The 72,089-nt window shown below is 38.6% G+C and overlaps 1 protein-coding gene and 2 non-coding genes across 3 annotated transcripts; 2 read left to right on the plus strand and 1 right to left on the minus strand.

The window, feature by feature from the left end:
* Nucleotides 1-5,203: 5,203 nt before the first annotated feature.
* On the plus strand, nt 5,204-22,169 carry hdlbpa (high density lipoprotein binding protein a). The gene is made up of 28 exons (XM_059571190.1): nt 5,204-5,324; nt 6,532-6,603; nt 8,111-8,225; nt 8,318-8,481; nt 9,302-9,517; nt 9,674-9,880; nt 10,038-10,253; nt 10,382-10,588; nt 10,771-10,878; nt 11,617-11,721; nt 11,831-11,909; nt 12,001-12,140; nt 12,452-12,556; nt 12,647-12,760; nt 14,459-14,545; nt 14,629-14,760; nt 15,798-16,016; nt 16,219-16,440; nt 16,584-16,802; nt 16,912-17,050; nt 19,264-19,412; nt 19,499-19,603; nt 19,767-19,901; nt 20,009-20,152; nt 20,247-20,426; nt 20,523-20,639; nt 20,725-20,865; nt 20,992-22,169. The coding sequence occupies exons 3-28, from the start codon at nt 8,150-8,152 to the stop codon at nt 21,082-21,084; spliced, it is 3,819 nt and encodes a 1,272-aa protein (XP_059427173.1). The 5' UTR covers nt 5,204-5,324; nt 6,532-6,603; nt 8,111-8,149; the 3' UTR covers nt 21,085-22,169.
* Nucleotides 22,170-22,517: 348 nt separating this feature from the next.
* trnai-aau (transfer RNA isoleucine (anticodon AAU)) lies at nt 22,518-22,591 on the minus strand. The gene has a single exon. It is a non-coding gene; the product is annotated as a tRNA-Ile (tRNA).
* Nucleotides 22,592-22,795: 204 nt separating this feature from the next.
* trnap-ugg (transfer RNA proline (anticodon UGG)) lies at nt 22,796-22,867 on the plus strand. The gene has a single exon. It is a non-coding gene; the product is annotated as a tRNA-Pro (tRNA).
* The last annotated feature ends 49,222 nt before the right edge of the window (nt 22,868-72,089 follow it).

The following is a 72,089-nucleotide window of genomic DNA, read 5'->3' on the forward strand; positions in this document are numbered from 1 at the left end:
CTACCGCGCTCGGGAACGCGCACCTGGTATATCCCACCGGGCGCTGCGCTGAAGAAGACCTGGAACTTTGCTTTATGGGGGGCTTGAGACCATTTCAGCAGTAGATGAGGCATCATCTTAGACTGCTTGACGGTCTCTGCGTATTTCTCTGACAGAGATTCCACCGCGACACCGAAAAGTCCGGTGGGGCTCACCGGGGCATCCAGGAACTCCCTCTTTTTGGCATCGCGCATGCCGGACAGCGTCAGCCACAGATGGCGATGCAGGACCACAAGACTGCTCATATTGCGGCCGATTCCCTGCGCGACCTTCTTCGACGGCGCGAGAGCGAGATCCGCCGCCGTGCGTAGCTTCCTGAGCGACTCTGGGTCCGGGCTTCCCTCATCCAGGGACCCCAGGAGCCGAGTTTGGAAGACCTGTAGGATTGCCATCGTGTGGAGGGCAGATGCTGCATGTCCAGCCAATATGTACGCCATCTCGGCGATGTGAGCAGTAGCTCGACATGGCCTAGAAGGCAAAGAGGCGGTTTTCCAGCCGGGAGAAGACGCCAGGTGGGCCGCGATAGCATCCTCGACGGGAGGCGGTCGCACGTATCCTAATTTCTCCGCCCCTTCCACCGTCTTCAGCAGCTGGGTCCCCTGTGCATGGGCTAAGGCTGAGTAAGGGGAGCGCCATGACCGGGTGAGTTCCTCGTGGACCTCAGAGAAAAAGGCCGCGGGTCTCTGCGGGGCTTCAGCCTGGCGGCCCGCGCCGAGGAAGGAACTCTCCATCCATCTCTTAGACGGCAGCTCCTTGGGGGCTGTCCACTCCAATTCCATATCTGCCACCGCCTCCGTGAGGATCGCCATAAGCTCCGCATCCAGCGAGGCGGGGGTGGCTTCAGACGGGGCCTCGGACCACGCTCCAGGGTCTGAGGCATTAGTAGACATGGCGTCGTCCTCGTCATATCCAAACAAGACCATTTCCCGCGCTTCTAGTGGAGGGCGGTAACTGGCCTCAGAGTATGAGAGGGGATCTTCCACGTGAGGGTGGCGTGGGCGTTGGGCCAACGCCAGTACCTCGACAGAATCCGTCGACGGAGCTCTCTGCAGTCTCCTGCAGTCTTCCCCATACGTAATGTCGAGGGACCGACTCGATAAGGGAACTAACGTTACTGTCACAAAGAATGGAGAAGCGAAATAAGCGACGATATAACAACTCATACAAACCTGGTCAGTTTTAAATATTCTAAGAAAAAACATCTCTTTAATCTCCCTAACCAAGCGCTGGTTAATAACAGCAGCTCACGAACGTTAAGTTAGCTAACGTTAAAGTTAGCAATAACCAACGGAAATTCAAAATTGTATACACACGATGAACCCAGACGATATAACATTTAAAACTACTGCAAATAAAAGAGCCACTTGGATAAAGTACACCAACACCCCCCCCCCCCCCCGTTGCAAATTCTTTTTTTGACGTTCTGCTTAGATCCGTCTCTGTCCAAGGCAGTTGGCAGTTGCAGGAGAGATCAAAGTCCCATAATGCAATTTGAAACGTAAATTAACAGAAATACACCCGTAAACGACCTTATATGGACAATTTCTGTAAAAATAACCGGTAATACAACTGTTAATGAACAGATATTTCTTAGAGTGTAGATTCAAGTTTTTTCTAAAGAACTATACAACAAGCAGCAAATACGTGCCACACTGATTTATAACAATTTTTTATTTTTATTTTATCACTGTGAGATTTCATGATTGCATTAAGCTTAGATAACAATATTTTAAATACGAAGTAATGTAATTAGCAAAAAGACAGTCTGTTGTCTTTTAAACCGATGGATGTAATGTAATGGCCATGAGACAAATATTTTATCATTTATGACCATATTACAGTCATGGACAAAATTTTGAAAATTACATAAATATTAGTTTTCAAAAAGTTTGCTGCTAAACTGCTTTTAGATCTTTGTTTCAAATATAATTACAATCTACATTTCATATGTTTCAAAGGCTTTTATCGACAATTACATGACATTTATGCAAAGAGTCAGTATTTGCAGTGTTGATCCTTCTTTTTCAGGACCTCTGCAATTCGACTGGGCATGCTCTCAATCAACTTCTGGGCCAAATCCTGACTGATAGCAACCCATTCTTTCATAATCACTTCTTGGAGTTTGTCAGAATTAGTGGGTTTTTGTTTGTCCGCCCGCCTCTTGAGGATTGACCACAAGTTCTCAATGGGATTAAGATCTGGGGAGTTTCCAGGCCATGGACCCAAAATTTCAACATTCTGGTCCCCGAGCCACTTAGTTATCACTTTTGCCTTATGGCACGGTGTTCCATCGTGCTGGAAAATGCATTGTTCTTCACCAAACTGTTGTTGGATTGTTGGAAGAAGTTGCTGTTGGAGGGTGTTTTGGTACCATTCTTTATTCATGGCTGTGTTTTTGGGCAGAATTGTGAGTGAGCCCACTCCCTTGGATGAGAAGCAACCCCACACATGAATGGTGTCAGGATGCTTTACTGTTGGCATGACACAGGACTGATGGTAGCGCTCACCTTTTCTTCTCCGGACAAGCCTTTTTCCAGATGCCCCAAACAATCGGAAAGGGGCTTCATCAGAGAATATGACTTTGCCTCAGTCCTCAGCAGTCCATTCACTATGCTTTCTGCAGAAGATCAATCTGTCCCTGATGTTTTTTTTGGAGAGAAGTGGCTTCTTTGCTGCCCTTCTTGACACCAGGCCATCTTCCAGAAGTCTTGGCCTCACTGTGCGTGCAGATGCGCTCACACCTGCCTGCTGCCATTCATGAGCAAGCTCTGCACTGGTGGCACTCTGATCCCCCAGCTGAATCCTCTTTAGTAGACGATCCTGGCGCTTGCTGGACTTTCTTGGACGCCCTGAAGCCTTCTTTACAAGAATTGAACCTCTTTCCTTGAAGTTCTTGATGATCCTATAAATTGTTGATTTAGGTGCAATCTTAGTAGCCACAATATCCTTGCCTGTGAAGCCATTTTTATGCAACACAATGATGGCTGCACGCGTTTCTTTGCAGGTCACCATGGTTAACAATGGAAGAACAATGATTTCAAGCATCACCCTCCTTTTAACATGTCAAGTCTGCCATTCTAACCCAATCAGCCTGACATAATGATCTCCAGCCTTGTGCTCGTCAACATTCTCACCTGAGCAAACAAGACGATTACTGAAATGATCTCAGCAGGACCTTTAATGACAGCAATGAAATGCAGTGGAAAGGTTTTTTTGGGATTAAGTTAATTTTCATGGCAAAGAAGGACTATGCAATTTATCTGATCACTCTTCATAACATTCTGGAGTATATGCAAATTGCAAATTTAAGCAGCAACTTTTCCAATTTCCAATATTTATGTAATTCTCAAAAATTTTGGCCACGACTGTACATAGCTTTGTGAGGGAAGTCGTGGCCTAATGGTTCGAGATTTGGACTCATAATCCAAAGGCTGTGAGTCTGAATGTGACTTTTTTTGTCACATCCACTTTCTTTAGGGTAATCAGACATTACTGATGATTACCTCTGCACTACCTGTGTTTTACATAAGTGTGTGTGTTTGTGTGTGCATATACAGCAGGGCCAGAGTGAACTTTACCTAGAAGGACAAGGACTCTACTCATGGGGGCCCAAAGCAATGAAAACTACAAAGAAACCATAGCGATGCCCCTCCATTACATTATTTTTAGAGCTGTACTACATTTTTGTTTAATCATGCTATGAGAATCACTATATGAATGAATCTTATGATGAGCAGTTTGAGTTCGAAAAATGTAAGTTACTAAAATGACTCAAAAATATTTTATTTTTAACAAAAAACAAAACAAAATAAAAAGTAAATTAATAATGAGGACCAGCAACCATTTGGCTACCAACATTCTTCAGAATATCTTTTATGTTCAGCAGAAGAAACAAACTCAGATACAGATTTGTAACTTGAGTAAGTCAGTAACTTGAGAGTGAGTAAAGGATGACAGAATTGTTATTTTTTTGTGAATAACTAATAATAAGGGTACGTCATCCACCTGGAGCTGATTCATTGGCTTACAGGAGGCCTTTGTTCACCCCTCTGAGCTAACTGACACACTTTTTTAATGGATGGGTGCTTTTTATTTCACTTCTTTTGGACTGAAGCACTGCAACGCCCGCTAAGTGCCAGTAAACATCTTGGAAGACCAAAGACAATTGTAAATATTACTCCGACTGGATTCGTCTGAAAGAAGAAAATCATATACACCTAGGGTGCCTTGAGGGTGAGTAATTTATGGCCTAATTTTCATTTTTGGACGAACCAACCCTTTAAGATATTAATATATTTGATCATCTAAATATAGTAGTCAACATATGAAGTGAATCAAAAAAGTTAATCAAGTTGTCCTAAGACATGCATTTTGGTTTTAGGGTTTAAGACAACTTTGATAAAAGGTTTTGATCCACTTCAAATGTTGACTAATGTAAATTACAGTATGAGTTGTTTTCACCTTGGTTGGTTACTGTTTAAACAATAAATAACCGATGGTGTTTATAAATGAATAATTTAACTCATTCAAAGTACACAAAATACACTAACTTATTGCCACCGACTGCTGGTGTCACCACCAGAAGAATGAACGAATCAGTGAATATAAAGGGATCATATGGATCAACAATAATGTACAGTACATTATGTTGATAATAATGTGTTTTTTTTTTTTTTAACTTTAAAACGCATAAACACATTGCATTACAGCAAATACAAAATATAATTCTTTTAAGCAACGTCAAGTGATCCCTTTAAAAGATTCGATTTACAAAAATGAATCCAAAAACCAATCCATTTTAGTTACATTAGTATATAAACGCTTTTGGTATAGTTGCACGTTTTAATAAAATACTTTTGATCAAGGTTTTAATACAGTATGAGTTATTTTGACTCCCCTCGTTGTTTATTGATGAATAATTCATTGACTGATTCATTATAAACAATGCACTATAAATCATTATAAATCTTATCGCCACCTACTGCTGCTGCTGATGCAACCTGCGGAAAGAACGAACGCGGAAACTGGTGGAAATATACAAAAAAATTCTGGTGAAAAGATTAAAAATACTCTCACTGAGATGAATCCAAATCCCCTCCACCACATGTTACAGCCTTTCCTATTTAGAAATACATGTATGATCTGTAAGGGCGATGTGACGTAAGGGAATGTGATTGGAGGAGGCTTGAGCTATATAACTCACAGACCGCTGCTCCTCCCTTTCGCCAGTGGAGTTTCACTACAAGCTTCTGCACCACACAGGGCAGACGGGAACACAAACACAAGTAAGTAACAATTCATTCTGTAAATCAATCTATATACATTATACATCCGATAGTCTGCATAGTTCTTCTTGACTTCTGATACGCAAACAATCGCACATCGTTCTGAATGTTTTTGCCATGAAAATGTTCTCTGGCTCGACTCCATGTCAATTCCTCTCCACTGTTTCACCCTTCGCTCTAATGCCTACGTGGACTTTGTGTGGACAGCCGCTTAATGCTGATCTTGACTAAACATTCACATTGGCCCATCAGCAGAGGCCTTGTTTTCAGTGTGCACTTGTGAGATGTTGTCATTCTCGGGACATTAGGTTTATAAAGGATCAATGCGAGTAAAGTTTTCTAATCAAGTGTGTTAGCGCTCGCGCTAGCTGGTGTACGTGTCACTATGGCGCACGCGCAGCTCAAAGTTTACTGGAGTTGGTGTCTAGCCAGGACAAGTTTTTCATCGCCGCAAAGAAAAAACACAAAACACTGTCGTGTTTTCCAACAACACAAGTTATTAGTTCGATTAAGTATGTACCAATCCACCCCTCTCGTAATATATATATATATATATTAGATGTAAATAATTGTGAAATTATGAAGTGTTAAACGAGAAATTCGTCTTTCCTACTCTGTTAGCCGTTAGCATGGTGTGTCATGAGTTGACGTAGCGCGCATGTATACAACAGGGTGAATATTTTACACACGAAACTCGTTTTTACACCCACAAAACAATTATTTTATTGTTTATATTAAACTGTTTCGCCAGCTGTTTTTTGTCATTCTAAGAGCGAATGTAACGTAAATCCGCCATATTAAAATCTGGCATACGCAGAAATGGCCACGTTAGCAATTCGGAGAGCCGCTGGGCCATTTCAACACTTAAAGAAACTTAGTTTGTTGTTGTTGTTGTTGTTTAGTTTTGAATGTTTCACAGTCTTTATATACATTCATTCGCGAATGTTTCTTTTCAAGAGTGTTGATTTTAATATTTTGAAACTGGTAAAGGAAAACTAACAAGTAACGTTAGGTGACCGCACCAGTTCTTTAGTTCCTAATTCCAGTTTTATTTAATGAATCACATTTGCATGTATTCAAATAAGAATTATGTCGTGTCTTAAGAAATGCAAATACAAACCATGCCACGTGTAACTAAGTTCTGGCAACCTAAAGTGGTTTTGCATCATTGACTACATTTCCTTTTCCATTTTCTATTTGTTTTCAGGCAAAAGCTGGCAGGCTGACACGCACGGGCAGCTTTACAGGACGGATTATCTGGTAACTGACCATTTAGCTGGTAAGATTGACCACCGTCTTTGTTTCTACTAGATTTGCTGACATGCCTAATGTTTGCTTCGAACCAGATCCTTGTTTGTCTTGTTTATACCAATGGGTCACAAGTTGTTCAGCCTGATCTTTAAGATCAAATCACATCTTATGAGTGATCATATGATTTAAGCGTTACATAAAACTAGTCATTTGAGCATTTGAAGGACCTTTAGTGTTTGGCTTGTGGATCAATTCCACTGGAGTGCTTGTGCCTTGAGCCGTATGTATGTGTCTGAAGTTTTAGCCTCTGGGTCCAAGTCTTTAGGAGGCCCGTAGAGGAAGAGGCCCTGACAGGGGCATGCAGAGAAGCACAGTAAAACAGCCTTGTACTGTGAGGTTTGGAGTTTGCATTTGTGGGGGTTGAGGGGCCAGATTGTCAGCGTGAACTGGAAGGAATGTTGTATGACTTAATACACGAGTGATAGTTAGGTACCCCAAGAGTTACCTCTTCTATAGATAGTCTTCCATTTTACTGTATACTTTTGCACACCACTTTTGCTACCTATTATGTATTCTTCTTGAAGAGCTGTGTTAGGTCTCTGACATGGAAATTTCTAAAGAGAATGAGTGGTCTTTCAGGGCTCAAGGCCTCATGGTTGTAACTGTAGTCTCAGCGTTTATAATCTTTTCTCTTCCTCAGAGTCTTGTACTGGGTGTAGGGGAGCAGTCTGCCAAGTAGATATTTCGCTGAGGTGTGCCATGGCGTGCATGTTTTCAATTAAATGTGGAACTCTTATTTACAAAGGAGAAACATTCTTTTCGCTGCTCTTCGTACTAGGGGTACAGCAAATAAGGGTTAGTGGGGAAATCCTCTTAGCTTAAGAGCTCGTTCAACTAGCTCTGTGGCTTAGAATTAGCCCTTGGACAAGGTAACAGATGGGCAACTTTGACCTTCCACAAAATGGATCAGTTGTACTTAAATTTACTGATTGTGTTCTCTTATATTGATTAGAACAAATTACACTGTTTTGTGAAATTATATTCCAAAATATTTTAGTTTTCTTCCCTTTAACAAAGAGTAACAGAGTAAAGTTCTCTCTTTTGACATGCATCGATCCAAATTAAATGGGTTATTGTAAAATAAACTAAATAAAAATAGGGGTGGGGGGGGACTTCGGTCAATTGGTTCTTGACTGGATGGTGGACTAAATGTTTGGAGAAGTCCGGCAAACGTCAGCAGAGAGAAGTCTAATTCACCACAAAATTGAGTTGTCACATTTGGATAAAAAATAACTTTAAACCTACATGTATTTGTTTCCAGTAAGATCAGGGTCACGGAAAATAGATGTAGTAAATAGCTTTTGTCTTTTTTTTTTTTTTTTTTTTTTTTGTGAAAAGATTTCAGCTCCACCCAAGTTAATAATGGTTCCGTTTTAACTGCCAGTGTGCATTTTGTTTTATCTCTGTCATAATTTCATAGATATGCTAAACACTGTTCCTTTATGCAGTAATTACATGTTATCTTTTTCTCTTAGTGGCACACTCGGACTCCGTGTAAACGTGGGATTTCGACCATGAGCTCAGTCGCTGTACTTACGCAAGAAAGCTTTAATGAGCATCGCAGTGGCCTTCAGCCGGAGAAGGCCAAAGGTGTGTGGCCATTTTAGCCATTTCTGACTTTTACCAGTAACCATTCTCTGGCAAAGTTAATGCTATATTTTGGACCTTTCTCTTCCTGTTAGCTGCTGTGGCAGGCCCTAGTGGTGCCGAAGATGAGGATAGCCTTCCCACCTACAAGGATGCCTTTCCCCCTCTGCCTGAAAAGTCTTTGCCAGAGGGGGTCCAGGAGACTGGAAATGCCTGGACGACTAAGATCAGACCTCTCAAGTCCTCAGTAATCACCCAGGTACAATCATTGAGCTTGTTACGGTCACTATCATTCCTTGGGCTATATGCTCAATTGTCATATCATCCTATCTTCAGAATGTGAGATTGCGATACACAATATTCAGCTAATTTATTTATTTACTTGGTTACATTGCTTAAAAGTGAACCAACTCCAGCGTGAGGCTAAAAGCAGCCTTGTGTTTTTAATATGACAGAATTTTTATTTAACGTAACAATTTAATAGGAACATGGTAAGTTCTAATTATAATGCTTACATTTCCTCAGTTATTAAAAAAGCAGCTACAGAAACCGAGAACATTTACATGACAAAAGAACATAATTCACTGACTTAGTCTTTATGCGCATAAAAACATTCCCAGTGAAGCCATCTACACAGCATGATGAATAAATTTCTTATACTTCCATCGCATGTACATCAGCCCTTTGTTGTATATGATGAGGGAATACGCAAGTCAGAAATCAGTCAGCGAGAGCACACTGGACAACAAATCTCAGCTGTTTCAGCGGTGACTCATCTGAGTGCCTCTGATTGGCAATTGCGTTCAGAAGCTCAACAGAATCGCATGTGGTTTGCAGTTCTATAATGCAACACCGTAAAAATGTGGATAAAGAAATATGATGGAACATAAGCCCTAATTTTAATTGGATGGCATTACTAGCCATATAATAATAATAATAATAGTAACTGTCTTGCTATTGTCAAAGGCATCAGCCACAGGCAATAACTCATCAATACACTATACTATTGTCTATCCCCACAACCATATCGGGGAATATTGATTCAAGAGTTTGATTGGTTTCCACTTTGATAAATACAGGTTTTCCATGTGCCCCTGGAAGAGCGCAAGTACAAGGACATCAACCAGTTTGGAGAAGGAGACCAGGCTAAAGTCTGTCTTGACATTATGCACAAGACTGGAGCCCACCTGGAACTCTCCATGGCTAAAGACCAAGGCCTCTCCATAATGGTCTCTGGGAAACATGACGCAGTCATGAAAGCCCGCAAAGAGATTGTGTCCCGACTGCAGACTCAGGTATGAAATGAATATATTCTGTAATAAAATGGTATAGGGTTTAAATATCAGTGTTTTATCGCTTTTGGTCATGAAGATAACCTGATAATGATTATCAGCTGGGCTTGGTTAGCGAAAATGATAATATTTGTAACTTCTGTATTTACTTGATTACAGGCTTCAGCTACTGTGGCCATCCCCAAAGAACATCATCGCTTTGTCATTGGCAAGAGTGGGGAGAAGCTGCAGGAGCTTGAACTGAAGACTGCCACAAAGATCCAGATCCCTAGACCCGAAGACCCCAGTAATCTCATCAAGATCTCTGGAACCAAGGAAGGCTTGGAGAAGGCCAAGCACGAGATCCTGCTCATCTCTGCTGAGCAGGTCTGAAATGTCATTTCAGTTTAAAACTTTTTTTTTTTTTTTTTTTTTTTTTGCTTATCACACAGTTACAAATCCGATGATGTGGGATAGTGCTAATTATTTATTTAGTCATTAATTAATAAACAACATTGTAAATGGTTACATTAAATCATTGCAGGATAAGCGTGCTGTGGAGAGAATGAACATTGAAAAGGTGTATCATCCCTTCATCACTGGAGCTTATAACAAGCTGGTGGGGGAATTGATGCAGGAGACAGGAGCCCGCATTAATGTCCCCCCACCAAGTGTGAACAAAACGGAGATCGTCATCACTGGGGAGAAAGAGCAGGTGGCCCTGGCCATAGTGAAGATCAAAAAGATTTATGAGGAGAAGGTGGGCAATGACAGAATAATGAATGGACTTTTATTGGGCCAAAATCCACATTATGCTTCTGAAACACAAAGCTGAATTTCTATGTGAAAGAAGTAATGATTTGAAATGTGGCCTTTTGCTCATTTCAGAAGAAGAATGCTACCACTATTGCAGTGGAGGTGAAGAAATCTCAGCACAAGTATGTGATTGGGCCTAAGGGTAACACCCTGCAAGAGATCCTGGATAGGACTGGCGTCTCGGTCGAGATCCCACCCCTCGACAGCAGCTCAGAGACTGTAATCCTGCGTGGGGAGCCAGACCGGCTGGGCCAGGCACTCACTGAAGTGTATGCCAAGGTAAACAAGCTCGTTTTCCTTCCCCCCTCTGCGTGTATCAGTACAAAAATTCCTTCCCTCAAGCTCTCTTTTGAACTTTTCACTTTTAGCTTTAATTTAGGAAATGTTTTAAAAATATTACTGAAGAAATGCTATCAATTTGACTGTGTAACCTTTGACCCTTTTTCTTTTTTCTCTTAAAGGCCAACAGCTACACTGTGTCCTCAGTCACTGCTCCCTCTTGGCTTCATCGTTTCATTATTGGCAAGAAAGGACAAAATCTGGCAAAGGTCACACAGCAAATGCCCAAGGCGAGTCAACTTTCCACTCATCAAGTCAGGAGTGCCAAGCCAGATTTCTCCATTGTCTTGCTCAATAAGGGGAAATGTGTAGGTGTAGCTAATGATTAGAGGTTTTTGACCAGAGTAAAATGTCAGAGTGACAGTACAAAGGTCACAGTAGTTGTCAACCTGCACAGGTAGTTTAGAATGACACTGGAATCTAGCCAAGAGGAAACACCCATGAGTCGCAAACACATTAGTTCTTGTTGTATTAAAATAATACCTAGCCAAATGCTATTGTATTTTATTGTATACACCCTCATGCTGTTTCAAACCTGACAAAACAAAGTCTTGTTTACGAAACCATTTTTTTTTTAATGAAGCCAGAGATATTTCTGTTCCTAATTTAAAAGACGCTCACTCCAATCTTGGCGCTTCCTTAAAAAAAGATGTTAAAATCAATTCATATGGATCGTTTAATTGACACTTTCTGAACCGATATGACGAACTGAATAAATTTAGCTTGTTATTTGCATATGAACATTCATTAATGCAGATACATTGAACTTCTTGAAGCATCAACGTTTTGGTGGAATGGTCTGTGAATGGATGGACTGAAATTCCTCAAGTTTGATTAAAATTGCTTCATTCGTGTTCGAAAGATGAATGGTAGTTTTATAGGTTTGGAACCAAACGAGGTTAAGTAAATTACTGAATTTTGAACCATTTGAAATATCAGGTCAGTAAGACTACGGTGTTTATCTACAGGTGCACATTGAGTTCACTGAGGGCGAGGAAAAGATCACGCTGGAGGGTCCCACCAAAGATGTACAGATAGTACAGGGTCAGATTGAGGCCATCGTTACGGATCTGGTAAGACTTTAACTTTTCTATATTGTGGCAAGCACTTTCACTTGCATTTAGGCATATATTGGCCTCAGTGTAAACAATTTGGTTGATTTTCATGTATTATTTATAAAAGATTAGCCGAATGGACTACACAGAGATCAGTGTGGACCCCAAGTTCCACCGACACTTAATTGGGAAAGGGGGTGCAAACAGTGAGTATAGCTGTTTTGATGTTTATAGCAGATATTATGTGAACACATTCATGTATCCTTCATAAACCCATTTTTCCCCCTCCGCATCTAGTTAACCGCATAAAGGAGCAGCACAAAGTGTCAGTCCGCATTCCACCTGACAACGAGAAGAGCAACCTGATCCGTATTGAGGGTGACCCCCAGGGCGTGCAGGAGGCCAAGAAGGAGCTGCTAGAGCTCGCGTCACGCATGGCAAGTTAGATTTGTAATTGAATAAAGCAGGCTCCGTTTACCATATTCTCGCCACAGTGGTTTTTAAGGTTAGTGTATACCAGTTATATGCTTGTATCGTTTGCGTTTGTCTTAGAAGATTTACTTTGGGTTACTGTCTACTGTGAATTTATTTGCGTAATACTGAAACTGGATTCAGGTGTGTGTGTAGTTGGTGGAAAAAAACATCCGTAGGCTCTACAGCCTCAGAGTATAAAGTCCTCTGGGTTATTTGCTGGAGTTGCCTGGCAACACTTGACTGAAAGTCTCTAAGACTGTAATGATTTCAACAGGAGAATGAGCGTACAAAGGACATGATCATTGAACAGCGTTTTCATCGAGCCATCATCGGACAGAAAGGGGAGAAAGTTAAGGAAATTCGGGATAAGTTCCCTGAGGTAAATGTTTTAATATGGCATGGCATTTTTTTCAAGGTCACATTTTTGTGTCTTATGAAGAAAACATTTTTTTTTTCTCCTTGCTTTCAGGTCATGATCAACTTCCCTGACCCAACGCAGAAAAGTGACATTGTACAACTGCGTGGGCCTCGCACTGAGGTGGAAAAGTGCACAAAGTTTATGCAGAAAATGGTGGCTGAAATGGTACACACGTTTTTTTTTTTTTTTTTTTTCTAATTTCCTGAGTTTTCTATCGCAGAGTTTCATTCAACTCCGTAATTGCTGAGGTTGGGAATCAGTATATCAGGAACACAAATTTTGGCAATGGGATTTTTCATTCTTTTTTCCCACAATGCAAATACCTTATCGAGCGGCAACCTCCTGCTCTTTCTCGTGAAGCCCACACGGAAGTGACTTAAACTGTAATTCATCGACTGGCCGCTGGAGGCTGGCTGCAATAGGGAGTCAGTCCCATAGACTCCCCATGTTAAAATGCCCAACTTTACAGCAGAAAAAAAACCTGTTTACAGCCTGGTGCAAAAAATGATTTTGGTCTATATAGCTAATTTTACCCTTCATGAGAACTGTGAGGGGGTTGAATTTTTTATTTTATTTTTTTATATAACTCTGTTTAAATTACCGTATTTTCCGGACTATAAGTCACACTTTTTTTCATAGTTTGGCTGGTCCTGCGACTTATAGTCAGGTGCGACTTATTTATCAAAATTTGACATGAACCAAGAGAAATGTACTAAGAGACATGAGCCAAGAGAAAACATTACCGTCTACAGCCACGAGAGGGCGCTCTATGCTGCTCAGTGCTCCTGTAGTCTACTACTGAAAACAGAGCGCCCTCTCGCGGCTGTAGACGGTAATGTTTTCTCTTGGTTCTAAATAAATGCTACTTATAGTCCAGTGCGACTTATAGTCCGAAAAATACGGTATATTAAGCTTTAAAATTCTGCATAATTAAGGGCGTGGCCACTTGAGTGACGGGTGGATTGCCGCTGCTGTCACCGCCGTCGCGCTAGGTAGGCATGGCTTCAGCAACCAGCTCCCGCCTTTTTCCCTATTTTTGATTACCCCAGAGTGATGCGTGGTGACGTGCTGCCAAGATGTTTTCAAAAACTCTTTTTGGAAACCTATGGGACGTCACGGACACCATGTCCATGTTTTTATACAGTCCATGTACCTTATCGATTATAATTCTATCTATTATGTTTAATATACCATAGGCTTAGGGGTGGACAAAAATTCATTATCAATATGTATCATATACAGGCTTAGTGAGCAGAAGAGAATTCTTTAAAAAATCTTACTGTTCAAAAACTTTTGACTGGTAGTGTATGTCAGCCTATAGTTTGATAAGATAAACATTTAATTTATTTGTGCTGCCTGGTGTATTCAGAATTTTTAATCTGCTGGAAAAAGATATTCTGAAAGTTACTCCATTTAGTTTCTCTCTGTGTTTATTGTTGTGACGTGCTTCCCTATTCTCATAGAATTAGATTAAAACTATTGTTAGGTGCAAACCGGCCTTACAACTCTTAGTATCTTTTTTTTTTTTTTTTAATATAAATAAACTCATTCAATAGGCAGTGCACATGATATGAATTTCAACATCAGCGCACATGGTAAACGGTACTCTGTGCATCCCATTAATTTTTTTTTTAAGCACACATACTTTTATAGTATATACACACAACTTCTGGAGATTTACTGGACAAGGGTGAAACTTTATTGTGCATAAGCCAACAGCTGGTGTACATGCATGCTTTTAATTAGAATATACTGTGGTGTGACAGGCTGTGTGTAGAAGTATTTTTTGGTTTTAACAGTCTGTAATACGACCGTGTCAATCTTAGCGTTTCCTAAACAATCTTATTTTATGTTCTTTTCCAGGTTGAAAACAGCTTTTCTGTCTCAGTCCCCATTTTCAAGCAATTCCACAAAAATATAATTGGCAAAGGAGGAGCAAATATAAAGAAGGTAAGAAGTTACTTTTTAGACGACTTGCACATTCATCCATTTTCAGTCTGTTTATTTACTGGCACTATTTTTCTTTTTTTCAGATCCGTGAAGAGACTAACACTAAGATTGATCTGCCTGCAGAAAACAGCAACTCTGAAATGATTGTCATCACAGGAAAGAAGGCAAACTGCGAGGCCGCAAAGAACAGGGTCCTTGCCATTCAGAAAGAACTGGTGAGGTTTTTTGAAATGTTATATTTTTGAAACCGTTAAGAAGTACACTACCATACAAAACTTTGATTTCTGAAGGATCATGTGACCCTGAAGACTGGAGAAATCACAGGGATTTTTTAAAATAAATATTACAATGGAAAACAAATGCAATAAGCATTGGAGGCTTACTTCAAAAACCTTGTAGTGGTAGGTAGGGATGTGACGAGATCTCGTGGCGTGAGATCTGATGTCTCATGAGATCCGACTGGTCTCGTGAGAACATGACTATATTCTTGCAAAACAATTTGCAGTGTTTATATTAGAGCTGCAAGATTAATAGTTTAAAGACGTGGATCTCAATTCAAAAACCCACGCAATCTTATTCCTCAATGACAATGATTCCGATATGTCTATTATGACCGTTTCACATTGCGAGTGTCAGTGGAGCGTGAGAAGCATGTTTTGTCGCTGCCCATGTTAATTAAATGTTCATGCTGCAGCTGATCCAGAAAGAGCAACACAAATGGTCTTTTCACCCACACATAATTTCTGTTACAGACATTTAGACAACAGAAGTACTGGGATAAAACTGTATAGTATGGGTATAAACATTTATTCTCACTACAATAGCAATCAAAACAAAGTATCTTAACACGTGTATGTATTGTAACGCAGTATCGTTAAATTATGATTTATTTTTCTTATAATCATGAGAGAATCATTATCTCCAATTTTTAATTATATATATCTCAATTTATCCAGAATCTTGCAGCTCTAGTTTACATGTTGGTTATTGCTGCTTGTAATTCATTAAAATAGAAATTTAATTTCATAAAGTTGATTTCAAAATGCACATGCATTTTGTGTGTTTCAGTTGAATAAGACAATTGTTCCATATATATAAAAATAAATAATATAGTGGATTTCTTCAAAAAAAAACAATCTAAAAGTCTCGTTCTTGTGAACCCTGTCTCGTGGGATAAGTGTCTCGTCACACCCCTAGTTGTAGTGCATGTGGATGGAAGGGAATGTATTTATTTATTCCTCTCTTTTTGCAGGCAAATATTACAGAGGTTGAGGTGTCCATCCCCTCAAAACTGCACAACTCCCTAATTGGCTCCAAGGGGCGTTTTGTGCGTTCCATCATGGAGGAGTGTGGTGGCGTGCACATCCATTTCCCAACAGAGGGCTCTGGGATCGATGCAGTGACAATCAGAGGCACAGCGGATGAGGTAGAGAAAGCCAAGAAACAGCTGCTGTCCCTGGCAGAAGAAAAGGTACGTCTGAAGGGATGGGTTTCCTTCAAGAACTGATGTTGTGCTTGGAATGTCATCTGGGCTCAGGATTTGTTCGTACAAGTTTCCAAACTGCTTTAAACACAAGGCCAGTCAATATTGCGCATAAAAAAGTCTACTTTAAGAGCTGCGAATTTGTGTGACAAGTTGTTTTTGGTGTTTTTTATTTTTATTTTTTTATTAGCAAATTAAAAGCCACACAGTTGAGCTTCGTGCCAAACCTGAATATCACAAGTTCCTTATTGGAAAAGGAGGTGGAAATATCCGCAAGGTGCGGGACAGCACAGGCGCCAGGATCATCTTCCCTACTGCTGACGATAAGGATCAGGAACTGATCACAGTCATCGGTACAGAGGAAGCTGTAGCAGAAGCACAGAAGGAGTTGGAGGCACTTATTAAGAGCTTGGTTAGTCCCCATGGTCAACTCTTGTTTAGTTTTTTTAACCTCAACACTGATTCTCAGAAAAATTAGAATCTTCTAAATGGATTTGCCCTACTTTTTGGATACTATTTGCCCCAATGATTCTTAATTAATTTTTCTGATATCAGGATAACATTGTAGAAGATTTCATGATTGTCGATCCCAAGCACCATCGGTTCTTCGTGGCACGTCGTGGCCAAGTCCTGAGGGACATTGCTGACGAGTATGGTGGTGTTATAGTCAGTTTCCCCCGAACTGCCACACAGAGCGATAAGGTCACCCTAAAGGGAGCCAAAGATTGTGTGGAGGCAGCGAAGAAACGCATGCTGGAGATGATTGAGGATTTGGTAGGTAGATGTAACCATCTGCAATGCATCAATGCGATCCCAATCTCAGACTGCTGCATTTATTCTATTTTAAAGATGTAACAGACCACACGTTCCTCTAAATTTGCAGGATGCTCAAGTGACCATGGAGTGTGTGATCCCTCAGAGGTTCCACCGCTCCATAATGGGGCCTAAAGGCTCTCGCATTCAGCAGATCACTAAAGACCACAATGTGCAGATCAAGTTTCCAGACCGAGATGACCAGCAAGGTAAATACCACAGTGAATATCAATAATTAGAAGGTCATATCATAGAAATCAAATGTCTCTTGATCTATCTTTGAAATAGAAACCACAACTTTCCCTTGACATAAAGGGAAACACCGCGGATAAGCTACAACTACTAAATATTGTTGAAACCTAGTTTTCTGTAAAGTAGCTTTGCAATGATCTGTATCGTAAAAAGCGAAATACAAATAAAATGTAATTGAAATATACCTTATTTTCCGGTCTGCAACTCAAGTTTTTAATCTTCTAAAACGTGCTATGATTTATATTCCAAAGTGACTTAAATAATGCATTAATGTCAAATAAGCAAAGTGTAAACTGAAAAGCAGGCACTTCAAGGTTTATATAGTTTAATATATTTCTCATGTCTGTTTGACAAGTAGATGGTATCACAGTTTTTCTTTTTAGGAAGCGGTTCACATAGACCAAGACTGCAAGCACATTTTGTTTGCTTTATTTTACAAAAGAACAATGTTTCACTGTCATTTTGAAGATACACAAATAAAAATGGACCGTTTTGAATTCTTGCTCTTATCCAAAGGATATCACATTTTTCCGTTGATATAAGGAATCCAAAGGATTCACGCTGGTGCCTCCCGCACGCACACAACATATGAGTTTAGCATTGCAACTTGACAGCACAGCCTCATCATCAGCAAACTAAATGAGACAACTAAACCTACAAAAGGTATTTGGGGACTCAATTTAACATGTCTGTTGTACAATATTTAGGTTTTGCCGGTCAGCGTGAGCATACCGTGGTGTTTTTCCCAAAACTTTTTTGCATATGTGAAAGATTCTGTTAGTATATATTCGGACATGAGAAGTACAAAGCCGATTTCACTACACACACTTTATCTTGCGACGTACAATTCATGCAATTACCAACCAAACCATTCTTTCTATTAGGGTTGCACTTCTCTAAATAAAATTTAAATACCAGTTTACAAAAAGCACTTATTCGCACATACACAGGATAGAGTTTGAGTTGCTTTGAGTATATATATATATATATATATATATATGAGTTTGTCAATTTTATTTGGGTAACACACATTCTGAATGCATCTAGATTAGAAAAATTAATCTATGCCCACCACTAAAATATATATATAAATAAAATTGAGACCAAGCCCGCTGTAAGCAGAGAGATTTTGTGCTGCAGTCCTCTTGTATTACAATAATGTACTCTCCACATTTGCCATTACAATAATGCCAAAAAACTGCCTCAAATGAACTATAAATAAAAGAATAAAGTTGTAAAAGCTGCAATCCATTTCTTGTTAGTTAAAATTAATGAAGACTATCTTGTGTTTTTCACAAGCACCCACGGGATCGGTTGTAATGATTGGTAAATTAATGATTTTTCCTCCCCTTCCTTCCTCTCTAATATCGTGTACTTAGACTGACAGAAAATAGGCCCACATGGCTAGGAACCATACTCATTTCGATGTAGTAATCAAGGAACTTTGCTGCTGTACCATGTGTGTAGCAGGCACAGTTATATTACGCAGCATCTGAAAATGGTTATCAGCCTAAAAAAAAATTGCAACTTTTAATTTTCTGTTGCTCTTTGTGCACAATGTAAACTACAGAAAAGTCACATTTTAAATGGGAAAAATATAGAAACTCTTTTGCTATTTTTTAGCAAGATGCTGCTAACGGTCTAATCCGATTCAATGATCTAAGCTAAAAGTGCTACCACCAGACACGGAGACCAGCTGAATGGATTCAAAAACTGTAAAACTCAACTGTTTAATTCAAGGGGAGTTTGAAAAATAAGCCTATTATAAAGTGGAGTGTTCCTTTTAAAATTATTTCTGAAAGCAATAGTAAAATGTGACTTGCACTCCAATGCAACGTGTTTTTTTTTTTTTTTTTTGACCTGGTGCAACTTTCCGGAAAATATGGTTAATTATGCTGTAGTATTAAAAAGTACATGTACAATGGGTACCATTTGCACCAATAAAACATTCATATGTTCATTCCTCCTACCCACATTAAACTTTAGCCTTAAACACTGTTATTATGAGGGGCTCCTTGGAAAATCCTCTCCCCTGTAAGGGGTCCTGCAGTGCCCTTTGAACATTTACATTTAATGTGTTTTGCAGAGGCCTTAATCTAAAATTTGAGGCCCCTTTCTATCTCTCTATATCTCTATTACATAAATAATCTGCAAACTTTGTTTTACTCAGCTCCATCAGCTGATGCACCAGTTCAGGAGAATGGAGAGGCCAATGGAGATGTGAAGGAGCCTGCTGATCCTTTAGTCCCAAAGAAGTGTGATGTCATTGTGCTCTCTGGCCGCAAAGAGAGATGTGAAGCTGCTGTTGAAGCACTAAAGGTGCGACTCTCTAGTGAAATGTCCTTCTATGCAGTAGTTCTTGTTTGTATGTTCTAAGTCAAATGCTATAACATTTTTCCTTTTAGGCTTTGGTTCCTGTAACCATTGCGGTGGAAGTGCCTTTTGAGCTTCATCGCTACATCATTGGACAGAAAGGAAGTGGAATCCGCAAGATGATGGATGAGTTTGAGGTTAGTCTCTTCACAGCTGATATCAGTGGAATTCTAAATCAGTTTCTGCATCAGGAGTCAATTCACAAATATGGCTAGAGATATGCATTGTATTTATAACTAGAACTACAAATTTGAACCGTATTTTCTTGCTACTTTCCTGACAAATATATTTTCCTCCCAGGTTAATATTCAAGTGCCTGCTCATGAGTTACAGTCTGACATTATCTCCATTACTGGCCTGGCCTCCCACCTTGACCGCGCTAAAGAGGGTCTTCTTGAGCGCGTCAAAGAGCTACAGGCTGAACAGGAGGATCGGGTGAGTTTGACGCCCAAATAGCAAATGAAACACTGTGCACATTTCCACTTGCTAATCACACATTATGTGAATTAATATATATTATAAATGTATAATTTTGTCCACAGGCTCTCAGGAGCTTCAAGCTGACCATCACTGTGGATCCCAAGTATCACCCCAAGATCATTGGACGCAAGGGTGCCATTATCACCCAAATCCGCAATGAGCATGAGGTCAACATTCAGTTTCCAGAGAAAAATGATGAGAACCAGGTAACAGGCTGGAGCCTAAAAACAACTTTTTTTTTTTCCCTTAAATATAAAAAATTTAAATAAGGTATTTATTTTTATTGACTTGGTCTTCTAGGATCAGATTACCATTACTGGCTATGAGCAGAATGCTGTGGCGGCACGTGATGCTATTCAGTCTATAGTGGATGAGCTGGAGGAAATGATTTTTGAGGACATCACCCTGGACAGCAAAGTCCATGCTCGCATCATAGGGGCACGTGGCAAGGGAATTCGCAAAATCATGGATGAGTTTAAGGTGAGATTGTAAAGGTGTCACCTCTTCAATCCCTCATTTCATACAAAATATAACATTTGAATAACTTTCTGTATAATTTCCTTTACGTTTTTTCAGGTTGATGTTCGATTCCCTCAGAGTGGAGCTGCAGATCCCAATTTGGTGACTGTGACTGGCCGTCCAGAACATGTTGATGAAGCCATTGATCATCTTCTAAACCTTGAGGAGGAATATGTAAAAACATGCATTACTTTGGTGGAAGAAATATATATATTTTTATTAAACTGACGAAAAGGTCACTTTTCATCTTTCCCCTCAGCTGGCTGATGTGGTTGAAAATGAAGCCAAAATGGCCTATATGAAACCTTCTGGTTCCACTGCCTCCAGCATGGAAGAACCACGAGGCCCATCCAAGGGCTTTGTTGTGCGGGAGGCTCCTTGGGCCACTGGCAATGAAAAGGTAAACTAATAACTGAACCGTATGATCAGTGCCGTATACAGTGCTGGAAAATTGTAATGAGTCATGAAATTTATGCGCAATTCTAATAATCTAATGAAACCTGTTGTTGCTTGTTTCTGGTTTTAGGCCCCTGATATGAGTAGTTCTGAGGAATTCCCCAGTTTTGGTGCACCTGTGACTAATGCGAGATCATCTCCGTGGGGACCCAAACGTTTTTGAAATGTGTGTCCTTCAATAGTTGTTGCAACCCCCGGTTCCCCCTTACTATAATCCCTCATTTTGACCCATTTGGATGTGGACGCACCACTTACCCTGACCCTATTATATCAGCACATCTCCTCTGCTTAGATTACTTCTACTTATAAGGGTCTTGATGATTCTCTCAGTGGCCCTTATAAAGGTACACTGACCCTTTTACAAGGTTCCCCTGAATTGGTATGAAGTGATTCAACATGTTTGCTTTTTCAGAGAGAATCACAAATTGAAGGAAAACAAAAGTAGTCCTGGCCATGCTTCAGGTCTGCAACAATCCAGGTTTAGTTTTTGATATGACGCCATTTAAAAACAAAAACACATTATTTCATTACAATGGTTATTTCTTGGGTTTATTAAGCTGCTCTGTCTCATAGTTGCCTTTGCAATGGGGTTTAGGGAAAAATATACTGTATACCTCTGAAAGCTATTGCTTCAGGTTGAAGTCAGATTCATTCATAGGAAATGGGTAACCAGCTGTACTTCTGTCTAGTTCCCTAGGGTAGCTGTTTTGTTGCAGACATTTTGCTTGTCTCGTCTTTCCCCATTCCTAATTCCCTAACTCTGGGAAGTGATTCCATGCAGCCTTCACAGCTTTCCATCTTAAAGAGGGACTCTTTACTACAGAAGTATTTTCAAACTGCCATTTGCTTTGGAAGTTCCAGGGATGTAGACTCTCGTCAAGTAGGAGTCCCAAGGTTACCAAAGTCTCTAAAACGTACACTAAACTGCTTATCCTTTTTCATTTTGTTTTTGATATTCAGAAATCATGTTTATTAAAGATTATAATATTTGGAAGGATGAAAAAAGAAAAAGACCATTTTGTGCCAATGAAATGTTAAGTAATGTCATGTTACTCATTCTTGCTCATGGGTCAGTGTCCAGCCCCTTTTTTTGTCTTCCAGTTGCTATGCAGGTTGGTCTGAAACATAGCAATGGCCCTCTCAAAAGCCTTATAAGAATTATGCAAAAATTACAAAGGAAATGATTATGGATAACACTGGAAAATAAACTGTCCAAAAAGCAAAATAAAAATTGAAAATGTATCTGGACTTGTTGTGGAGAGAATGATTTCTTACACATTCACAATAATAGTGTATGATGCGTGTATGGGACAAGTTAGAATTGCTCTCATAGAAGCCCCACTTTAACTTTGAGGTGAATGCTGAAAGGGTGTTTCTGAAAACTGCAATTATTTTCAATTACATGTAGGTAAAGGAAATGGACAAGAATGTTTCTTCATATAGTATTTCAACTGACTGCATTGACCCGCTCAGGAGCTATAAAGTTATTGATGGCCTGTTAAACCAGGGCAGAGATTATATTGTGGCATAAGAAAAAGAGTTGAATCCGTTTGTGTGCTTGTGATATGTGGCAGAAAGAAATGCAAAAATACAAACTGGCCAGTACGGGGATCGAACCCGCGACCTTGGCGTTATTAGCACCACGCTCTAACCAACTGAGCTAACCGGCCACGCTATTTATATGGTCAATACTATACATAGGCTACAGAGTTAGCTTACTCACCGTGTTGCTGTATGAATATGAATTTACAGTATTTAATTTAAGCCTGTTTTCCTGTTACAGGGGTCTTATTAAAACATGACAAAAAAAAAAAAACGGAACTTATAGCCACTCAGTACATGTCAAATGATTACAATCGTACACATAAAGACATGGCTCGTTGGTCTAGGGGTATGATTCTCGCTTTGGGTGCGAGAGGTCCCGGGTTCAAATCCCGGACGAGCCCATACTTTTCGATGCGTTTACATCACATGACCGCTCGTTTACCGCGAAAACCGGAGCGCAAGCCCGAGCCGGCGTAAGATGATAGAAATTAAGCCCCAACCCGTCGGGTCCCATCGGGTTCGGGCAAAGATCTTCAGCTCTAATAAGTCCACTTTAAATATTGATACAAAACACAAAAAAACTGATACACTGGAATATAGTGATTAATATTATTATTACTGTTGTTGTTGTCTAAAATTGAACACCTTTGCAATGTAAACAAATGACAGGCTACATTTGTTATTCATATCCTTCACACTGTACTTTGATGTCAGGTGTATAATGTATTTTTTTATTGACATTGATATTTTTACATTTATTTCCAGAGAGATATTATTGAGTTTACAGGCTAAAGTGGTCTTGCTGTTGTAAACACTGTTGCTATTGTAGAAAAAAAATATTTGCGTCACATTTAAAATATAATTATATTTGAATTCATTTCTGAATTGTTTTTATTTTTATAATGATAATTCAGAGAATGAGAAAATCTGAATAAGCCTTACCAGTGTTGTGATAATTATTTTTAAGACAAGTGTTAAAAAATAAATAAGTACTGTAATATAATAATAGTTTAGTCAAATAACATAAAAAAGACCAGACCCTTCGATGCCTGTGAAACTTTTTTCCCTCAAACAGCACGCTAGTGTTACTTCTGCACTACAGGCTACACACAGCAATATAAACAACATATCTGCATGTTCTCGCATCAAATCGTTCTTGTAAAAAAATAATAAGTAAATAAACATCAAAATCATTTAGCTAAAAATGAAACCCCACTTACCAGCTGCCGGGTGTTGAAAATATCCTTTAGCAATTAAAAAATGCGCGTGCGGCGTGAGCAATTGTGGATGTGGATGAATGTTGGATGAGGTCGTCGTCGTCATGTGAAAGGTCATCATGTTGGTCATTTTATTTACGGCTAAATTATTATTAATAAATTCTACTAATATTATGATTGGGCGTTAGGTTACGAGAGCAACCTAAAGTTCTCTTTCAAACATTCATTCGGTATCTCACTATGGGATATAGACAACTCCCGTATTGCAGATATGCTGTCCGAAGCAGGCATGCCAACCAACTCAGTAATGTGTGAAAACAATAACACAAGCCCTCCATGTATTATTCACAGAATAGGATGGAGACATGTGAAATAAAAACAACATCTGCATGAGTGTTTTTTTTTTTACACACTTAGGACGGAATGAGCCAACGAAGGCTCTGTAACATCCAGCCTATAAAACCTGACAAAAGTGTGTGGCGAAACCCAACTCGCCGCCGCACAAATGTCCTGAATTGAAACGCCCTTAAACCCGTCCCACGAGGTGGCTAATCCACGGGCACTATGAGCCTTAAGCCCCTCTGGAGGACTTAGACCCATGCTATTATAACAACATATAATAGCTTCCACCAGCCCGTGGGACAGGCGCTGATGAGAAATAGGTTTACCCTTATGAGAATCAGCCCATGAAACAAATAACTGATTACTCTTTCTTAATCCCTTTGTCCTGTCCACGTAGTGACACAACGCACGGACAGGGCACAAGCGATGAAGCCGCTCGTCTTCCGGCGAGGAAAAAGGGGTGTGATGAAAGGCCAATAAATCCACCTGTCTACAGGCGAAAGTTGACTCGCTCACCTTAGGCACAAACGCTGGGTTAGTCTTGAGAGATACTCGCGAGAAATCGCAGCAAATACCATACAAGAGTTATGAACCAACAAAGCATGAAGTTCACTAGCTCGTTTCGTGGTCGTCAGAGCCAATAACAAAGCAACCTTTAGCGAAAGGAGCTTCAAATCGATATTATCTATCGGCTCAAAAGGTGGCTGAGAGAGTGCGTTAAGGACCGTGGACAGATCCCACGGTGGAATCAACGGCTTTGAAGTCCTGTTCAGACGCTGCGCACCCCTCATAGACTTGCACACAAGCAGGTGTTGACCTATAGTATTCCTGTCAATCCCCACATGGCAAGCAGAAATTGCAGCCAAATATACCTTAACGTAAAAGTTCTTGCAGAAAACACAACACCTCTGCCACTGAACATTGAAAAGATACAGTTTGCCTTTTCGCGCACCACAATTCAATTACATTCCATTTCCTATCATATGCAGAGCGCGTCGAAGCCGCTCTCGCATTTTGAATTGTTGCAATCACCCTCGGAGGCAAACCCGTAACACTCAAATTCAACCTCTCACGGGCCAGGCCCAAAGAGCCACTTTGTCTGGTGCCGGATGAAAGATCTCTCCACGAGCTTGTGAGAGGAGGTCTCTGTGCAACGGGAGAGGCTAGGTCCGATCGCATAGGACCTGGATTATCTCCGTCAGCCACAATTTCCCTGACCAGTATGGCACAATCAGAATTAATGAGTGGCCGCACTCTCTTTTAGAGTTGGTACGATCAGACTCAGAGGAGGAAACGCGTAAAGCAGTACGTTTGGCCATGGGTGAGCCAAAGCATCCACACCCATCGGTAATCCATCTATCACCAGAGAAAAGAATAGGGGGCAATGGGTATTTTTGTGTGAGGCGAATAGATCTACGGCAGCTCGGCCGAACCTTTCCCACAACTGGTTCACTACCTGAGGGTGGAGAGTCCATTCTCCGTACCGAGGATTCCCCCTGGACAGGAGATCTGCCCCACATTCATTATTCCCGGGACATGAGTCGCTCGTAATGAATGAAAATGCTTCAAGTCCCACACAATGAGTCGTCGTACTAGACTGTGAAGCTGGGTAGAACGTGTTCCCCCTTGGCGATTTATATATGCCACCGCCATTGTGTTGTCCGATCTGACCAAAACGTGGTGATTCCGTAGGGACTGCATGAAATGTTTCAATGCTAGAAACACTGTTAACAGTTCCAGGAAGTTTATATGTGCGTTCTGTAGCGAGATGGGCCATTTTCCTTTCGCTATTCTGCCCTCGCACTCTGCACCCCAAACTGTGAGCGACGCATCTGTCGTTACCACCTTTCTCAGAGAAATAGCTCCCAGTGGAGTCCCTGATTCCAGAAAAACAAGATCCCTCCAGCAGCGGAGAGCGCGCAAGCAAGCAAGACTCCTGCGTCGTGCAGAGGGGTGCTACAGAGACTCCGTGAGTGCTGTAGCCCCTCTTTTGACCCAAAGCCAGACCACAGGTTAGGTCGCCCGTCGCTTTTTCCCTCACTGAGGGTCAGTTGGGCGATGCTTAGCCGGTGCTGCCGCAAATGAGGCCCTGCCTCTAGGCTGGGGCTGTTTTGGGTGAACCTCCTTCTGCATTGGCTGCTGAGGTGGGGGGGGGCTAGGGTTTCTGTACCCTGACTGACCCCCCCTGGAAGGAGAGGCAAACCCTGGATGTACGGGTTAGGGGTGGCCGAGCAGTCACTTTCCTGGGAAGGCATGTTTCAAAAACTTCCCAGTCCCTCAGCTCAGCTTGGTATGCTGTGAGCAGTGAGGTGGCATTTAAGGCTCTGACAGCCAGGGCAGAGGAGCTGTAAATTTTTTGAAAAATAGAAGCAGACAACCTCTCTGTTCTTCCTGGCAGAGAAGGAGAGGAGGAGGATAGGGCTGCCCGTTGATTGGGGTGGACGTGACTTGCCACCGACAATTCGACTGGAGGTGGGTTGGACATCCCCAACTCTTCCATATTATGAACATCCAGCCGAGAAAAACCTCTAAACAGGAACCCTATGTGAGAAGGGTTTGTCCCAGTAGCGCCTTATCTCTGCGACTAGCAAGAGCAGCTTCAAAATCCTCGGTACTCATCTTACTGGACCTTTCTGCTGCTTTTGACACCGTTAATCACCAGATTCTCCTGTCCACCCTCAGAAAGATGGGCATCTCTGGAACAGCACTCCTGTGGGTTAAGTCCTACCTCTCTGACAGATCCTTCAGTGTGTCTTGGAGGGGTGATGTTTCAAAGTCACACCACCTTGCTACTGGGGTTCCTCAAGGCTCAGTACTTGGACCACTTCTCTTCTCCATCTACATGACATCATTAGGATCTGTCATTCAGAAGCATGGCTTTTCTTATCACTGCTACGCTGATGACACCCAACTCTACCTCTCATTCCAACCAGATGACCCGACGGTAGCTGCTCGCATTTCAGCCTGTCTGAGTGACATCTCTAGCTGGATGAATGACCATCACCTTCAGCTTAACCTTACGAAGACAGAACTCCTGGTGATTCCAGCTAACCCATTGCTTCATCACAACTTCATTACTCCTCATCAACCATTACTCCTACGAGGACAACTAGAAAACTAGGAATTGTGATGGATCATCAGTTAAGCTTCACAGATCACATTGCTACAACTACCCGGTCCTGCAGGTTTGCCTTATACAACATTAGGAAGATTAGACCCTTCCTGTCAGAGCAAGCAACCCAACTTCTTGTCCAAGCTCTTGTTCTCTCCAGACTGGACTATTGTAATGCTCTCCTGGCGGGCCTTCCTGCATGTACTATCAAGCCTCTGCAATTGATCCAGAATGCAGCAGCGAGGGTTGTCTTCAATGAGCCAAAAAAAGCTCACGTTACTCCTCTCCTCATCAGGTTACACTGGCTACCAGTAGCTGCTCGCATCAAATTCAAGGTACTGATGCTAGCCTACAAGGCAACCACTGGCACGGCACCAACTTACCTAAATTCATTAGTTAAATCTTATGTGCCCTCCAGAAGTTTGCGCTCTGCAAGTGATCAACGCCTTGTGGTACCATCCCAAAGAAGTTCAAAATCACTCTCACGGACCTTTTCCTTGACTGTGCCCAGCTGGTGGAATGACCTCCCAATCTCAATTCGTACAGCTGAGTCTTTACTCATTTTCAAGAAACAGCTAAAGACTTATCTTTTTCGCCTGCACTTAACCAACTAACACTAGCACTTTTCCTTTTCTTGTCTTTTTAATTTTATTAAAAAAAAAAAAAAAAACTACTTATGCGTTCTATACTAGACTAACTGAGACTTGTCATGGCACTTGTATACTGTTGTTGTTCTCTTGTTGACCTGACTGCTTCTATTGTTCTCATTTGTAAGTCGCTTTGGATAAAAGCGTCTGCTAAATGATTAAATGTAAATGTAAATTTAAATCTCTGTGACACATGCTGGGACGGCTGGTAGCAGCTGCTTGACTGGGGAAGCCCGTGAAGGCAGCCTCTTCCCATCATACAAATCCATCTATGTACCCTGGCCCTCTTGCTGAGATGGCCAGTCGATAGAGAGTTTTGCAGCCGCTCTTCTACACATTTCAAAAAGGTCCAGTTCCCCTGGCATGGGGGAGGGGGACTCACCGATCGCACTGCCAGGCCTGGAAGAAAGATTAGGAGGGAGGATAGCGTCCTCTTCATCATCCTCCAAATCCTCCTCTAAGAGACGGGCAATCGTCTCATCATCTTCATCCTCCTCTTCTTTGTCCCCTGCCAAAGGGTGTGATTCAAAGAGGGTAGGAAGTTCCGGAGATATCTCGTCCATTAATTCTCCCCAGCTGTACTGAGCCAGTGGAGCAACATCGTTCATTTCCGCGGGAGGCGTGGAAAAACTCGGGTCCCTTTTATTTGCGGCCGCGACTCTCACTCTGCACTCCAAAGCCCTTAACGGGAACTGAGAGTAGTGTGGGCAGCACTCAGGATTAGAGAGCGCAGCCTGTGCATGTCTAACTCCCAAACACGCTATGCACAGTGGGTGAGAGTCTATAGACGAGATCATCGACCCGCAGAGATTAACGAGATCACCACAACATGCCTCCCGATAATGGGTCTTACCATAAATTATTCCCGTGAATGCTCCGGAATCGTAACACCGTACACCACTTAACGTGAGGGAATATTTAGAGAAAAAGCAGTAACCGCTCGATAAGAAAATGAGAACCCGCCTTGACGTGCTGGTCCCCAATGCTAAATAAAATTACAAAAAAAGAAGAAAGAAAATATTTACTTTAACAGAGATTATTTTCCCATCCAAAAAGCAGCTGCATTTGGTGACGTACCTAAAAGTCGGCTCGTCCGTGAACAGTTTAGCGGCCATTATCGAGGATCTGCTGAGGATAGCTTCCAAAAGATCTTCACGGGGAAGAGAACTAGAATGAGGTGGGGACCGTTATGCAGTGGTATAAATTGGGGAGGCGGGACTTCCTCATCACTGTTGTGATTGGTCTGTCAACCGACAGACCTGGTGTAATTGGTGCTTCCAGGATTGATCACGCCCGAGGTGATTCCCATAGTGAGATAAAGAACGAATGTTTGAAAGAGAACACCCCTGGCCAAATGCCCCCGGAGGGCATCTCTTCCCACTTTGATAATTACTGAAGTTACCATGTTCTGAACAACACATCCTTTCTTTTTTCCTCAAATGGAATCTATCTAGGTGGTATAATAAAAATATTTGGACTTTATATCTAAAAACTGCCTCAACTCAGCACCAGCAAGCTTTTTAGCTAGACAGTTAGCATCAGCTAACAATATTTACTTATTTTCAGTATGGTTGTAAATAAACATTCATATCTGTCTACTCAGCTAGTTAATCCAAACAGAATAAAAAATTATACTGTTTAATTAAACAGACGTCACATAGGGCTAAATGCGTAGCATTGTAATAAAACCGGTAACGTTAAGGCAACCTTGAGGTTGTCTGCATTCAAGCATTTCAGTGGGCTTAAATAGATCACCCTTTACAGTAGATTTAGTTCACAAACAACTGACTGTTTTGACCTAAATATGAGTTTTCAGTTACAATAATTAATCTTAAAATTCGACATTAGTAACTTACTTTTAGCAGCATAAATCGCGCACGCTCTGAAAATTCAATTCAATTCAATTCAAGTTTATTTGTATAGCGCTTTTTACAATACAAATCGTTACAAAGCAACTTTACAGAAAATTATGTTTCTACAATATTTAGTAGTAGCTTATAAGTGGTGACTGTCAGCTTGTGCACCTATGACATGATTTTTAGAAAAATTAATACAAGACGTAGTCAGCCAGACGATGAACATTATTAATAATTAATAATTATTATATGATGCAGTCACACTTGTAGCAATATTTGTTAGTTCTGTTGTTGATTCAGGGTCAGCATCATCTGAGGTCCTCTGAGGGTCAGCATCATCTCTTCTCAGGTGTTCTGGATCCAGACTGGAGCTTGTGTAAATCCTAGTTACCACGGGATGTAAATGAAATGTAGTGAAGTAAAAAGTATGATCTTATGCTTCGGAATGTAGTGAAGTAAAAGTAAAAGTTATTCAAAATAAAACTACTCCAGTAAAGTACAGATACTTAAAAAATGTACGTAAGTACAGTAACAAAGTAAAACTACTGATTACTCCACTACTGTCCACCACTGATTAGCATAATCCCACCTAATTACTATGCTAATTGCGTGTCTAGGAACGGAGTGGAAAATTATTGTCTACCTTCTCAGGTTTGGCTCCAGTATATTACATAAATGCAAAAAATAATAAGCTATATGCGTAGACTGGCTATACGCCATACATGATGTGTGACCACCAAAGAGTTTAGCCACCTGAAAAAAATGTCAGGCGACCTTCTTAAAACGACCGGCTGGTGGCGCTTGAGAACGATTTGGTGGCACAGCGTTTTTCCCTTTGACTGTCTATGGTTTTTCCAGCTGAGTTGTTTTAGTTGATATGGCATGGAATACTAACTGTGTATTATATTAGGATTTTTCTAAATATAATAAAGCAGTAACCAGCAATTTTCACTAGGATGTTTAAAGTTAGGTATTTGTACAGTCCCGCCCCTCCTCTACGACAAAGCAGATACCTGCGGCCACCTAGGTAAATAGTGACGAGCGCTGCCTGTTACAATGATCAACTTAGCTGCAAATAAATAAATAAATAAATAAATTAGAAATACATATAAAATAATAATAATAATACATTAATTACAATTAACAAATAAAATTCAAAAAGAGGGAAATTATTTTGGCATTGCATCAAAATTCAGTGTCATCAGTTTGCCAAAAAGAACAACGGTACATTTTACGCACAATTTGCACGTGGTAGTGAGCAGGTGTACATTCATATCAAACTTAACTAACATTTAAAAAAAAAATAAAAAAATTAAGGAATTCGAAAATTTATGTCAGAACGCCTTTATGAACGATTTATACAAAAAATCTTTCTGCTAGTGTTTCATGATTGAGGCCCTTTGTCCATTTTTGTCCAGCTTTGGCTGGAGCTGAGCCAGAAACAGACACGTCATTATAACCAACCACAAACGATTCTGTTGAGCTTATGAATGCAATGGCCAATCAAAGACGTTCAGATGAGTCAAGGCTGAAATGCGGTGTTTTGTTCACTTGCTCGCTGACTGTGCTGATGAAAATAAATAAAATTTTAATTTCACAGTGGAAACAGCTTCAGTGATTTAAATGGGAGTTTTTAAGAGTGCTTGAACTCAGGCCAGACTGTGAAAGTGAAAATGTTCTTTGCTCTCTGTAAAATGAAAATGTTATATAGTAACTTACAATAGGCCTATTGTTATTAAATTCACATTAAATACAAAGTCAGTCGTATTAAAAATATTTTACGGCATGACACCCGTTTCTCGTACTTAAAAAGTCGGGTTTTTATGTGTAGTTAATAGATTACACTACTTTGCCCATCCCATTATAGATCAAATAACAAACTGGTACAAAATGAATTTACTTACACATGTTTGAGAATCGAGATTTCCTGTTTGGAAATATTTCGAATAATAACAATAATATGAATAAAAAACAAAACAAAACATAAGCCTATATCAGTAAGCCTAGGCCCTATATACAGTGCCACTGCAAATTGCAACTAGTTGTGTCTAAGATTCTCTTCTGATTTCAAGCTTGTTGAATTTGGTAATGAGCTTATTTAGGGACACACAAGGCTTATCACTGTTTATGTTTTGACATTAAGCGAAATACGCAGGTGAACACGTGCTAGCCCTTGTTTTGTCAGATAGTTAGGCATCTGTTAGTGTATAGCGCCTGTCTCTGTGTTTGTATAAGTGTGTGGATTGCAGCACTTCTAAGGTGTTCACTTACACTTTGAAGGTCTTCCCATCTTTGCTAGTACTTTTTAACGGATGCAACGGTTGCTCTCATAGGAGCTTAGAGGCATAATCATGGTACAATTAAGATAATTTCAGAACGACAGCTGGTGGGTAGAGAAGTAATTTTCACACCTCCTAATCGAGGAGGGCTGTCAGATTAAGATAGAGAGGTGATTTGAGGGAAATTGTCTTGGCCAAGACTTTGGAGTGAGGCCTAGGTGGCCGCAGGTATCTGCTCGTCCGTGTCTACTGCTGCCCAGGAGGAAATTTGGTTTTGATTTGCCACACTGGAGAGATCATGGGAGAGCCAGACTTCCTCCCCATGTCTGCTGGGATTTGTCAATTTATTACCAGCGTCTTCTGCCCACCACTACAGCTGAGCTAGACTGAAAACTTCCTCAGCCCCTCGCTGTTTTTGTTTTCTCTGGGTTTAACCCCTCTTTTAATATATACATAAAAAATTATATATATTTTTTTCTTAAACCTTCTTAAAATCTTAAACCTAACTCTTACAGAAAACCTGTCTGCATTGTTACACTTTCAGATAAACATCATTAACTATTTTTAATGTTTGTTGTTGTTGTTGTTGTTTTTACTTGCATTTGTGGTTTATGGGGACTCTACATAAGCAAAATGGGTTTATACAGTTCAAACTGTATTTTCTATCGCCCCCTACACCAGCCGTGGACCTAAACCTACCCTTTACAGAGTACTACTGGCAATTTTTGAATTTCATAAAACACTGTTTTAAATGTTTATTTTATTATTTATTTTATTTTACGAGGTCATTATACACATTTGTGTCCTCATAAACCATATACCAGTACACATGCACATACATAGGTTTTTTGATTCCACGTTCAGCTGAAAAATTAAATGTGGTATTTGTACACTGATTGATTGTTTGTTGTTTTTGTTTTACAAACATTAAGCTTTTATAGAAAATGCAGTTATTTATTAGAGCTGGGTTCTTACTGTTAAACATGAATTATTAATTTGAATTATTCAGTGAATGTGTAATTGAATGGCAGAGCATGTGTTTGGTGTTGTTGCTTAATGTCCACTAGATGGCACCCATACTTCGTCGATATAGAGAGATGGGGGCTAGTGTCATTTTCATTTTAAATCTACGGTGAATATATCAAGGGAATGTGTTTTTGAAAGTATGTAGATGGATAACCTAAAGACTTGACGACAAAAAAGCTACGGAAAAAGATACAGCTCATTGAACACTATGTGGGGTAAGTTGTCACACATGGAACCAGGGGTTCATTGACATTAATTTGTGAAAAATACATAGGCTATTTCTTTGATATCTATAATATTCAAAAGAAAATCCTCCTTCATTTAATGAATATGTGAAAAAAATAATGAATTGGAAACAAACAGATAATGTAATTTAAAGGGATAGTTTACCCAAAAATGGAAATTCAGTCATTAATTACTCACCTTAATGTCTTTTCAAACTTGTAAGACCTTCACTCATCTTTGGAACACAAATTAAGATTTTTTGATGAAATCTGAGAGCTTTCTGACCCTGCATAGACAGCAACACAACCACCACATTCAAGGCCCAGAAAGATAGCAAGGACATCATTAAAATAGTCCATGTGACATCAGTGGTTCAACCTTAATTTTATGAAGCTGCTAGAATACTTTTTGTATACAAAGAAAACAAAAACAACTAATTTATTCAACTATTTCTTCTTTGAAGATGAACAAAGGTCTTACAGGTTTCTCTATCTTTTCTTCTTATCTTTTGTCTGCTCATTACAGAAAGTTTTTGATAACAGTTTGCATGCTTCAAAATCTTAATGCATTTCATTAAAGTTTGACACATGAAGCAATAGTGAAGAAAAAATGTTATTTACTTAGCATACATCTTTTTATTGCAACAATATATTGCAGGTCAGAAAACCATTTATTTGGGGTTTACAGGTTCCTCTATCAGAGCAGTGCCTAATGACAGCTGACTGTACATTTTTTGGAAAATGATGACAGTAATTGATTTTACAAACAACAGTGCATCCTGCGAGTGAATTGATCCACGTCAAACATACCTGATCTCATTTACACAGTCCTATTTATACCAGATAAACTCCACATTCTAATCTATTTCAGTAAATGGGTTTTGTGTAGTAGAATGCACTGTCCTAATTATTGAATTGCTTTGAATGGCCAACATCAGTGAAGACGGTGACCATTAGTGGATGGTTTCCAACCACTCGGGTAAAGCATGATCCGCATAGTCAATAACAAACACCGCCGTTATGTCTCCAATGTCTGAATGTACAGAGAGCAATCAAGAGAGAGAGAGACGACCTATTCAGAAATGAGTGACTCCTTGGGGGCCAGTATGAAAATATGAAGTACTCTGACTGAGCTCTAGAAAAGGATTAATCATTTTAAATGCCACTGAAATTAAAAGGCCCCGAACAATAATTACTTCTGCTTGCTGTTGCCACCCACGCTTCCCATGACTTAACCTGTGGTCAAAGGGGGCAGAAGGATGTGTACAACCAATCAGTGAAGCCGATGCCTCAGCTCTGTTCTTTTCTTCCTCTTGCGCTCTGTTCTTTCCTTCCGCTTTTTAATTGATATTCCGGGTGCTTTTCATCAAAGTCCTCCTGGGTTCAACTTTTCAGAAGCAAAACTTGACAGTGATATTTCAATCGAAATCATGCCAGAGGTAACGGCTCTACTCCAGTGTTTTTGAAATATTTTTGAAATAGTTTTTTTCAGATTAGCGGTCAACTGATTATTATTTTACATTTGGTTCCAATCCTGAATATGTGGATGCACCAACACACTCTATATTCAGAATTTGTACAAATGTTACATTTTAGTGTAATTCTAATTTGAAAGATATCACTTGCATGTTTCTGTGCAATCTGCTTTAGGGATGGAACTTCATGCTTTTTTTTTTCCTAAAAAAAAAAAACCCCACAAAAAAAACCTTAACTGTATCCCAATCACATATTTTCCTACTAAATAGTAGGTGAAAACATTATGTAAAAAGAGGATTATGCCCAAATTTGCCGTATTCGTAGAGTAGTAGCTAGGCAAAAAGTTTCCATATGACCTATATCTATTGAGATTCAGAAGTCTGCATTTGATGGACACTTTACTATCATGAGGCCACAGGACAAAATTGGTAAAGTAGCAGTGAAGCAACATAAACGATGCTGGTAGGTCTGATAACATTGATATCCTGACAAATGTAGTGTGTCCAGATTACATTCATACTAGATATTCAAACATACTTACAGTATTTGAATACAGTATACAGAAAATAGTGAAGTTTTCTCATCAGACTGGGTTGGATACACCTTCACTTCGCTTTATTAAACATGACATTTGTCTTTATTGTCAGAGCCCTTAACATATTTTGGCAAGTTCTGTCTCGTTAATGATGGATTCATATGTTGTTGTTTTTGTATGTGTATGTTGTGTGGCAAGAGGTCAGTGCATTTGAGATGATTGTTTTTTTTCTTATCTGTACGTGAGTGTGTTGTTAGACAGTGAGTAATGTTTTTTTATTGCAAGCACTTTGGTGCTGGCACGACTCGCTTCACTGAGCTGTGACACAGGGGTGCCATTCAGAGCCAAAGCATGTGATGAGACTGTAAACACACTGTTGTCTTTGCATTGTACCTTTTCTTTCCAGATATTTCTGGATGAAGGGCACTCAAATAGTTTTTCAATTGGATTCATATTTTTATATCAATGTTGTTCTCACTAGGGGCCCAAAGCAAACTTCCATGGGGGCATCAAGATTACAGAATAAGCATTAAAAAAGCAAATTCTTTCCAGTTAATCACGAACCACTGAAAAATCAAGGGCTCTTTGAATATTATGTGCAATGGGAAGCCTTGGAATCAAAAAGGTTGAGAACCCCTGGTTTACAAGTTAATCAGCAAAACAACATTTGCATAAACAACTTTTTTGCTTCTATTTGAGGATCGATGCTACACGATTAGTCTACTTTTGCTTACAGTGAATGTGTAAGATTCAAAACCGTGTAGGCTGTTGGAAAAAAAGTTTCTTATTTTTGAAGCACTCAATGCACCAGAAAATTTGCTAAAAATAATTTTAGGTGTAAATATTGTAAACCCTGTTTTGGCCTTTGACTAAAAAATCAAACAAACAAAAACAAAGTTAATAGGTAGGTAAAGCAAAGGAAACAAATTCACATAGTAAGACATACATTTGCAATTGCAAGAGAGAAAATCAGAATGATTTTATTAAGATGAAGCAAAAACAGGCTTCTACAGTAATTGCAAAATAATAATAATAATGAAATAAATAATAATAATAATAATAACTGTTAAGTATGGACTGCATGGTTACATTTTAATAAATAAAATATAATATACATTTAAAAATCATTGCTACCTGGGATGTCGTGCCCTAGTGGTTAGAGAGTTCGACTCCTAACCCTAGGAATGTGGGTTTGATTTTTGGGCTGGCAATACCATGACTGAGGTGCCCTTGAGCAAGGCACTGAACCCCCAACTGCTCCCTGGGCGCTGCAGCATAAATGGCTTCCCACTGCTTCAGGTGTGTGTTCATGGTTTGTGTATGTTCACTGCTGTGTGTGTTCACTGTGGATGGGTTAAATGCAGATGCGTGAATGGATGAATTCTGAGTGTGGGTCACCATACTTGGCTGAATATCATGTCACTTAGCTTAACATCAATTGAAATCACATACACCTTTCAATGAATAATGTTTATTTGCTATAAACAGAATTTTACATTTCAAATCAGTTGTAACTAATTCAATAATTCATCAATCATAAGGCTACATATGAACATAGAAAGTTTATTCAAATTTCTGACTGTCGGTAATGACCTCCCTGGGAAGTATACTGCCCAATGTCATGTCTCTTCCCCATCATTTTTGTTAATGATACTGTAAACCTAAAAGCAGCCACACCTGTGTTCACTCTCTTGCTCAGAGATAGCACATATAAGAGGTGATTCCCCATAGTCCGGCTCTGAGATCCATGGTAAATGGTTGTGAAATGGTGGGAGAAAAGGGGATTTGGTGAGACGGTCCAGTACAATGACATTGTCTGGACTACAGCCCTTCAACTCGCCTGACTTCAGTGAAAAGCCCCTTCAGTATTTCCTGTCAAACAGAGCATTTTTTTCCTTTACTTCTCCTTAAGTGTCTAGACAGTGGTTTTCTTGCTTCGTTGGTTCTCTTGGACAGGGGCCAAATCTCCTCTCTTGAAGGCGATAAGAAAGCTGTGTTATCAGGGCCTCAGAAGGAAGAACCAAGCCCAAGCGCGTGTCACTCAGGTGGGTTGTGTGATGATTTGAGGTTTCTTCCCTCCCTCTTTTTGTGTGTGGCCTTGACCAAGTCTTAAGGAGGCTGCAAATCCTGTGTCTTTTCATTTAAAGGCAGCATCTTGGGCTCCAGTCATGTGTGTTGGGGACAGGCATTGCAATATAATGAATGTAACGAAGACATTTTAAAAAGTATAAATGGGTTAGCTTTCCAAAAAGTGAAAATTCTGTCATCATTTACTCAACCACATATCATTCCAATCCCAAAACATCTATTTTTGGGACATTGGAAGTCCATACAATCAAAACGTTCACTTGTGATGTGTGACAATACAAGAAAAGTTCACCCAAAAATTAAAATTACCCAATAATTTATTCACTCTCAAGCCATCCAATGTATATATGACTTTGCTCTTTCAGACAAGTACAATCAGCGTTAAATATTAAAGGGTTCATCGGATGCAAAATTCACTGAACTGAAATGTGTCTTGGCAGTGTGTGTACACAACCACCCTCTGATGATAAAAATCCACCACAAAAATCATAAGGATGTTGTTTTACACTACCATTAAGAAGTTTTAACCAAAGTATGGTATAGACTTTTCCTTAAGAACCTAAAGAATCATATCATTATGTGGAAAATGGGCATCTGATGGCGCCTTTAAGTCCAATAACAGTGCATACATCCATCATAAAAAGTGATCCTCGTGCCTTATGAAGCGAATCGATGCATTGATGCATATCTAGCTTCCACTAACTGTAATATGCCTGTTCATGAGAGAGTGGCATTCCAGTGGATGTTGGACAACCCCACAGTAAAGGAAGCGACTTTAAACTTTTGTTGAAGATCGACTGTTGGATTCCATTTCCTGAAATATAATGAGCTATTCAATTTGCATAATGTAAGATAGTGTAGTATACATTTAACAACCAGTGTTACAGAAAGTAAACCTTAGCCTCTGTTGGTACATGTTTTAGCCCTTTTGCATAAAAGCCAATTTATTAGAATCTGCACACTGCCACTACGGCTCTCAAATATATGTTTATTAAAAATACAGCTTTCAGGATATTTTGTTTATTGACAGTGAAGTGTTTCATGTAATTGAACACCTGCCTAAAGTTTTGGATGTGCGCATATTATAACTTTTTCACCCAATCATAAGTAGCCATGTTGACAACATAAATTGTATTTAATTGTTTTACCAGTGACATTTCCTTTTAAAGGGCACTTAAAAGCATGAAAAGAACAGTCTGCTACATTTAGCGTCATAGATCATGCAAAGGCAGGATCAAGGAGGTCTGAACTACCTGGAGAATGTTAGCATATCCATCTTAGACAGCTGACCTTCACAAGTATCCAACTGGAAAACAGTCTGGAGACACATGATGTTATGACAATGCTGACAGACTCACAGTCCCTATTTCATGCTACAAAATCAAGCTTTGTTAAAAGTTCAATATACGATGACTTTTTAAAATTTATTTCTTCAATCAGAAAAAAAAATGCCTGCCAATAGAAAAAATAAAAAGTGTAATTACGGCCCAGATGATGTAATTGCATCATCTTCCAGCAGGGGAGGGGCTAACTGGACCATGCTAACCAGCCAAACCTTGACCCCTTGGGCAGAATAGTTGGTAAACAAGAGCTCCTCCACCAGTTTTTTTCAGAAATTAATAATTATAATTATTAAAATGATAAAATATCAGTTTCCTGGGATGGTTACATATAATTTGTTCAATATAACAAGTTCCTGTTTTCAATGTACTCTGTGTGATATTTGTGTGGCTAGAAGATGCGATTGAAAGAAATGACCTGAAAATCTCCAGTCAATGAACTGCCAGTATAGGCTTTTATGAGGGTTTGTGTGGGTTGGATCTCTTACATTATTTTTTAGAGTGATTTTTGTTCAGTATTACCCAGGTAAGGGTAATAAGATAAAGGTAAGGTAAGGTAAAGAGGTATCAGCAGAATGGACAGAGAACTACAAAACAGCAGAGCAAACAATATGTGACGAGTCACAAAGCTGCTCTCACCACCTGGCCATTCTAATAAGGTGTATGAGAGATTGAGGTCACCTAGCGAGGTCTGAAGGTACCTATATTCCCTTGACACAGGCTGCGAGGGTAATACATCACCCATTCATGCCATTCATGGCTTTATGTCCATCTTCGGCAGATATTGTGTGTTTTGAAAGAATTGGAGGTCCCTGAAGTAAAAATCAATCCGTGAATTGTGCGCCATCCCTTGTTTGAAGTCTATTGTGATTTAATTCCCCAGCCAGGTAACACAAGAATGCCCCCTTTTTTCTGGGCATAGTTGATCCACAATATTGGCTACTGGTCCTTAATTCCTCTCTATGCAAGGTAACTCTCCAGCTCCAAGTAATTCAGACTCCTTTTTCTCCATCTTGAAAGGACAGCCTGTGTTGTGAAACGAAAAGGATTCAATAGATGTGAATGATTTATTCAAGGGAAAGCATCAAGACTTTGGTATGAGAAGCAAAGCGCTATTCTTTCTTGAAGGACACACGTTCATTTGGAGCAGCACAATGGGAGCATATTCTATGCCAGTTTCAATCTGTTCCCATTTTTTCCCCTTCATCTTTTTTTCACATACAAATGAATTGATAAGAGGCAGTTTTAGCAGAGAAAAGTTTTGCCCAAGAAATTTTATGCAACAAGTCAAATTAGATTGGCCAAAATTTCATTACCGTCACACAATAGAGTTATTTTCTGTTTCCAGGGTTATTCAAACTATACCCGAGCAAGCTGGCAATTGTAAAGCGTGTTTTCATGCTCGAAGTGTCAGAGGAAGCTGTCGGCTCCACCGTAGGTTAAGGCTGCGATGGACACGTTTTCATTTTTGCTCTTGTGCTTTTTCATAATTAAGGTGAAATATATTTTTTAATGTCTGTTCATTTATGACCGTTCTTCAGAATTCAAGCATATCAATGGATATTCATTACTTTTTGTAAGCATGTTGATGTTACATCTCACCTCATCTTTAATCTTTTTCACCCTCTTGCAGGCTGGTTTCTTTTGCTTTGACCTTCTAGCATAAATTCTTTGACTTGGGTTGTTCACACTTCGAGAAGCCCTGGGAGTAACACTGCAATCAGGATTTTCTACACTTTTAGGCACCCGATAACTGATCGACAGTTCATTCTACCTCGTGACCTTTTGGCAACATGATGGCTTGTGCATGTTAAAACAAGAAAAATGCGTAACTGTTCAAATGATTTAATTATACAAGCTGTTGAAAAGATCCAACTTCTCAGCTCTACCCAAAAATCTCCAATGAAACACCACTTTAGTCTCCATCATCTTGGAAATGACACTTTTCATTGGGTTTGACTGATCTGGAGTCTACCGCGAGGGTACATAACACTACTCCAAGGTACTGATATGCACCTTTTAACTAACCCTTGATTAATCTACTTTTTTGGCTCCACAGTGTACTTGTGGAGGTCCATTTTGTGCAGAACTACAGCAGATAAAGGTATTAAGTATTTTAAACCAGTGGTGGCCAATCCTGCTTGTGACGTACCTCCAATACTGCACATTTTTTATTTCTCTCTCAGGGCTGTCCTTAGGTGGGTGCCCCCCTCTAGAACACGATCAGGAATGGTCCGAGAGGGAAATCCAACACTCCCCGTCCCAGAAAGCGACTACTAACGAACCGAGAGGGACCCCTGCTCCCTAGCCTGCACCGGGCCCTGCGTCATCGAAGGACGGCCCTGGCCTCTCTTATCTCTTATCTGACAAACCCATTTGATGTCTTGGCATCTTTATACAAACGACCTGATGAATTGGCCTGATGAAACAGCAACACAAACATGAACAACAAAAAAACGAAACAAAAAACGTCTGTATTTTTATGAACTAACATTAACATGGCTTTATAAATAGTGTTATAAGTGTCTTGTTCCACGTTCGTCGTCTTGTGTTGGATTTTAAAAAACAGCACACAAGGTTTATGTGCAGGTCTTCTCAGTTTTTAGTATATCTCTGTGGCAGAATTACAGTGCCACATATGGGTCTGTTGTGTATATGCATATTTCTTGAGACGATGCCGTGTTTAGACAAAAAAAAAAAAAAAAAGATTGGATAGGGAAAGCTCTGGCTTTGTGTAGATGAGCCCTTAGATGTGAAATGACTGTTTTAAACTTTCATAGCAATAAATAGACTGCTTCTGAAATCGCATACTCTCCTAAGTAGGTACTTTTTGAACAAGTAATTACTTCGTGACCACAAAAGTAAAGTGTCCAGCACACTTCAGAATCATGCAAGATGTAGTAGGTCATCTGGGTACCCTTTGCCTACTCTTTTATGACTACTGTGAATTTGGACACATTTTGTCACATACTATTTTTTGCCTACCATATAGTAGCGAAGTATGTGATTTTGGATGCAGCCAATGTCTTTCTTTAGCTATGGCAGGGGTGTCTAGTCCTGAACCTGATGGGCCACTATCCTGCAGAGTTTAGCTCCAATCCTAATTAAATGCACCTGAACAAGCTAATCAAGGTCTTCAGGATTACTAAATACTTCTGGGCTGGTGTGTTATATAAGGTTGGAGCTAAACTCATCAGGACATTAGCCCTCCAGTATCAGGCTAGGACAACCCTGAGTTATGGGCACATTTGGAATATAAAATCTTTTAAAACACTTACATTTTTTCACTAACAGTGTCCATCAGTATATGTAATAGTATAAAATCTTTGCGTCTGAAAGTAATTGTTAATATGAAAATATATTGTTTTTCACATTTTGTTTAAATTATCATAGTACAGTAACTTCTAATTTTATGTTGGATTTTCATAGTTTGAGAGTCTAGTACTGAGACAAGAGTAAAAAAAAGTATATTTATGAGTAAAGAAAAAATGTATTTAAGTAAATATTAAATGATTCCATTTTCAAATGTAATGTGATCTTCATATTACAAAAAAATGAAGTTAATCCATTAGTCTCAATAAAAATCACATTGGAAAAACACCCATATTGTATAATATCTCAAGACCTTTTATATCGTTTCCTCTGATATGATGCTATCGGTTTGATGCATAATGCTTTTTTCACTCTTTGGTTGTTCTCCTTTGCTCTTAAAACTCTGAGCAGACCCGGCTTCTTTAGAACAGAAAAAGTTTCGTCAGGGGTTAAGCTGTAGAGAGCACTCTAAAGATCATTATTTGGGTCCTCATTGAGCACACCTGCTGGCATTAAACTAATCTCTGGTGTAATGATGGGTTCAATAGTACCTCCAAACTCATCTCGAATCACTCAGGAAAAAGACTCCATTCTGATGTTTTCTATCACCAAACAAGGGAGACAAAAGCTGCTGCTCTTAATTCGCAGGTAAGCCTTTCACCTGTGTTGCTACAGCCTGCATTTAACTGACAGAGTGACTCAAGCTTCTGCCAGGTCTCATTTTTGGCTGTATAATGGTGTCTAAAGATCCCTCTGTGTCCATTGTGACGAACGGGGGTACATTATGATCATTTAGAGAAAAAAACGGAAATGTCCCAGAGGGCTTTAATCTTTCTTCATTATTTCCCCATTATGGATAAATGCTCTCTGAGGGCCTCTTTCTGGTTATAAATGAAACACTTTGACTCCTTCTCCATCCCTCGTTCTCCCGCCTGCACACCTTTCACCCTTTGCTTTCATCTTTTACTTTGGGATAACTCAGAGAATGAGGCGGCCGTGTTTATTCCACTTGCAGATAGAAGGATAATTAAGTTGATAAACAGGGGTTGAATGGAGTTAAGTGTTAAGGGAGCGGGGAGAAGCTCTCTTCTCTATTACTGATGGTGTATTACCACATGTGTTGAACCTGAAATGCGAATCACCAAATGTCATTTGATGATGGTACCTGTCAGAAAACAAGATCATATGGATCAACAAACCAGCTATTTGAAGGGGTGGCACTGAAATGACCTCAAGGGAATACACAAAACTGCCAGTGTTTCCTATCATGCATATTAATGCGTATAACATGACAGTCTAGTTTTACTCTGTGTTTGGTAAACATAACTATGATGAAGAACCTTTTGAATATTAGCTCATGTTAAGGTATTCATCTTTCAGTAAAATTGATCAAATTTAATAATAACGTAGTGTGTTGCATTTGTATAGCCTGTTAGAGCATGCCTTTATGGTACCGTATTAATGTTTATATAATTTGATGTATTATTTATAGTCACATCATGCTTGCTTGAACTTAACAATTTTATTTAATGTTTAAAGTTTTGATTGTGTGAGTAACATATGAAGTATTTAGCTTACTACTATCAAAGCTTTTAAACTTTAGCTTTGGGTAGGTGAACTGACAATTTTGTATTGTGAGCGAACCTGAAGAGGTCCACAATCTTCTTTAACAATGATTCATAGAGATTATGACCAAATATGTCCTATTTATGCATGTGTGTAAACATAGCTGTGCATCTTTCAGTTGGCAGGTCTAAGGACTAAGTTATTACAGAAACATCAGCCATGGCAAAATGCATAACAGATGTGGACATCAGTTTTCTTCTACAGACGTCATTGTAAAGTACATTTTTCTCTTTTTGTCATTTGGTATTTCCGTTCAGTTTGATACTTAAGAGCCAGGAAGAGCAGGAAGAAAAAAAAAATCATATGTGCTTTTGCCAGGCTCTTCAAGTTCATCTAAACGCACCTTTCTTCCGAGACTTCAGAATCATGCCATCTACATCTCAATTCTGTTTTTTGACATTCTCTTTTTTTGGTAGATGAGAAATGGACAAAGCATTCCATTCATTTCTGTTCTTATAATGACTGATTGTAAAAGGCTTCTTTGCACATGTTCTAGTAAGATGAGGAGGAGAAGGAAGAGAAAAGAGAGTGAGAGAGAGAGAGAGAAAATAAGTGTATTTCAGATATCTTGATGAAAATTTTTTTCTTCTGTGCACTTTCACATTTTTGTCCATGGGGGCGGCTGGCTGGTGTAATTTGATAAATCCACAATAGAAGGTGTTTAAATGGCTTCAAGAGCATTGCAGTTATACCAGACCACATTTAATACACTGCTTTAATAGTTTCTCTATTCCATGGCCATTTGAAAACGTTTTGGTTGTACAATGCTGGTTTAAAGCACTGAAGCAAAACAATATAGTGTTCTACATCTAATGCAAGAGCTTTTAAGCTGGTGGCAACAAGGGGGTTGCCAAAAATATTATGGAAAACTATTCAAGTTTTACAAACTCTCATATTGTGCTTAAGATATTGAGTTAAGTGCTAATTTTAGATAGTGTCAAATTTCCCAGATAATATTTTTGCAATTTTGTTTACTACAATCACAATATAAAAGCCTAATTGAATTGTATTTATAATAGCATATGTAGTTTTGGTATTTTTCCCAAACCGTTTTTTAGAAACTTGCAATGCACATAAATTGTCATAATAGAGGTCCTTAGCAAAAAGTCCTTGATCCATTGTGTGGAGAATGCATTGGAATATATTGTTGAACTATACTGGAGGTATGAGTCTGAAGTTGTGCTTTTAAAAATGAGTGCGTTGTAGTCAGAGTTCATACTCGAGGTCAACAGCCTCAATAGTGGAGTAATTTGTTGTAGTGCTTTAGTCGTTTTCAACGGTAACATCAACCGTGTAGAGATGCTATAGTTTAGTGCCTGAAGTGTTGTTATAGAGGTTCAGAATGTGTCTGGGAAATTTGTGTGGCTCAGCAATAGTATCTTGCTCATTCTAGCAACGGCAGAACTACTGTTGTGTATTTATCCGGCAAGACCGCAGCCGTGCCAATCAATCCCAAGAAAAACCCAGCGAAATCCTCTCTTTTTATCCCTTGCATAATGAAGAACAAATCAAACCCGGCTCATCTGAAAAAAAAAAGGAAATCTGAATAACACTGGGAGATAAAAATAAAGCATAGAAATTATTAAAACCTAATGGCATGAAGTGACTCTAGAATGTCAGAGAGAGCAACCGAGAGAAAAGGAACGAGAAAAAAAAAATAAAAACACTTCTTTGGATTAAACACGCATTGGGGGGGAAAAAAGGAAAGAATCTAAATTCATGGGTCCTAATCTCTCGCTCGAAGCGGCGCTCTGTTAAGCCCTGGTTTGGGATGACAGGTCCCCCACCTGGACAAGCTTGGACAATGTCTCTGCAATGTCTCGTTTCTGCAGGAACAGTGAGCCACAGACGGCTAATCACGTCCGGAACCAAAGGCACCTGCCCTATCTGCCTCTACATTTGGTGAGGAATCTTTAAAGAGGCTAAACCTCACTTTCATGCTTGTCTTTTATTCACGGTAAGTGCTTATCGAAACCGAGCTGTTGCCACTGCCCCGTGTTTCCTCCCACAAGCTCGGAGAATGCTTGACGTAAGTACAGCCAATCTGGGTAAATACGAATCTCTCCTTACTGTCACTGTTGGCATATTATGTCCCTGAGGGAACATTCTTTTCATAATATCATAAGCTGCTTAGTGGTGTGCTTCTATTTAAGGCATACATATTAATAGCTATAAGGAAATCATATTTGAACTGTTCCCTGCAATCAATGTCTTTAGGATTGCTGTTATACTTTGTATAAGAAGGTGCTAATAACTTGGAGGCTTTTAGACTGGGTGATCTAATCCCTTTGTACGATAAAGACTCGCCACGCCGAGAGTGGTTGCCAGATCGTGGACAAGGTGCTTCAGAGGGTTAGTTCTTAACGTCGTACTCCAGCTCTGTGCTTACCCGTGTTTTGTCTGCCATTTCCCCCCTTTTTTACTTCCCAGAAACCTGGCAACATGCTGAAGAACCAGCAGTAAATGTGCATGGTTGCCCATTGAGTGCCTCGGACAGTGAATGATGACTGATGTGACTACTAGGATTTTTCCTCCCTCTCCGATATACTCCTAAAGTGATTGGCTTCTTGTATTTTGTCTTAGGCAAAATATAACATTTGTAAGATGGTAAGCTATGTAACAAAAAGACAAATGCGTTTGCAAAGCTATGTTATTTCAAGTGATTTCACAAATGATGAAAGAGCTAGTGAAAGTGACTTAAACTTAAAGTCATTAGAAATACAATCACAAACACACAAGTTATTTTAATAATCAAGTTTAATTTTCATAATAGAAAAAAGCCTGATTAAAAGTGACATTTTTGATAAATTGTAGTAATTAACTTTTTTAAAAATATGCTTTTGGCATTTTGGGACTGGACAGAGAATTGACAAAGCAAAGCAGAAGACGGAGGCAGATGGGATCTTTCATATTTCTTAGTTTTTTTTTAAACAATTTAGCTCTTTACACTTGTATTTTTTTACACTAACATTTTACATCGTCATGTGGTGCAACCAACATACAGAAGAACATGCAGGAAAAAAGGAAGTTATATAATCGAAGACCCCGGCAGACCCTTATGACTGTGTGTCAATGGCAGTAATTCTCATAAAATGTCATACAGTTTGGCTCATCAGGTTTATTTCAGGCTGTCATGTGGTGCAATTATTCATTAATTATATTTGTCAAAAAAAAAAAAAGATTACATTGGGAAAAATATTTCAAACATGTTCTTTCCTTAAAATGATTAAAACGCATACTTGCTTGTATTCAAGCCGTAAGGAAAATATTACTTCTGTATACTATAGAGTTTTTAGAGTCATTCAATTTACATTAGTTGAAAATGGTTTGAAAGTTTTTCAAAAGCATATGAAACCAGCTTGATATACAAAGAACACAAAGATTGTTTCCTTTCCTTAATCATGGACACTGTTATACATTATTAATCTGTGTAACCTTTCTTCATATTAGCAGCATTTCACATCGAGAATCACTGTAATGAGAAGACTCACTCACGACTAAACTGTGTGTGTTTGCCCTGATGACTCCAGACCTCTTTTTACCCAGCTTAATTATCTAAAAATGTCAGATATTGTTTACCAGTCATTCTTAATACAAAGACACAGAAATATTTGGATGTGCCCTCATTTCTAATTACGATGGGCTAATTGCTACAGTAATGCGCTCATTAATTAATGCTCCAGTGTCAGGCCCTGATCGCAGGTTTTACAACATCCAGTCCTTTAGCATACATATCAGTTTTGTTTGCTGATATGATTTCTGCATTTTCTTTTTAGCACTGGAATGACTTAATAGGAAGGTTATGTTGGTAAAATAACACATCTGAATCAAGGACACATGCTTAGTCATGTTTTATCTCCAGTTTTCTTTTTTTTTGTCAGTATATAGAATTAATCTAAAATGCATGAATATGAGATGAATAAATCTTAATTCCAGCATCATTATTTATATTTCAGATCTCCTAGCCCATGTGTCTTGTGCCTTTTTATTTGCATTGACCAGGCATGCAGTGTTTAGATTATGAACGTTTTTACACATTTTCTCCATAGGCCTCCACGATCAGCCAGATTTGAGGTGTTGTGGGTGGCCATCGGACTGGATAGTGGGTAATACGGCTGTGTCACTGCACATGTCACCACCAGGAGGGGCTGGATCACAGTGTTAGGAGGCAGGACACAGGCAGGAAGGAGAAGAAGCAGAGCAGGGGCATGGTTCTTTGAGCTTAGATGAGTGCCTCAATTGTGAGAGTATGTTCCTCTAAGCCTCTGGTTGACAGCAACACAGTACTCTTATTTAAAGCAATTTCAAACATGTCTTGTCTGACAAGTTTTAAATCCTACTTAACACCCCGTAACAGCCACGAGTTTACTGTCAGAATTAAAGAGGCGAATTCTCAGAGGGGGAGAAATTATCACTTTCATTTTGTTCTCCTCTGTTCTGCAGAAGGGACATGGCAGGGATGTTTACCTAGGGATGAATACATTACTCCCCATTTGCAACACAATGCCTTTCAGTACCATGAAAAGCTGCTGAAAAGTTTACCTTATATTTTAATTGCTGCCATTACGGATGAGGGAATGAAAGGAGGTTCAGTCACTGCGGATGACGGGATGTCGGGTCTTTGGGGGCAAAGCAGATGTCTCTGCAGATCAAGCTCAGAGGTCTACATGAGCTCTGTCGGTAATGGTTGTAAATGATGTGGAAGAATTGTATCATTTTGTTCATTTGAAGGGGTTTCTAATATTTTTTTTTCTACTGTATTAAAAAAATAAATAAAAATCCTTGAATCCAATGCTAGGTATTTCCTACATTCTATTTCAGGAGTAAGAATTATTTTAATATATATTTTTTTATATTTAGTAAAAAAAAAATTCTCTCATTTAAAGGGATAGTTTATAAAGAGATAGTAAATAAAACAAAGGTTGATTGTTTTGCAAAAATAAAAAATAAATAACCAGATTACTCTTTTACAGTTTACACTTTATTCTTCAAAACTTTTAAATCCATGTGTTATTTGCCATTTTCTTGTGATTCTTACTTTGTGAAAATGACTAGCTTTACTCTTATCTTACAGTAAATCCTGCACATTTTCCCCCCTAGTGTGGTCCATATAACACACAATATATATATATATATATATATATATATATATATATATATATATATATATATATATATATATATATATATATATATATATATATATATATATATATATATTATTATGTATGTGTATGTGTGTGTGTGTGTGTGTGTGTATATATGTACTGGCACTTTAAGTTTTTATTTTCTTGTGTTCTGCACATTCAGAGCTGGACACGTGTTTTACCAGGATTCCATAGAGTTATGCGCATTTTTATCTGCTTTGAGAAGTAAAAACAAATCACCAAATGTAACAATCTCCTCCCTGTCCTGGTTGCACTGGCATGTGAGGAGGTGCAGAGATAAGCGCTCCGGTACGTGTCGGTGCTGTGTGAAAGACACTCGTTATCTGTTTCTAACGTGGACTCCTGCTTAGTCTAGGCAGCCACAGAAATATGTTGGGGAAATCTGATATGAGAAATCAACCCATCTGAGCATCAGTGCGAGCGCATGCCTTGCAGGCCGATGTTTACTTTGCCCTGGTCCTGTGTTCTTGAGGGAAATATGTCAATAGCCAACGCTCCGACTGGATCTGGCACACTGGCGGGAGTTTCCTTAGTGACCTCATAAGGATGAGACGATTCCTAGATGTGCTGAAAGGCCATTTAGTGGAAAGCGAGCTGTTTGGTGATAAAATGCAAACAAACTCTGTCCTATTCAATTTTCTTCTATTCAAACAAGTTTTTGTTTTGCTCATTCAATAGTTGCAATAGTACAGTGAATAGTGTAGTAGCTGAATACACTGTGAATTACTCTTAATGATGTAGCTATATCAAGTTTGCTACAAGTAAACGTCTTTTTAAAATCGGTGATCTTAAGGCAAATGTCAAGATTGATGTTGAATACAAGTTTGTTAGAACTCGTCCATTTGGAACACTAATTAGGGTCTTTGTAAGACTGGGAAAAAGCAACATTAAACTTGCATCATACGGTTAGCATTTTTATAGCTTTGAAGAACAGACAAAATGTGTTAGACTGTACCTCTTAAATATCTAACTTGCCAACGTGATCTCATGAGAATACGTGTGTATTTTTACGTTAAATGTGGTTCTACCACACGTACATTTACTTACGTTTTCATGCACATAAAACTTAGACGTATTTATAGCAGTAAAACGTACAAATACTTACGTGTTAGCAGCTAAAAAAACGTAAATAATCTAACGTAAAGTGTGAATTTATATGAATTCCCATGTATTAATATTAAAATCGTGGCTTTAATGATTTAAATCTGTTGTATTTAATTGTCATATCAATAAATGTTTTTAGTGAAATTATTGAAAGCAGTTTACTCATCTACTTAATAGGAAATAACATTTCTGTGCATGCTGCAAACCATAGATACACAAAAGCACAGCATAAAATTACAAATCACATCCATTTTATTTGTTTGCTGTACTCCATATCTTTAGAATCCAGATGTTTGCAAGGAACATATCCATATCAATCGATCTTCATCTTCATTCTCAGCAACAGCGTCCGTCACAGTCAAAGCCCGCGCTCGTTATGATTCGAATTTGAAAATAGCGCCAGTGCGCCACAGGAACGTTACGACATGGTTTGCGGCACTAATATCGAACTCTCATTGGTTTCTCACATAATTCGTCACAGATTGCGACATGTCGTGTTTCAGTTGATAGACCGTTCAGTTGATGCGCCTTCACGGAGGGAAGCCAGATTCATAATTTCACGGATTAATAAATTAAATTCTGCTCTGTACCCTATAAATCTATTACCTCCAGAGAGGACTGCGACTGGAACTCATTGTCATTTTAACTACTTTTGGTACCACTTTTGATATTTTTTCGCAAAAAATAAATGATCAACATTATGTTTGTTTGTCTGTTATTTGTTTATTTATAACAGTAACGTTATGTAGTTTTAAGAAATGGTTATGGGTAGGTTTAGGGGTAGGTGTAAGATTAACGTTAGTAGCTCAAAATAAAGTTTTCATGTTATATTTTTACTAAAATTGTGTTTTATTATGTTTTATTCTTTTAACATTCTGTATAAAATGGGTAGGTTTAGGTTCGGGTGAGGTATAGGGATCTTACATTTAACAAAAAAAATTATAAAAAGGGAAAATATACATAAATATTTAAAAAAGTAATCCGATACGCATTGAAAAGCAGCTTCATGAGCAAATTTCTATGGATAACTCACTGGTCAGAGAACACGTTCTATCTGTACGTATTTTAGGTTGTTTTTACGTAAATTTCGATACGTATCGAACCTGTAATTACGTCCAGATAATACGTAAATGACACTGTAAATACGTAAAGGCATATATTGGACAGTTTTAATTTACGTCTAAATATGTACGTTTTGATTGTGAGATCAGGCTGAACTTGCACACAAAAAAAATCTAATTTATAATTAAAAATGGTCAACTGTGATTTGAAGTATGGTGACAATGTTGCATTATGGTATAACATTTTAGACTTGTATGTGTTATAGTTCATAAATGCACATTACATTAACTGACAGTTTGAATAGATCATCTCATCTGAATTATTAAATCAGACATCTTCCTTACTATACAGTAATAATAAAAGTGCAATAGAAGGTTACATGATGAGATATGGATACATCCAAAAATGAATATTATTTACTCACTTACTGTGGTTTGTGGAACACAAAAAAATATATTTTGAAGAATGTTGGTAACAGTTCTTGACTTTTTTTTTCTTCTAATGCATGGACAAATACAATGAGACATTTCTCAAAATTTCTCTACTATGTTATAAAGAAGAAAAAGCCTGGACTGGAACAACATGAGGTTGAGTACAAAATTTCATTTTTGGGCGAACTGTCCCTTTAAAGTTAAACAAAACTAGCTTTTCCACCAATTACAGCTAAAAAACAGGTGCAGACTAAGCACAGTGTTTCTACATACACCACCACCATGGTAGTGGAAAAAAAAACAGACACATATGATTTTTTTTTTATTTACAGTCAAACCAAAAATTATTCATAGACCATGCATTATTATTATTATTATTATTATTATTATTATTATTATTTTATAGTGGGTTCAGGACACTATATTTCATTTATGTAATTAAGGATAGCAAAATAAAGTAAACTGTGAAATATTATACCCAAATTTCTTCATACAGTTGGCTACCAATAAACATTTGGGACCAAAAATTATTCAGTCACTCTGACCTGGCAACGTTTTGCTTAAAGGGATAGTTCACCATAAAATGAAAATTCTGTCATTAATTAGTCATAGTCATGTCGTTCCAAACCCATAAGACCCGTTCATCTTCAGAACACATATTAAGATATTTTTGATGAAATCTGAGAGCTCTCTGATCCTCCCATAGACTGCGAGGATCCTTACACAATCAAGGCTCAGAAACGTAACAAGGACATCGTTACAATAATAATGTGATATCCGTGGTTCAACCGTAACTTTACGAAGCTACAAGAATACCTTTTTACACCACAGACTGAACTAAATGAAGCATTGCTAGGTAATTGGTTGATTTATATTGGTATTATCTAATTGTGTACTAAAATTTAATAGCTGACAGCTATTCAGCCTAATTCATTACATAGCTTCCCATCAAAGTTATCTGACATTATCAAGATGAATTTGTTCTGACACAGTTTAACTCTTGAGTTCTTGTCATACCATTTTCTGAACTATAGCAAACAAACTGATAATGTGAGAAATGTTAAAGGTGTCTGAATACATGTTGGTCTGACTGTATTTCAAGGTAAATCAAAAGTAGCTTCACTAATAAATCATTGCTAGCACATATTTTATTTATTTTGCTGTAGCATTTTTACATAAAAAAATACTAGTTTTACAGGGTTAAATTCAAAAAGAAACACATGAGCAAGTTTATACCTTCTAGTGACCTACACAGTCTTAAACTATACAGCTTTACAGCAACTGAATGAAAATTTTATCTGCCCAAAATAACACCGAATGCCTTAAAGGACTAGTTCAGCCCAAAATGAAAACTTTCATGATTTACTCACCCTCACATCTATGACTCTGGTTCTTCTGTAGTATCCAAAATAAGATATTTTAAAGAATGATAATCATTGCACTGCGAACAAAGCTGACAAACAGAAAAGATTTTGCTAAGAGACAGTGAACAGCAAAGAATCCGGAGCATACTCTCTTGTCTCTGTACTCTGTTTTTTTTTATGAACTCTATAGTGTATAGAAAAATCTCAATGGCTTTTTGAAAACCCATAAATACAGTTCCTTCCTTTCCTCTCAGTAACCAACAGATGACAGAAACCTAAGGTTACGTAGTGCTTTTTTCTCCTGGAATAACCATATAACTGTTTTTGTTTTTTTTTAAAGGTGCCATCCGATGTCAGAGAGTGAATCTACATTTTCATTCAGTTTTTTCATGTGTCTTTTTTTTTGTGGATCAAGCAAACAACAATCACCCCTGGTCTCCGCTTCAGTCAGTTTGTTACCGGTCAAAACCAACCGTATCTCGTGTGTGTCTGTTACACTTGTGTGCAAAGATGTGTGCTGTTTATTCAACTTCTGAGGGAGCCAGAGAGAGAGAGATCCAGCAGTTTTGATTACTGCTTTGCTACTTTTATGGAGGTCCGAAAGGCCATGTCCTCACAGTGGGAAATCAGTAGCACTGTAATTAGCCCTGTGGGGGAGCTCTGCTGTCTGCAGGCGCCTCACAGAGAGAGCGTTAGCCTTACTATTTTGCCCTGTTCCTACTCATCTCCAACACACTCTCATTACACGCAGAACTGCAGCGAGTCCTTACATGGGGTCAAACACACAGTACAGCCATAGAGCACAATGCCGCAAAGATCAACGTGGATTTTGCCCAAAAGAATGGACTCCAAAGCTGAATGCCATGCTAGATGTGTGGTTAGTAGGTGAAGTGTGGTTTTGCTTAACCCCGATCGCGTTCTTTTATATTGCTTTGAGACTCTAAAATGGGCTATTCACTGTGAGAATGACTTCAATTTGAAATAGAACATGTCATTGAATAGTGCAAATACTTGACTAACTTGACTCGTGCCCTGGGCTTTTGAGCAGTGCACAGGCCAATAGAAAATGTCCTGTTTATATTGGATCCTACTGGGACTTTCAAGGTTGTTCTCAGTAGAGCCAAGTTGGAATTATTGTAATGTTAAAACTTCAGATGTAATAACTACTGAAAATGAAAGTGTGACCTGTTATTCGAGCAGTTGAAACTGGTACGCTTCTCTTGACATAATTGGTCTTTGCAAAATTAGTTAAACAAAATATGATTTGAACAGGTATTGTAATTACAAGAGAGCTCGCGCGAGAGAGAGAGAGAGAGAGAGAGAGAGAGAGAATATTATAACATTTCTGGATGATTAAAGGACACAGACCTGGATGTCCTTGACTAGATATAAAACAAAAATTTTATCTGCACAAAAAGCTGTATGCATTACATTTTTTTTTGGTAAGGTACAAAAGTTTAATAAGTCACCCTGCATTTTATTCTTGGCCTTTTTACTTTTTATTCTGAGAAATGTAGTGACAGAGAAAGAAAATAGACCTGAATCCATGCCGCTCTCATAAGCATCACAGCTCATTGTGTGATGCAGCTCAGTCACGAATAATAATAGTAATAATAAAATAAAAACTTTAAAAGATATATATCAAGTTCTTATATGGTTTTGGAATACTGTCAAGAGTTTTTTTTTTTTTCAAATAAAGTCAATTGAATTTAAGTAAAAATGTAATTTTTATCAATCAATAATTAAATAATTTGTAAGAATTTATTTTGATTACTTAATTTATATTTTAAGTTATTATTATTATTATTATTACTATTTCTACTATTACTACACTTTAAAACATGCTGGGTTATTTGAAATGTTATATTTTATCACCACCCAGACATTTCTTTACTTTACACCCTCAAAATTAGATATCTGAAAAACATCACTGTGTTAATCATAGAGGTGGTTCAAGCTTTACATAATGTATTTTTATGTACTGTAGATCCAGACAAAAAACTAAAAAGAGCATCATGACATTGATCTGCTAACACTAGGCCACAACTCTAACCAATACATCCCCCACTTTAATAGAGAATTTAAACCAAGTTGCTTAAGCGTCACGGTTTTGCCTAAATTGTCTGTACATTATATGAAAAATGTGTCACCCAATATTAACCAAATAATCAACGGAATAGCTAAAAGCAATGGGGGCTTTTGGATTAATAGCATTATTTACAAAGCTATAGCTGGATATTGCAAATGTGTCTAAGTTAGCAGCTACACATTTGTTCCTAGCGCAGTAATTGCCTTTTGAAGTGTGGTGCTTTCACCCATGTTGCCTGAAACAGAAAACTGATCAGAGAACAAATAATAGAGCTAAATGAAATGTGTCTTGTTGCCGTAAGTCTACCCTAAATGTCTGAGCCTTTCCAGTCAGCTTTGATGAGCTCTAATCTCTTCTTTTCTCTAATCCGTATTGGTATGCCTTGTGTATGTCTGTGCATTTCAGTGTCAAGAGAAGAAAACCGGTGTGTGTTTCCTTGCTGTTTTTTCTTCACACGATGGAAGACGCCTTCATACATTGTTGCTGTTTTCTGTTCTATGGTTTCCTTTCAAGCACTGTGTGTAAAGCCTTGGACCACCAATGTCCAAATTTACATTTGTTAAGCATAAAATTAGTGAAAATAATGCTACCTTCAACAAACACTGCATCATACTTAAAATCACGATGATATTTTCGTAGAATTCGTTCTTTTAGTTTATTTTCTATTTATAATATTTCTTCAAAGAAAAATAAATAAATTACTAAGGCAAAACTGATTTGATTAGAAATTTATTAGGAATTGTTTTGTTTTATTTTATATATACTTTTATTTTTATTTGATATTCATGTTTAGGTAAAATTTTATTCCTTTTAAAATACTGTGCATTAGCACAGTGTTACTTGAAAGTAACCTGGTTCACAAAATGCAGCTGCATCTATGTTTGGAAGTTATATGTTTAATTTTCTTGCTTTCTCTGCTCTGGGAGGTCTTGCTCCAGACCCAACAAAGGCAGACATTTGTTACCATCCATTTTCCACATCAACAGCAACTTTGTCTGGTTTGTCATCCAAACACAGCTGTGCAATGTGTGGATGAGGGTATTTGGAGGTGAAATAAAGCTGATGGCATCCTGGGTAAATGAGGGAAGATTCACACAGAATAATGAAGGCCGGAGCTGTTTCTCTGTGGCTGATGTGTATCTAAAAGGCTCAGTAAACACAGTTTCTGAACTGAAAGTCTTATCAGGAGATATACATATCCACTGCAACCGCTGGCCCCACATGAGGGCTGTCTATCTCCTCCATCATTTTTAGTCTTTACAAGTCTTCTTTTTACCATTCTTAGACAGGGCTGAAACATGTTCCACCTCATCTGATGCTTTACCCTTTTCCCTTATTTTTTTAATTCAGTTTTGCAAGATTTTACCCCCCAACGTTCATATGTAGTATTGTTTTTACCATGTAATTTGAGAGTTTTGTATATATCCGTATATATTGTCAATTGAAAATATATCAATATAGGAAAGAAAACTACACCCTTTAAGTAATTCAAGCGTTCCTTAAGATTCCATTTAGGAATATTTTATTTTTTATTTTATTTTAGAAAATTTATTTATTTGTTTATTTTTTCTGGATAAGAATAAACAGATTTATTTATTTTAGTGCTGGCCAACGATTATTTGCGAATAATCACATTCAGAATAATTCGTTTTTGTGTACATAATATGTGTATGTACTGTGTACAGTCGTGGCCAAAAGTTTTGAGAATTACATAAATATTGGAAATTGGAAAAGTTGCTGCTTAAGTTTTTATAATAGCAATTTGCATATACTCCAGAATGTTATGAAGAGTGATCAGATGAATTGCATAGTCCTTCTTTGCCATGAAAATTAACTTAATCCCAAAAAAACCTTTCCACTGCATTTCATTGCTGTCATTAAAGGACCTGCTGAGATCATTTCAGTAATCGTCTTGTTAACTCAGGTGAGAATGTTGACGAGCACAAGGCTGGAGATCATTATGTCAGGCTGATTGGGTTAGAATGGCAGACTTGACATGTTAAAAGGAGGGTGATGCTTGAAATCATTGTTCTTCCATTGTTAACCATGGTGACCTGCAAAGAAACACAAGCAGCCATCATTGTGTTGCATAAAAATGGCTTCACAGGCAAGGATATTGTGGCTACTAAGATTGCACCTAAATTAACAATTTTTTTATAGGATCATCAAGAACATCAAGGAAAGAGGTTCAATTCTTGTAAAGAAGGCTTCAGGGCGTCCAAGAAAGTCCAGCAAGTGCCAGGATCGTATCCTAAAGAGGATTCAGCTGCGGGATCGCAGTGCCACCAGTGCAGAGCTTGCTCAGGAATGGCATCAGGCAGGTGAACGCATCTGCATGCACAGTGAGGTGAAGACTTTTGGAAGATGGCCTGGTGTCAAGAAGGGCAGCAAAGAAGCCACTTCTCTCCAAAAAAAACATCAGGGACAGATTGATCTTCAGCAGAAAGTATAGTGAATGGACTGCTGAGGACTGGGGCAAAGTCATATTCTCCGATGAAGCAGAATAAAGAATAAAGAATGAAAAAATAAAGAATGGTACCAAAACACCCTCCAACAGCAACTTCTTCCAACAACAGTTTGGTGAAGAACAATGCATTTTCCAGCACGATGGAGCGCCATGCCATAAGGCAAAAGTGATAACTAAGTGGCTCGGGGACCAGAATGTTGAAATTTTGGGTCCATGGCCTGGAAACTCCCCAGATCTTAATCCCATTGAGAACTTGTGGTCAATCCTCAAGAGGCGGGTGGACAAACAAAAATCCACTAATTCTGACAAACTCCAAGAAGTGATTATGAAAGAATGGGTTGCTATCAGTCAGGATTTGGCCCAGAAGTTGATTGAGAGCATGCCTAGTTGAATTGCAGAGGTCCTGAAAAAGAAGGGCGAACACTGCAAATACTGACTCTTTGCATAAATGCCATGTAATTGTCGATAAAAGCCTTTGAAACGTATGAAGTGCTTGTAATTATATTTCAGTACATCACAGAAACAATTGAAACAAAGATCTAAAATCAGTTTAGCAGCAAACTTTTTGAAAACTAATATTTATGTAATTCTCAAAACTTTTGGCCACGACTGTATATTTATTATGTACATATATACATGCATGCGTGTGAATTTATATTTAAGAAAAATTTTATGTTTATATATTAAATGTAATTGAATAAATAATTTATAAATAATAAATTCTATGAATATAAATATATACATATAAATAATTTCAAATTATATACTGTATGTATGCATAATAAATATACATAGCACACACACACACACACATTATATAAACAAAAACTTTTTAATTAATTAATTAATTCATTCGTGACAAATAATAAAAGTTATTCACACTTTGTTATGTGGCCTTAATTACTATGTAGTTTACTTAATATTTAAAGTAATCATTTGATACAGTGCACTTAATGTGTACATACATATTTTTACATAGTACTTACAGTACATTTAAAATAACACCTGCATGTAATTACATATGTACTTAATTTCTGTAATTATATTGATAGTTACACTATTGACCCTTCCCTTACACCAGGGGTCACCAAACTTTTTTCTCTGGGGGCCACATTATCGTTCCTGACTGTGATGGGGGGGCCAGGACGGGCCAGCTATATAACATAGAATTGTATGACCCAGACCAAAGTGACCACCAGCAGGCCTCATTGTGTAGTCGAGATAACTAGCCTGGCGCAGCCAGCCCCACTACTATATCTACACGTCCATATCAACACTTGATTCCTGGCACATATTTGTTTATCTTTACTAGAGGTTTGAAAAAGTAGTAATCGAGTCTTCACACTTTGTTTAAATTTGAAATACCACAGATATTCCATTTATTTATTTTCTAATAAAAATAACATCAAAGCTGTCAAGGTAAGAAACATCTGCTTTAGGTGATTGACACTGGCAAAGGTGAGTGAAAAATTATAGGTAGGCTTGTTGATATTAATAATAATATTAATAATAATTGAGTGCAGCACTTAATAAAGGTCAAATAAATAGGCCTATAAAATAAATAAATTAATAAAAAAAACCATTGAAATTATACATGAGTAATAGAACATTTAACATGAGTAATAGAACAACTAGCCAGCTCTTATGCCTAGCCAGGTGAGCATGTTCAGAAAACATTTTTTTAGGTCAAGGTGAAAATGAAATGAGCAGTAGGCTTAAAACTAAAGTTTAGTTTTAAAGTAATAATACAGAATGATGGGAATCAAAATCAGTAGTATATGTAGGTGAGCTGGATTTGTAGTTGTTGATGAATTGAGCTGTCTTTGGTATGGGGTCAGAAACAGCAGTCTCCACTCCTCACTTCAGGGTGCCTTCTGGAGACCTGGCATGGAGGGATGACAGATTGAACACAAGAAGCACCATATTCAGTAAATGGCGAGATGTCCTGTTGTCTGCTTTTCTCTACGACATAATTTTACAAAATATGTAGCAAAAACACTTTACAATACGGTTCATTAGTTAACTACATTAACTAATAATGAACTGCACTTATACAGCATTTATTCATCTTTGTTAATGTTAATTTCAACATTTACTAATACTTTATTAAAATCTTGTTAAAACATGAGTTAATGCACTGTGAACTAACATGAACAGATTTATTTCTATTACTAACAATAACAAAGATGAATAAATACTGTAACAAATGTATTGCTCATTGTTAGTTCATGTTAGTTAATACATCAACTAATGTTTAATAAATTAACCTTCTTATAAAGTGTTACCAAGCCTTCATATTTTATATTTATAGCAATTAAAATCAGTAATTGTTAAATTCAGTGTGCTTACCATATCAGTGTGCTTGCTTCTGGCTGGTGAGAAGCTCAATGTCTGGTTGCAGACTAGTGGTAGCCAGTCTCAAGGTCTGATGTGTTTATCCGCGAGTCTGTTCCTTGTTGGATTCTTGGTTTGCTTCATGCGGGAAAAGGTTTGCTCACAGATGTAGGTGCTTCCAAAAACTGTGGACATCTTCATTGCATGCTGTTTGATGTTTGGGTAGGTTTCCTCTGGGAGTGCAGCATAGAACTCAATGAGACTGTCAGGTTTGAACGCGTTTGAAGGATATCACAATTCTGCAACTCGGCTAGTTCAAACTGAAGAGAGGGAAGGGCATCATTTATGTCGGCAGCAAAGGGGTTCTGGAAAAAGCGTATTCCTTTACCGTTGACATGAAGCTCATGGAACCGCGCAATGAACTCTCCCTGCAGCATTTCCAGTGCATCCTTGCACTTTTCGACTGGAAATGGGACAGCTGGTTTCTCAGCGCAGTAGCTTTGGGTGGCAGGGAGATGCGTGAAGTTCAGCTTTTGGACCTGACGCACAAGCAGCACTAGTTTGACCTCGAACGCTTTGATGTGGGAATACATGTCACTGATTAGCTTCCCTTTGCCTTGGAGCTGCCTGTTAAGGTGGTTCAACATTTCAGTCACATCAGTTAAAAATGCGAGATCCCATTTCCATTCCGGTTCGGTCAACTAACCCTTTCACCTTTAGACTGCAGGAAGGTGTTGATTTCAGGTAGCAGGTCAAAGAAACGGCGCAACACTCTGCCACGGCTTAACCATCGTACTTCTGTGTACTACAGCACATCCTCGTAGGCAGACTCAAGCTCGGAGAGAAAGGCCTGGAACTGTCTGTGTTTCAGCCCATGTTTTCGGATGTAGTTGACACAGTGCACGACCACCTTCATGACAGACGCCCACTTCAAAACTTTGCAGCATAGTGCTTGCTGGTGAATCAGACAGTGGACTTGTAGTGGGGGGGTGAGACCTCGTTCCTCAAATTCACTGTTCAAGCATCCTACTAGCCCCCTCATTGTGCCAACAATACTAGGTGCATCATCCGTAGTGATGCTGGCCATTTAGACAAGTGTAGATCCAACTCTTCCATTGTTTTGCACACTTGGACAAAAATATCCTCTTCTGTCGTAGTACCTTTGAGACTTTTTAGACCTGCCAGCTCCTCAGATACTTCAAAGCTTGCGCTAACTGTGTCCTGCACGTCATTGCTCTCATCTATGGCCAAAGCAAAAAACTCCAATTCCGATGCTTTCTTATTCAGCTGGTCATACACGTTGTCCCCCAAATCTTCGATTCGCCTGGTCGTAGTCGCGGAGAGACTCACCGCGTTGAGCGCATCCTTCTTGTCGGGACACACCTCCTCGGCCACAGCAAGCATGCATTCTTTAACAAAGTCCCCATCAGTAAACTGCTTTCCATGGGTAGCTAGTAGGTGAGCTACCTTATAGCTAGCTCGGACAGCAGCCTGGTTGACCTGAGTTTGGCGAAGGAATACATTCTGTTGTACAGCCAGTCCACCTTTCATCCTCCGAATCCTGTCTTCTCTTGCTTGCCCTCGCAGGCTAGTATACTCTTTGTGGTGGGTTTCGTGGTGACGACACAGATTATATTCTTTGAAAACCGCCACACTTTCTTTACATATAATACAAACTGCACGGTCCTTACACTGAACAAAAAAATAATCGTTGGTCCACTGTTCTTTGAAAACTCTACACTCTCTATCAACTTTTCGTTTAACGCTAGCCATTTTGCTGTCCTGAACATTGACAGTTGCGCGCGTGCACTGTCTGTCGAGCATGTCGGGTGACAAAAATTTGGCAAATATTATAGTTTATTTTATAACTAAATATAAATTTTTTAACAAAAAAAAAGCAACAAAATACCAGATGCAGACATGTTATTATTTTCCAAAAAGCAATAAAAAAAAAATAGGCCATGACGACTTTTGGGGATTGCCTCATAGGGCCGGTTCAAGTAGTGGGGGGCAGAGGGGCTGGGGGGCCAGTCAAAGGGGGGTGGCGGGCCTGAGTCGGCATAAAAACACAGTATTAGTCATTCTAATCCATAATTATGTCCCCACTGGATGCAACAACTGCCTCATTTGTAATGGGTTTTATTGTTTTTGTCCTGTCATGCCACTGTTCTGACTGGGACATGCCATACCAGTATGGTGAGGGGCATAACATTTCCATCACGCGCTTGAGGTATTCGGCCAATCAAAGTGCACTGGATTGCTCACCAATCAGAGCACACCTCGCTTTTCAAACCAATGAACTTTGTAAATAAACAACGACACGTTTCAGAAAGGCAGGGCACAGAGGAGAAACAGTAATGTACAGTATGTGGAAAATAATGTGTTTTTTTAACCTTAAACCACATAAACACATTCCATTACACCAAATACACAAAATAATGTTCTTTTTAGCAACATCATATGACCCCTTTAATGTAACTGTATAGTAGTCAAGGCCACCTAATTATTAAGTTGGACCACTTATTAACTAATCTGATTTATTTTATATATCTGTCTATCCTGTATTAGAATAAAGACAAAAGAGTAGTTGAAACTAAGCCCCTGGCCCTTTCAGTGCAACCCACTTGTAATCTGTTTACATTGCTTGCTTATCTTTAGGTTTCCATGCTAGTTTGGACTTTGGACTCCCATCTGATTGTTCATGTTCCTATAGGTAAAGTGTGTGTAGTCTCCTCAGGCTAGCTTATTAAATGATAAACTGTGTTTCTGTCTTTGCCCTGCTGGTGATATATGCTGGTAACACAGGAAAGGAGCAGTGGGGCTGTCTTAGTGTTTAATACGCTGACTGTACAGCCCACTGGCCAGTTTTACCCTGCTGCCACTGAGCTAAAGCCAGAGGAAAGATGACAAGGTCAAAGCCCAAGTGAGATGTTGACCTCACAGAGCCATGACCATGACTCTGTTTGGCATACAGTCGTGGTCAAAAGTTTTGAGAATTACATAAATATTGGAAATTGGAAAAGTTGCTGCTTAAGTTTTTATAATAGCAATTTGCATATACTACAGAATGTTATGAAGAGTGATCAGATGAATTGCATAGTCCTTCTTTGCCATGAAAATTAACTTGATCCCCAAAAAACCTTTGCACTGCATTTCATTGCTGTCATTAAAGGACCTGCTGAGATCATTTCAGTAATCGTCTTGTTAACTCAGGTGAGAATGTTGACGAGCACAAGGCTGGAGATCATTATGTCAGGCTGATTGGGTTAGAATGGAGACCCAATAGAATGCAGACTTGACATGTTAAAAGGAGGGTGATGCTTGAAATCATTGTTCTTCCATTGTTAACCATGGTGACCTGCAAAGAAACGCGTGCAGCCATCATTGTGTTGCATAAAAATGGCTTCACAGGCAAGGATATTGTGGCTACTAAGATTGCACCTAAATCAACAATTTATAGGATCATCAAGAACTTCAAGGAAAGAGGTTCAATTCTTGTAAAGAAGGCTTCAGGGCGTCCAAGAAAGTCCAGCAAGTGCCAGGATCGTATCCTAAAGAGGATTCAGCTGCGGGATCGCAGTGCCACCAGTGCAGAGCTTGCTCAGGAATGGCATCAGGCAGGTGAACGCATCTGCATGCACAGTGAGGCGAAGACTTTTGGAAGATGGCCTGGTGTCAAGAAGGGCAGCAAAGAAGCCACTTCTCTCCAAAAAAAAACATCAGGGACAGATTGATCTTCTGCAGAAAGTATAGTGAATGGACTGCTGAGGACTGGGGCAAAGTCATATTCTCCGATGAATCTGGAAAAAGGCTTGTCCGGAGAAGAAAAGGTGAGCGCTACCATCAGTCCTGTGTCATGCCAACAGTAAAGCATCCTGACACCATTCATGTGTGGGGTTGCTTCTCATCCAAGGGAGTGGGCTCACTCACAATTCTGCCCAAAAACACAGCCATGAATAAAGAATGGTACCAAAACACCCTCCAACAACAACTTCTTCCAACAATCCAACAACAGTTTGGTGAAGAACAATGCATTTTCCAGCACGATGGAGCGCCATGCCATAAGGCAAAAGTGATAACTAAGTGGCTCGGGGACCAGAATGTTAAAATTTTGGGTCCATGGCCTTGAAACTCCCCAGATCTTAATCCCATTGAGAACTTGTGGTCAATCCTCAAGAGGTGGGTGGACAAACAAAAACCCACTAATTCTGACAAACTCCAAGAAGTGATTATGAAAGAATGGGTTGCTATCAGTCAGGATTTGGCCCAGAAGTTGATTGAGAGCATGCCCAGTTGAATTGCAGAGGTCCTGAAAAAGAAGGGCGAACACTGCAAATACTGACTCTTTGCATAAATGTCATGTAATTGTTGATAAAAGCCTTTGAAACGTATGAAGTGCTTGTAATTATATTTCAGTGCATCACAGAAACAACTGAAACAAAGATCTAAAAGCAGTTTAGCAGCAAACTTTTTGAAAACTAATATTTATGTAATTCTCAAAACTTTTGGCCACGACTGTACTTCCTGTGCTGTATCTATGCCCCTTTGGCCTGCCTTAGGTGTTCGCAAAGAAAAGGACTCGGTGGGAAAGGTAAAATATCATTTGTTAGCATCATAGCAGAATCTGTCAGCTGCTGGCTTGTTGCCACGGAAACTGAGTTTTTCTTTTTCATTGTAGGCCTTGGCTTTCAAGTTTATTCTGTCACACACAGTGTCTCATACTACACACTAGATGTGCATAGCATGTAGTGTATGAAGTGTGTGATTTTTATACGGTGGTACTGTCTTACATGGAACAGTTGTTAAATATTTTTTGTTTTCCACTTTAGGGAAGTTCAATGGCTGGTATTAAAATTATATTTTGTCTGTATAAATTAGACTATATAAATTATATATTATATATATATTAGGAATATGACATTTGTTTCAACTGTTTATCTGTAGGTTAATTTAGAATATCACAACATATGAAAAAAATATTTAATTTGTAACATATACATTTAAGATTACATTGAACAGGTATTAATTTTGTGCTGCCTCATGAGATAATTTTTTTTTTTGACTCAAGGTGAAGCCATTGACTTAAGGTTTTATTTAAGAAAAGGTCATCTACATCTTGGATGGCTTGAGGGTGAGTAAATTAACAGCAAATATTCATTTTTGGGTGAACTATCCCTCAACATCATCCAGGTTCTCAAAGTACACAAGGTCTTGTTCAATTCATTTGCACTACTTGGATGAAATATATAAAGTGGGATACATGTAGGGTACTGTTTTAAACATTTGTTACACAAATTCACAGACGATGTAACTTGATCATGTATTTAAATATGACAAATAGCCATTTTTATTGTTCTTCATGAATGAAATCCAAAAAGTAATCCCTTATAGAATATTATTTCAATATTTCCTAGAAACATTATAATGTAGGACATAGGTATCACTTTTTTGCTTATTTAATTTGCATGTTTATAGTGATGATACATGTAACTTTTTATATTAGCATCAGAGAGTTTTGGGAGCACAGGACTTATGTCTCCTCCAAAGCACTCTGTCCTTTTTCCAGTGTCAAAGCAATCGAAGAAGAGTTGGGGAGGAGAAGAAAAAAAGAGGAAGGAGAAGGAGAAAGCAGACGAAAGGTCAACAGGATGTGAGGCTTCTATTATCAGCAATCTTCTCCAGGCTTCCACAGGCAGCTTGTTTCTAAACTGCCACCTAGCCAAGCATGAAGGGAGTATAATTTTAGCCAATCTCCCAGTAGCTTCAGTGTACAGAAAGCCATTGTAGGCCAGCAAAATGGTCACAATAGAGGCACTGGCCAATGATAAAGATCTGCATAGGTAATGCCAGGGCAGCAATAAGTGAAATTTTTGCGTCCCTGCATTCAAACAGCACTCCCTTACAGCTCTGACCACTATTTGTCCCTTTGGCTTTTGAAAGTGATGGATAGCATTTTTGTGCAGCATAATTGCAAGGGCCAGGGCATGTGTGGAAATTGATTAATTCCCTGAGCAAATAATGCATTACCCTGGATACTTCTTTACTGTTTATCAGGCCATGCAGCCAAAGGCTTTGTTTGCTCTCTTCAACTTTCCCCAGCTACCTTTAACAGGGCCTTTTCAAGGGATCTCTGCTTTGAAAGGCTTCTAGTCATTTCGTTAGTATTTGTTGTGCAACATCTTTGGTATCAAAGGTAACAGCGAGGGTAGAAAGCAGAAACAAACACGTAAGCCATTATACCTGAATGCATCACTCTTCAAATCACATTTTGTCCTGCATTTAGCAAGAAACGTGTTAAAGGGACAGTTTGTCCCATAACAAAAATTGTTGTGATTTTCTCACCCTCCTGTTTTAAGTGAGAATTTCCTTCTCTGCACATTTAACCCTGGAATCCCAAGATATTTGATGTGTAATAAATGTACTTTTTTAAGTGTCTCATGTTGGTTTGTGGTGCACACACACACATATAAATATATATATTAGACTGAAAATGATCATAAAATAATCAAAAATAATCATACACCAACTTTTGATATTTTTTTGATAGTTGATGCAGGACAGTATAGTTAATTCATGTAAGTGAGGATAGCAAAATAAAGTAAACTGTGAAATTATACCCCAAATTCTTTTACTACCAATAAAATTTATACATATTTGGAACCAAAAATTTGGTATGTCCAGCTCATTTTCATGAATGAAGAATTTAAATATTCCTTATACTGAATCTGATTTCTTTGCTGCAGCAAATAGGTTTTTTTTTTTTTGGTTAATGTTTACTTGTTTTTTTTTTTTTACACCACTTTAGGTCTTTCAGGTGATAGCAGATGTCAGTCAGACCTACGCTACTAAAATCCCATATTCAAAAGAAAAGAAAAAAACAAACAAAAATAAAACACAACAAATCTGACAGCAGTAGCATTGTCTACAACACAATCTCTGTACTGTCTAATCTGTGAAATACTGCTTTTGGGGTCTCTGAATGTAGCCACAATACACATTCCCATCTCTTAATCTAATCTTCATGTGAACCGATGCCTCAACTTGAAGTGGTGGAGTCGATGAGGGACACGAGTAAAGATCAAAACAAGTTGGCTGAACAGGAAAAAAACGTGTTATAATTTTCACAAGACAAAAATGCAACCATCAGAGACAAACATCTGATGTCCTCATCACGAGCCATTTGTCAGAGGTCTGATAACCGGCTGTGGGAGTGACAACTTGTTTCACCTTATGACTCAGGAGCTGGTTCTCTGGAATCTTTAGTGACTAAATGGAAAATGTTGTTGAATATGCAGTTTTAGATTTAATTTAATTTAATCTTATTTGTGTGCAAGCACATATGTAAAATATATGTAAAAATATGTAAATGTAAAATAATACTATATATACACATACACACACACACACACACACACTGACACACATACATCATTCATATATAGGCTGATTCTGTTTACACACAACCTGTTTGGTTTTCAGCAATATTTTCAGTGGTGCAGCTTATTACATTTATGAAAATATTAGGTTCTTTTTTTCATTTATACAAATAGTAATAGTACCCTTTTGTGGTTGTGTTTAACTGAGCATGCACATCCTTGTGCAGGAATGCCGTTCTCCCTCCAGGTTGTCTCAGGTGGAAGAATTCCAAGAAACCGCAGTCGCCACTTAATTAACCTCTTGAACCACCTCTTGCTCACGACAGTTTTACAGACGACTTTCTCTTAATAGTTTTATGACCTTGCTACCAATAAGACTGAGATGGACTGAATTGAGATATGATTTAATTAAAAAAGTGCACGTTTAAGAAAAATAACCACGCTAGTATGAAAACCGAGGGGTGTGGTGAGCAGTGTTGGGCTAGTTACTCAAAGAATGTAATATATTACTCATTACTCATTACTCCTTTCAAAAGTAATATTATTATTTTACTTATTACTTTCTGGCAACAGTAATTAGTTACACTACTAGCTACATTACTTTTTCTTCACTCACCACAGAAGTTTTAACTGTATATCTTCCACATAAAATTCTAGTGATTGACATCCAAGTAGAAGTGTTGTATTAATCTCATTAATTGTCATGTGTAGCTTGAAGCTAACTGGACTTTCTCCATTACCCATTTCACGAGTTCACCCTTACATCTAATCTGAAGGCGAATAGTAGGCATATTTTGGCGTGCTGTCCTGGGGGAGGGGTCCGGGCCCGGAGCATAGCCCGAACCCAAATAACTTATAACAAATTAGGGATAGGGGGTATCCCTAATTTGGGATAAATAGATTAGAAGTGAGGAGTTGGGGTGGAGGAGGGATGCCAAAAAACTGTCGTGGGACAGGAGGTAGGAAGACTGGATATATATACGCTTGTGTGCTAGTTAAGATGATTAGCTAAATGAGATGCACCTGTGCCAAATTGGATGATTATCTGATCGTGCTCCTCCCGAACTTTGTTAATAAAACCACATATACGATTATTTCATTATGTATTTGATCAAATCACAAAAGGTTTGTAAGAAACTTAGATTTTCCAAAAATATTTCTCATTACAGTAATAAAATGCACCACATGCTGATCAGAGGGATGTGGGTGGGATGTAATGCCAAAGTAATGTAAAGCCACAACTTACACAAGTTTGTTCAGATCATCTTTTTTTCCCTGACAAAATAAATATAATGCAGTATTTCTATCTGCTGAATGTAAGCTTTTCCATATTCCAAGCTTGCCTGCTGCACTGGGGAGTGCATGTGCGAGTTGTGAAAATTATGAAAATAAATCTATGAATCATTTGATTGTTGGAATTTAAAATCAGCGGGGATGAGGCATCAAATGGAACTTAGCTGTTTTATGGATGGTAACTGTAATGTTATTACTGAAATCTTATTATTTACACTACTAGTTACTGCAAAAAGTAATATTATTACAATAACTAAGTTACTAGTTACTACCCAACACTGGTGGTGAGCACAGAAATGTGACCTTTCTATGAAATATTAAACATGAAAGAGTTGAATGCAAAAGTAACCAAATCAAATAAAACGTTGTGCTCTAGTTTATGTTCAAGATGAATTTGAGTGCTGCACTGTTTCTTAAACTGTTGAAATACAAAAATAAGAGAAAAACAAACACCATTGCCATTTGCAGCTTTAGACTCTCCAGCAATTTTCCTATAAATCTTGGTTTACTTTTTTTCATGGTCTATTGCTATAATTTAAATAAGTGTTCCTTCCTTACAAGGTCGAGATAACTGAAGTTTACTGAACAAAAGTTCGAAGTCAGTTGTGTGAGATGAAGCACTTGAGTGCGTGCACTTGCCCTTAAAAGTCGATGGGTTTTATACTTTCCTCATTTATATAATAAATGTCAGTATGTAATGTGAATCACCAGTGAAGTGTGTTCAGTGAAGAATCACTTCAGTTCACCCTTTTTGTCAAAGTCAGGCCATCTTTCTTTGATTTCTTTCGTTCTTCCCTTCCTTCTCTTTTCTTTTATTAAAATACTTTCACATACATGCTCTGATAACGATTCATCAACATCTTTAGCAGAGTAATGAACTCTGTTCTTTTTCACTAAAATCCCAAACCGTACGTACTGGTTAAGTTTCTTTTTCTTCCACCGTGGTGTGCTGTGGCTCGCTCCAGGGACGTGGCCCTCTTAATGTGAATGATGAATACGTTTCTGCACTGTTGGATTTCATTTTCCTCAGATCAAATATTTAAGATCAGGAGTGAGAGAGTGTGCAGCTTAAGTATATTGAACTTGTGGAATAGAGACTGTGCTGCTCAGACAATGGCGGATCAGGAGCGCAGTCACCCATGATGGCCTCGGTGACTGCCAGGGACCCCTGCCATTCTCAGACAGCAGTCCTGAGGAGAATGAAATAACTTTATAATGGTAGGGGTGTTCCTGGGTTTATACACTGATATAATAATCCGTTTTTCACACAATGGAGATAATGATCGTTATTATTGCTGGCGAGCAATGGGGGGCGAGGAAATAGTTCAGAATGGATACTTTCCTCTCTAATCCTCCTGCTATGAAAGGTTAAAGACGGATTTGAATATTATGATCCATCCTCCTCCGTTACAAAGAAATAATTGTGGTTGAACTTAATACTCTGTTTGAAAAGTCTGTACTTCCAATGAAAGTGTATACTTCTGGGTTTGCTTACTGCATTATGTTCTGGTACAGGAATGTCATGCATCTATTTGTAGCAGAACTGGCACAGTTAACCAAATATTCATACCCCTTTTTTTATGTTTTTTTTAAGTTTTTATGTTGCGGCTTTATGTTAAACTGCTTTAAAATGCTTTTTCCACAGTATTCTAGACTCCATACATCATAATGGTGAAGCAAATAACATTTTTTTTTTTTTTTTTTTTTTACATGTTTTCAAATTTATTAAAAATAAAAATCTTAAAGGATTCCATTGCATAAGTATTCATACCCTTATCTAGGACAGCTGAAATTTAGCTCAGGAGCATTCACATTGCTTGTAGATGTTACTACACTTCAAGTGAAGATAACCTGCGGCTAATTGAGTTGAATAGGTATGACTTGGAAAGGCAGACACATCTTAATAAAAGGTCTAACAACTGAAAATGCATATCAGGCAAATGCACACATTCGATGTCATCTGGCACTTTGAAGAGGTGTTCTCTTCACTGATGAATCACGGTTTTTACTGTACAGGGAAGATGGCAGATAGTGTGTATGGCGTCGTGTGGTTGAGCGGTTTGCTGATGTCAGCGTTGTTGATCAAGCGGCCCATGGTGGCAGTGGGGTTATGGTATGGGCAAGGGTATGTTATGGACCACGAACACAGGTGCATTTTATTGATGGCATGAGATACTGTCACGAGATCCTGAGGCCCATTGTTGTGCCATTTCATCCACGACCATCACCTCATGTTGCAGCATGATAATGCACAGCCCCATGTTGCAAGGATCTGTACACAATTTCTGAAAGCTGAAAACATCCCTGTTCTTGCATGGCCAGCATACTCACTGGACATGTCACCCATTGAGCATGTTTGGGATGCTCTGGATCGGCGTATACTACAGCGTGATCCAGTTCCTGCCAATATCCAGCAACTTTGCACAGCCATTGAAAAGGAGTGGACCATCATTCCACAGGCCACAATCAACAACCTGATCAACTCTATGCGAATGAGATGTGTTGCACTGCGTGAAGCAAATGGCGGTCACACTAGATACTGACTGGTTTTCGGACCCAATACAGTATAACTGCACATTTTAGAGTGGCCTTTTATTGTGGCCAACCTAAGGCACACCTGTGCAATAATCATGCTGTCTAATCAGCATCTTGATATGTGTAGTGTGTCAGACCCTAAGTAAAACTACAACTGGCCCACAAGCGTCTTCAGACAACGGCCAACCACGGGCTTCCCAAGACGTCACTTTAACGTCACTTGAACTTCCAGCCAATCAGCAACCTCGGGAAACCCCCTTTTCTATGACAACAAAGGGAACCCCCTTTACACAGGCAAGTAACTTACCTCCAGACTCTAATCTATACTGGTGTAGCTATCTAATATAATTTTAACCTCATTGAGGAACTCAGTGCGAGGGTTAATTAAGTGATTGATGGCTGTTCATGTCTATGCAATTTCACGTAATGCTGTAAACTTGGGATTTCACATTTTCATTCTCTTAAACTCATTCTTCCCTAACTTTCTATCTTCCTGCAAATTGTGTGAATGTGTGAGTGAATGTGCTTATGTGTTAGCTTAGTTTATATATATATATATATATACAGTAGATAGATAGATAGATAGATAGATTTATCTAATAAAGCCTTATTAATATTGAAAAGAGAAGTATCTTGTGTTTTGTGCTTGCAAGTTAATGTCTTAAACTGCCAACCCTGTTACTGTGCTAATTAATAGTGTTTTCATTATACTTTGGATATTAATATCCATTGCAAAGTTTATGTAATATGGCTGTCTCAGTGATCAGCCGTGAAACAGTGATTGTCCAAATTCCCTTGAAAATCTTAAATGATTCGCTTTCAGCTAAATTGACCTTTTTCCCTTACATATGCCACACCTGTGAGGTGGATGGATTATCTCAACAATGGAAAAGTGCTCACTAACACATATTTAGATATATTTGTGAACAATATTTGAGAAATAGGCCTTTTCTGTACATAGAAAAAGTCTTCGATCTTTGAGTTCAGCTTTGAATTGTATATTTTCTTTGTTAGCTGACATTTCAAATTATGCTTCAAAATTGTATATATATATATATGAAGATCAGTATTTTTACCCAGCATTAATTAAGAAAATGATTAACTTCTTTTTTTTTTTTTTTTTTTTTTTTTTTTTACATCATGCTTCTACATTGGTAGCAGATATTTTGATGATCCCATAAACAAGGATTCAGTGTTGACCACAGCTAGTACCCAAACAAAATCACAAACATCATTTTGCGAAGTGAGTGGAACAGGTGGAGATTACTATGATAACCCAGTCTGCAGTATGGGACAAGATATGTTTTTATTAGTAGAAGC

This window comes from Carassius carassius, chromosome 17 (genome assembly GCF_963082965.1).
Source record: "Carassius carassius chromosome 17, fCarCar2.1, whole genome shotgun sequence".
Classification (NCBI taxonomy): Eukaryota; Metazoa; Chordata; class Actinopteri; order Cypriniformes; family Cyprinidae; genus Carassius; species Carassius carassius.

Excerpts from the sequence above, each read along its gene's own strand:
- hdlbpa (XM_059571190.1), top strand. The coding sequence starts at position 8,150 with ATGAGCTCAGTCGCTGTACTTACGCAAGAAAGCTTTAATGAGCATCGC. Across the intron at positions 12,761-14,458 it reads AGAAAATGGTGGCTGAAATG|GTTGAAAACAGCTTTTCTGT; the intron begins GTACACACGTTT and ends GTTCTTTTCCAG. Across the intron at positions 20,640-20,724 it reads TAAACCTTGAGGAGGAATAT|CTGGCTGATGTGGTTGAAAA; the intron begins GTAAAAACATGC and ends CTTTCCCCTCAG.